The sequence below is a fragment of the Haemaphysalis longicornis genome, unplaced genomic scaffold, assembly GCF_048455015.1.
Source record: "Haemaphysalis longicornis isolate Haplotype H1 unplaced genomic scaffold, Haemaphysalis longicornis Haplotype H1 scaffold_7, whole genome shotgun sequence".
NCBI lineage: Eukaryota > Metazoa > Arthropoda > Arachnida > Ixodida > Ixodidae > Haemaphysalis > Haemaphysalis longicornis.
In genome coordinates, this window is record NW_027526422.1 from 116,833,119 (window position 1) to 116,902,063 (window position 68,945).

The window sequence follows — 68,945 nt, forward strand, 5'->3', positions numbered from 1 at the left end:
TGCCAGCTCCGAAAAACCAATAAAAAACTTACGGAAAAACTCAAGAAACAGTCTGAACACCCAAGCCAAAAGCGAACTACAATTGGGCGAATGGGTTGGGTTGATTTTGATACGTAAAAGAGCCGCATCTGGCTCATGTTCGGTACGAACTGCGATCTTTGTACAAGTTTTCAGGGCTCTTTCTGGACCTATTTTAGGGGAAAGTCGCTGAGTTTTTTTTGTCATTGCAGTTTTACCCGACTTAGTTTTGGTTTCGGATCTGGCTTCCTAAAAAAGAACCTATAATGGCCTCCAGTACAGACTGCGACCTTGCAAACTGTTCGTCGAAATTCTGGGCGAATACCAAAACCTTGTCGAGGTGTACGAGGCAGGTGTGCCACTTCAAGCGAGCTATCAAAGTGTCCATCTTTGGTTAAAAGGTTGCTGGTGCCGTGGACAGCCCAAGCGGCATCACCTTGAACTCGTATAGGCGATCCGGGGTTATAAATGCAGTATTCTGTTGGTCTCACTCCTCCACATCAATTTTTTGTAGCCTGTCTTTACATCCATTGATGAGAAGTACTTCGTGTGGTTGAGGTGTTCGAGGTCGTCGGTGATTCGTGGCCGGCGGTGCACGTCCTTTTCAGTGATTTTGTAAAGCCGCCGGTAGTCAATTTAGAACCTTGTGTGCCGTATTAGAACTTCGCGAGTACGATTGGCTCGGCCCGAAGGCTTTTCAATGGCTGTATAAGGTCGTCGCTGAGCATGTTTTCTACTTGTGTCCGGAAAGGGTTGGCGCTCGTGTGAGGACACGCGGTACGGTGACTGTCGGGTAGGTCGGGCTGCATCTTCGGTTTTAATTATGTGCTTGGCTAGAGGCGGCTATCGTAATTTAAGTTTGACAAAAAAGACACGCTGTAGCGACGCGGCAAAGCCAGTATTTTATTCTGTTTCTCTTTCGGCAGCGCCGCGTTCACGTCGAAGCGATGCGGAAGCTTCAAGGCCTGTTCGGGTGTGCGTTCAAATTCGGCGACCGTAATTACATTACTTGCTTCTTGCGTTCCTTCGAGGAAAGCAAATGCAGCGCCCTTATTTAAACGCTGGTGCTCCTAGGTAAAATTAGTGAACAAACGAGCGATTGGCATTGCCTAAAGCGCATAATGCCTCTTGAGACAGAGATACGGCGAGCGAGAAGCAAACTTTGATCACTCTCTACTTCTCAGGAGAAGCATCTTCACATAGTTGCTGATCATCAATCTTTCGCGGGGTGGCAGGGTGACATGATCATCGGCGATCCTTACAATAGCACGATGTTTCGGTTCAGGCGTCATAGAGTGATCGGAGAAAAAAGTCATCGACTTGGTCTGCCTATCAATTATTGCACCGTTGTCTGTCAAAAAGTGATTTCCGAGAACTACGTCGCTGGAGCAGTTAGGCAAAATGGCGACTGCAGCAGTGTAAGTTGTGTCATCTGTGGTGACGTGCCATGTGCACGTTCCACTTGGCGTTACGAGATGGCCCCCTGCTTTGCCTATATATGGACAGCCCCATCTGGTGGTAACTTTTTTCAGCTCAGACGCCAATGATCTGCGCATTACTGAGTAGTCGGCTCCTGTGTCAATCGGGGCGGCTGCATCAAAGCCGTCGATGTACAACTGGATTTCGGGTGTGTCAAGGCATCGTATCTCTGCTTGTGCGTGGTAAAGGTCGGGGACTATGCGTCGTTCTTGTCGCCGTCTTCACAGATGCAGGCTTGGTCATATCGGGTACGCGTCGCGCCGTGTTCCTGTCGTCATGATCGCTAGATACGTCAGGGTTAAATCGGGCTTCCGGATTGAGGGCTTGTCGCGCATCCCGGTCATCAACGAGTCCTTGCGTCGTTGGAGGATTTTCGTTTTTCCGTCGTTTCGCAACTTCGCCTCCAAAAGTTGCTGCATTTAGTTCCTCCTGCGTGGGCTAGGGGATGTCGCAAGCGTGTATACTGCGTTAGTTCGACGGCTTGGCCATCGGCGTGGGTACGGCGACGCCGCATGTTTGAAGTGCTTTGGACCTCGGCTGGTGTTGGACAGGCATTCCTCGATCTGAGTAGGTCGAGGGCACTGGCCGGGTAGAGGGCGTGTTGTGTTGACAGAGAACCATCGCAAACGAAGCCACTTGTAAGAGCAGTGACGGTATATGTGGTCGGCCTCTCCACAGTGTTAACATAGTTGGCGGTTATCAGGGGTTGACCATACGTCAGTATTCATCGACGTCTGGTTTTGTACTACGGGGGGTCGGGCTGGAGACAGTGGATGGAGGTACGGTGGGGCCTCTTTACGACGAGTTAAAGGTGGGCGAGGTCGATGAACAGCCGCGGAATACATGATCCCTAGGGATCGTGGTGTGCGTACGATGGCGTAGAAGTCATCAGTGCCTGTTGAACCTCTTCTCAAATGACATCTGTCAGGGAAGCAACCTGAGGTTGTGGCCTCGTCTGGAAACGTTTCCGCAGCTCATTCCTCACCACCGCATGAATGGTCTCGCGTAGTATGTCACCGATGTCATTCCGGTACTGATTGTATCCGAATTGAGCATTGACTGTGCGCCCATACTGCCCAGTTTGAACTTCAAGCGTGTTCTACATCACGGCCGCCTTAGACACGAACTCGGCCACTGTCTTGGGAGGGTTGCAGACACGGCAAGCAAAAAGCAAAAAAAGCTGATCCTCATAAAAGCTCTTGCTTTGCCCCTCACATCAGAATCCTCAGTTTATTTTATGTGTCATTTACGCGTCCGCACAGCGAAACAGTGTCTTCATCTTCTCAACAAAGATCACTACGCCTGCATTGGGGTGTAGCGTGCGCGTTTCTAACAAAGTGTGGCTCGTTCTTTTAAGCATGATCATGCCGAATGTTTTAGGGAACTCGCTTTTAACGAGAGTCCAGTCTTTTACGGAGTTTTGTCGTCGTTGAACCAAGTTCGAGCTGCATCCTACAAACAAATGAACACTTTCCCAAAAGGTTCTTCGTCATACAACCTTTTAAAGATCCGGACGTGCTCCACTTTCTCCCACCGGTCCTCATATACTTCGCCGTGAGATCCGTGGAACGATAGTGGTTCCCGTGGCTTTTGCAGGACCATAAAAGAGTGGCTTAATGCACCATCTTGTCGGTTGCGAAGGTCTTCCTGTTGCTTCTTTTTTGGTCAAACTCGGCCGGCCAAACTCGGCCGGTAAACCTTGAAGTCGGTGGTGTGCTCGGCTTGGGCTGGCTTGTCGGCTTCTGCAAGATGTGGGGAGCGTAAAGGGGGCTTACCCCTTATCTCCAGCAGATGTCACGACGTCAAAGATGGCGCTGTTGTCTTGAAGAAAAAAACGAGTTTATTGGACTGAACTTTTGCTCCCGTAACAACACAAAAAATACGCAGGCGGCGAAGCAGCAGTCAACAAAGTGACTTGCGTAGGCGAGCGTCCGTGATTCGAATGCCGCGGCGTCAGTTCTGCGGCCATTTATCTTTCCGCTCGAGGGTTTCTCCAACCGTCGAACGACATCGATAGCCCTGCTTTATTCTAGGCATTAGGGTGCAACACTCTCCCTATTGAATTAGATAACTCGTGTGGCGTAGAAAAAAAGAATGGAACAAGCGCTTCACTTGGAACACGGATAACAAAGGCCAGTGCCGCCGGGAGGTAAAAACAAAACATAAACAAACAAAGCCAGTAGATGCTTTGTACCACCATGCTTTTTACAAGTCAAAGAAAAGCGAAAAACTGCGTTTGTAGTGGATGAAAGAATATTTCGAAAACATTTAAAAGGCAAGTAGCTCGTCCGTTTTGCACACGCCTGATCAAACACTGGCCTAACCACAGCCGAGGTTGCTATTATCTTCAAGCAAATACATTAACCCAGTAATCGAATTTTTTTTCAAAAAACATTTCAAGGCAAATCCTCAGGGCTATTTGGTAGTACTTGGCTGCTAGTAAGGTATCTTTTGCAGTTTTCACCACGACAAATGTCATTGCCGTCTTCAAAAATGGGAAATTAAGCCGTCACCTACATTTTTATATTAGTTGTGGGGTGTTTGGAGAGCGCCTGTTGGCAGATCTTGAACCATTGTGTATGTTATGGTACGGTCCCTTTTACTGAAGCCTGACATGTACCCAGAGCACCAACCCCTCTATTAGGAAAAATCGGGAGTCGCACAACCGGAAAGGTTGTTTGTTTTCAGGGATCAGTTTTTCTCCACAGAATTTTTGGTTCTGAGAAAAATACGCGTTGCGGACAAAATAGGATGCGCATTGAAAAAATTTCGCATGCTGGTTTTCGTGCTCCTTCACAGTGTCACCTGTGAACAACCAGGGGGCGCTGTGCAGGGTGGACCACGTTTATTTGTCCAATAAGCCTTTACACTTTTCTAATACATGTATGTATATTGAATGTACCGATATGGCGAAACAATACCTGCTCTCATGCTGGGCCAGGTACTAAGTAGAATGTAATCGTGTTTAAATTAAGCAGCTGGGTATTTGAGGGGAGGATACCGTTGGCCTTTCTTTGGGCGTGTCGCGCACGCTTAATCTCTTTATTGTGCGATTGCCTCATGGATGTAGGCGTGACGCCAGTGGTACGCCTATCCAACTTCGTGCAGCGTCAAGGATGTGTGCTGCCACCGGGTCATAGGCTTGGTCATTGCGTAGATAGATGGCTTAACGATTTATTTGAGAATTGTGCATTTTGAATAAATTTCAACCAGCCTGCACCCTTTTCTTTAAAACATTTTATAAAAAATTCAATCTGCTCAGATTGAAATCAGTGGCTTTCAAATTGACTAGGAAGTGGCCACTGACGTGCGGGTTCTCGTCTCCTTACATTCAAAATTGTGAATAAGACGCCCTCTGGCGACATTGTGGCAAGAGCCCCGAAGACTGGTTTGTGCTTGAAGGTCAACTATTAATATGTATGACCTTGAAAGCGGGTGTATTATTGTATAAAATTACAGGCTGCTTAATCGATAATCTGGGAAGATGTATAAGGAGCACACTGTTACAAGTCTCTTAAAAAAGATTGCCACGACGGCTTCTTATTCCAGGCAAGTAAGAAAAGTCGGATCCTCGAAGGTACTGATATTTCAATGACTAATGCCACACCCGCTGAAGAATAAACACACCTCTCCCTATATTTCCTAAATACCGTATTCTCTGTGAGGAACAGGGTGTCTACACGATGTTTTCTCGTTGGGTTCTGATTCAGGTTAAAACCTTTTGGGATTTGTTCCCGGTTCAGTTCCCGAACACGATAAGTTCCGGTTCCAACCGGACTCAGACGGGTTCAGACGGGTTAAGAGAAAGAAACAATAGACCGTCTTTGCGCTTTTACTTTTCAGTTTTGATTTCTCTGTCTCGTCGGTATAAAAACACAAGTATAATCTAGGTTTATTTTTGTAAACATGGTGACTTGGCCAACTTACCTACACAATCCACTGCAAAATGTTTTCGACAGGAAGCCAAACATTGCAACAATAACTAAAAAGAAATGAAAGGCTTGCTGGGACAGTTTGGGCTGCGCAGGTGTGTGAATCTGTAAGTATTTCTCCTAATGGCGGAAAATTCATTGTTATTCAATTAATATGATTCACTGGGATAAATAGGTGTATAGTCTTTTCTCATAAACCCGACTAAACAACAACAATGGCTCTACGTAACCGGCGCGGGGCCGGCATGTGCTCCACTCCCCTTGCACACCAGTGACGGGTCGTACCTCGCCTACAAATAATGCGTCCTCCCCGCAATCTGCCGTCATCTTGGTACGCAGACTTCTGGCCAGTGGATAGAGCACCGGTGGCACCCACGACCCACACCCCCTTATGGCCGCCCGGTGAAGTACCGTTATCCAGTTATTCATCCTCGCTTGAAACTCCTGGCAAGCAAGAAGCCTTCTCAGTGGGTCGACAGCTCCTCTGGCAAGCAGACTGATCGTCGTCTTTCTTGAGAAGCTGTCCTAACGCCATCATTTTTCGACCAAAAAAAAAAGCTTTCTTAGAGGTACCGATGGCGTTATGTCAAAACTATACTGTATTTCCCCATAGACGGGTTCGTCGACCGAAACGCTCTGATACAATCTTTCGACACAAGGGGTGCGCGTTAAAAAGCGCTTATTTTGTGTCGCTTTAACTGCACCACTCCCGTCAATAATGCCCCTGGGGCCATTAGGGCATATTGAATAAATAAATAAAAACGATTACTTGATTATCGCGAAGCAGGAACGGTTCTAGATAGGACCATACAAAATACAATATATTGTAGAATTGCAGTAGCATACGTTTATCTCATATACCACGCATCGGTACACACGTTTAGATCTCCCGTAGGTGCCTTCACTTAGTCTGAAGAACAAAATTCGCATGGCTTCCTTCTTAGTTTGCGCATTGAGTCTTTCAAGGTTTGGCGATCGATTTTATGCACTTTCCGAGAAGGATGGACGCATATTTAGGTTACACGCTCCTGTTTGCTTTATTTAAGAAGCGATGATAAATTATTTAGTACCATCGAGTTTCCCTGTGGTGCTGCCCTGCGCTCTTGAATTGCCAGCTCATGACGCGCCACACGCAGTTTCCAAAGCATGCATCGGCGCCGGAATCTTCTGGCTAGCAGGCAGTCAGGAAATCTGACAGGCAGGCATGCTTGTGGCCAGGTCGCAGCCTATGGGCAGAGAGGCTGCCCATCAGCGATCTTCATTGCTGCAATCAAAAGTTACTACGCACACACACACGCTCCGCTACATTGGCTAAAGGGTCTTCGAAAGGAGCGCCGTCCCCTGGTGAACGATCGGCGAGCAGGAGAGCTGCCTTGGTTCCTACCAAACCAGAGTCGAGAGCAAAACCTGTTTAATATACGGCAAAAAGAGAATAGCAATGATATAGCAGCAGGCACAAGGCGTGCTTACAGCATGACAGTCGAGCGGGCAGACCAACGCTCTCAGTCGAGCCCGTGATACTAAATACAGGGCCACTTCTGGAAGCCCCTTTCTTTAACAAGTAGTCACAACTGTCAAAAAGAGTTTGCGACGGTACCCAAAAGTGCAAATCCACCAAGCACTTTCCATGGGTCACGTAATTGGAGCCGTCGTATGCTTAGAACGAGAGAAGGGGGAAGGAGGAGTTCGAAGGAAAACACGAGAAGCAATGAGTCAGTCACCTCCACTTACAAGGGCCACACGAGAGCGTTCGGGTGGTATTTTCGAAGTCGCATCGTCGCTGCAAGGGTCATCCTCTCCGTCATCAATGCTGTGTGGGAAAGTATCGCTGTCGCGCTGTGCGTCGCTAAAATCACCACCGTATCAAAGCACGCACCAAACAGAGTCAATTCGCAAAACACACACACACACACACACACACACACACACACACACACACACACACACACACACACACACACATGCGCGCGCACACACACACTGAAACACGCACACACACACGGATATGCTCACACGCGCACACGTACGTGCGCACACCCACACACACACGCACATGCACACACGCACGCACACAAACACACCACACACACAAGCACACACACGCACAAATACACCACCACACATGCCCACACACACGCGCGCCAAGGCGCACCCGCGCACACTAACCCGCACGCACACACACACAACTACGCACACACGCACACAACATACTAAACACACAGACGCGTAGCACACTTGCTGGCTTAATGTGCGTTGTCAAAGTACGTGTTGTGCCAGCTCGAAAGGAGTATGCATGCTTTTTAGGGCGCTTGTTTAGGTATCGCCTGGTTTGTCCAAACACAAACGCGACCTCGTGCGATGTGGCCCCTTATATACAACGTTATGTCGGCGTGGCAGGATGCACTTCACGTGCGTTTTTGTGCATCACTCATTTCAGCGCCCAAGTCAGTTTACCTCGTAGCACAAACGTGCAACTTTGTAGCCGAAAACACGATCCTCGCAAGCGCTTTTTAAGCCACCTTGTTGGTCCCATGGGAAATGTTGTGTATGTTGGGGATGATACTCAGGTGCGTCATCCGCATTTCATTGTGCATTTTGTTACGCAAGCGGACCTTTGTCATCGCTGCCACAGCGTTGCTCGAAATCAAGGCCTGAGTGTAGCCTGGTGGCTGTCGAGCATATACCGCCTGAACCAAATACTGCCCACAGATCCAGCAAATACTGCCCGTCAAAGTGCGAGTGGTCAAGGATTTAAAATGTTTTTGTGGCTATACAATACAAAAGATACGCGGACAGAGAAGTGTGTGTTTCGGGCTATTTTAGAGCGGGAAAATATTTTTTTCAATTATGAATTTTTGCTTACTTCAGTATTATAACAAGCGCGCATGCAGATTGTTGTCTTCTCTTTTATTGCAGTAAAAGTGGGGGTATTTCTACCTATGCTGTTAGTTTTAAATCGTGATGCTGACGGCGGGATAGCGTGACGGTGTAGCAAAAAAACACGCAGCAAAGTCATCCCTGCGCGTGGCAGAGCGGCGTGCCATTCGCCGGAGAAGCGCGAGCTCCAGGGCACGCTTTTTTTTCTCCATCACAGGCCATTAGGGACTTGTTTCGGCGATTCTCCGCTTGGTGCAAATGTCGTTTGCTCGGAGCTACTTTGACCGCTTGGAGTTATTGTGCTGAGTAGGTATCAGGCTCAGAACTTCGCCATCTTAATTTCTACAGCATAATCAGCGTATTCGGACCAAGCTTAAGCAAAGAAAAATTTGCGTGCAGTTGGCCTTCAAAAAGAGCACGCGTACTCCCTCCAACTTGGCATAGGAAGTAATTTGGCTACCCATATTAAATGCTGCAAAAGCTATCCACCTTTAGAAAACACGAAGGTGCTTAAAAGGTATGGAGACAAATGCGCACGTGAAATCTACGACGCCTGGATTATTGTGTTAGCACCCTTTCAGTAGCCCTATTCAATAACAAACTTGGGTGCTTAAACACGTGATTGATGGGGTGGTGAATGCACGGATTCACTAGCACATCGGAGACTTGTTTGCGCTTCCTTCACTGACGCTTGTCTGAAGTCATCCTGTTTTCTCCTTGGTATTGTTTCGTGCAATATAAGCGCCTCAGTGGTTAGTCAGAGCTGATGAATGTGTACTTCTCCTGTCCTCATTTAAACGTGTTTCCACCTATATTATTAACTTCAGTGTGAGATGTCAATGTTACGCTTGGAGCGACATAACGGCCCAATACGGTCATAAAGAAAAAATCTATAGCAATTATGCTATCGTCACCTAAAAGAATTTCAGCTTTTTGGCGGGCAAGTACATTTTCCGGTTGGTCGACCGGGAGAGAGCCGAAGATTTTCGAAATTCTAAGAACAACAATATTGTTGCGGCTGGTCAGACCAACTAACCGTTACCGGAACCGGACCAGAATGCTTCCTTCGATTCGTTCCGGCTCAGGTTCAGTTACAAAATGGGGGAATAAATAAGGATTCAGTTTATTTCTGTTTTCGGGGGTAAAAAGTCCGTCCGATTAGTTTATTTTTGAGCCGGTTATGGTTCAAGACCTTGGCGAGGTCATTTATTGGTGCCTATGATATATGTATGTATACAAGGCATAAAATATTTGTTGATATTTACCAGTTGTTTGTTAATGTCGTCCAGTGTTTTTTTTTTTTTTTTGGAAACCCTGCTGTCCTATTGAACTATGTTTTGTTGCACATTTTTCCGCTGAAATTTAGGAACGCAAATATCCGTCGTTCCTATGGTTAGACGTTTCACAAACCTTTTTCATGTATAATATTTTTGTGGTGTAACTGCACATTAGGCCATCACTGGCATGTGCTACGCTGTCACATATTGCCCGTGCGTAGCGCGAGCACTTCGTTGTCGGAATATCTAGCGCAGTGACACAGATGGCCATTTACGTCGTCCTACCTTCTTGGAATGAGAATTTCGAGTAAGTTGTAGATAGTGGTCGAATACTTCCTCATTATATCGTGTTAATTTTGTTCCGTCTTTATTTGCCGCGAAACAACTCCCAAACCACACTTCTTTCCCACCCTTACTCCTTGTCACCTAACTGCACCGGCTTTACGCAAGTTTCTCACACTCTTCTGTTACCCAAGAAGGCGTCCCCACTGGATCTATTAGGTTCACTCGTCTTCACTCGGCACGGTGCTAGCGAAAATCCAGCATGGGATAGAGAGACCCCGTGTAGAAACGTGTGCGAAGTCCAACATTAGTTTTTTTACAAAAAGCATGCATGCTTAATAGAAACGATCCACGCATGTACGCAAACAGTTTGTTTCTTTTTCTGCTTTGCAGCGGTGGTTTCTTTTTGTAACATTCAATACAGTGCCTTTTAGCCGAGTGGGGAAGTTCACGATTTCTAATAAGTAAAAGCACTGCACGGACGACTACTATGTCTTGCAAACAATTTTATTTATAGCATACAAGCTTCATGTAGGGGACAGGACGGCAGCGGTTTTTGTTAATTAGCACTTGTCGTACAACTGATATTTAGTGGATGTACCACACACCAAATCATACACAAAATGGCAGCAAGTGACATTTGTACCAAGTGCTTGCTTTGGCTGCCACAATGAGCATCCTTTGCCTGAAAAAAAAAGACCGGGAAGTAAGCTTTCCTAGTACGCGCACAACCGTTTCTATGATTGATCTTTATAAACTGTTGCAACAGTCACCACAACAATTCTAGATAAGTGTGGAACTCCAAATGTTTCCTTTCCTATATGCTGATATGCAATGAGAACCACTGGTCTGCATATTCGCTAAACAATAATTTATGCATTTGTCACCTTCAGGGCACTTTTGGGAGCTAATTACGGCGTAACATACGGGCCAGGAGAGCGGGTATTCGAATATAGGGAGTTGTCATGCCAACATTTTTCTGTTTTTTTTCTGGGGAAGTAGTACTTCTGCTTCTTTTCCTCTGGGCAGCCTGCGCAGTGTTCTCAATATATATACTATTGTTCTTGGGGTACCGCATTATTTACTGTTCTTACCCGCGATGACGTAGGGTTAAGATGCGCAAATTCTTTACAGCGACATCTATAGTGCCCTATTTATTATGGTTTTTCGTAACACTGTCATCATTCCGCGTCGGAAACAAAATTTTTTCTATAATATCTCGTGCACGACAATAGCATGCTCTCACTCACAGCAGGCACGAAGCAATTACCACGCTCTTAAGAACGCACTGCTCAAGTTTCGCTTTATCGTGAACTTATGTGAGAGAGGGTGAAGGTGCCCTACCAAGTAGGTCGCTTGTTTCCCTGTCCCCTAGTGCCCGTGCCATTTCTCCGTATGGAGCCTTTATCATTTGCAGCTGTAACACCGCTACGGGCATTAGCCCCGAAATAGAAATTTCGATTAACATTGCGATTATGACGACCACTGCATCACAAGGCTAACAAAAGGCTAACGTCAAGCCCAAACAAGCTTAACACAAGGCTAACACAAGTGTCAAAAAGTCCGTGCTTCCTTGGACCATTCCATCCCCATTTTGGGTGCCAAATGTAAACGAAGAGTAACAGTTTTTTTTTGTTTCTTATAGAAATAAGTATCTTTTCAAAGTTTTTAAGATCTATTTCAGCAAAAATCTTGGTATGTCCGGAACTAAAAAATTGTGTATTGTTTTTCGCCAAAGTAACAGCAATGAAACAGGCAAAGCTGCAAAGGAACAGCCACTACCTATTGAAAGCTGGGACAGAAACTTCCCTCCTAGCTCAAACATATAAAAGCCCTTTACTGAAGATGTGTTAAGTGCAAAATCTGAACGAAAGACGAACGGAGACAGCAAGACCAAGGACTTCTTCATCCTTGTTCTTTCGTGCAAATTTTGTGCTTGACACGTTTTCGATTGAATAACAATCGCCAAAAAGTGCGGCGAGATCCCCCCTTAAGCTATCTCAAATTGGCGGTTTTAAGCGAAAAATAAAAACTGCATTTTGTGCCTCTGCCCCGCACTCTCCACTTTTCAAACAGTCTGTATAATTATGTGCAATAAGTATTTTGGTGTTCTATCAACTTTTGGCAAACATTTATCAATAAAATACAGTACTTGTGTGACTTGTATGATCTGCTTGTGTCAGCGTGAACGCTGACACGAGCGGATATCAGCACGGAAATGAATCCCACCATAATCCATACGTGAATATGTTTAGTACCATATTTATATAACTAACACGCCTACAAAATATTGAGTTAGCCGCCTGCATTTGCCCACTCTTAATAAAGACCTATTTTTTGCTGATTGCAGGTGTACCATTGAGGCCACCTTTAAATTTAAAATATTCCCTTTGCTTCATAATAACATAAAAGTCATGAACCAAAAGAGGCCCGCGCGCTCAATCGAGGGGCCCATTTTTTTAGACATGCGAATGTATACTAACGCTAGCTTAGGATGCGCTGCTATTATAATAGATTTACGCAATACTCGAATTCATAAACTGCGGTTTTCAAACAAATCACTGGAAAGATCACCTAAGAAATGGCTGGCGTCTTTTATTGCACCTGACGAGGTTTTATGTTATATGCATGCTGCCAGGAGTTAAGTTTTGACGAAGTCTCTCTTACCAGAGAAACAATATACCAGTTTTGTTTTGCACTTATCGTCCCCACCCGGTTGTCGCATTACTAATTTAGGTAAAGGCCCACATATCTGTACTATAAAACCAGCAACGACTGAATATCTATTCGAGAGTCCTAACTCATTTCACTCAGGTTACACTAATGCCACTGTAACCGGGACAACGATAACAAGGAATAACAAACACGGCATCAATATTACCTCCGTCGGCGTAGCTGTGACGAAGTACCTTGCAGCTTTCGCAGTCAGTGTAGACACTAGTTAGGTTAAAGTTTACTTGAGGTACTGTAAAAAAAACAGGTGGGATAGGGGCGTATTATTCGCTTGGAAGACTAAAACACTGGACAAAATTTTAGGTATTAGCGTTTGGGCATGGAATGAGCAGGTTATTGGAGGTATCTGAAAAATTTTAAAAACGGTGCTCATAACCCATGACAACTTCTGTGATCGCTAACATTTCCCCTATGCGAGACCAAGCCGAGGTTAAAATCCCAAGCAGGATAGGGGGCACATACAAATAGATACCAGAATTTCCTGGTATCTGCAAGCAATTCAAAACAACGAGAATCAGTGACAAAGGAAGACCACTTTTTTTAAGAAAAAGCACAGAACAAAACCTATACAGTTTTTTAAAATAAATAACACCCCAGACAGTACGCGTGTTCCCGAGGTGTCTGAGGACGACCTAACCCACGGGAGGAGATATAGGCGTTAACGCACGACGCTGTAATTGTTGCACGAAAGAGGCGTCAGGCAAGCAACAAGAGCTGAGTACCTACTTTAAAAGGTGCGCCTGTAACTACCGCCTTCAAATACGAAAACATGTCATGGTTTTCTGTTATTATTCTCCCCTCTGAACACTAGTTATAGTACCCTCAGGAAACGCATCTTTCGAATGTAACAGATACACCACAATAATGTTTTAGAGAAATTTCGGAAAAAGCAACGCTTCCAACATCCCAATTAGGGCCAAGGCGGAAATTCCCCTCACACAATAAAGTAAACGTAGTCCGAACAGAATTTCACGTTCCGCAGTATATTACATATTTATGTACGACTCAGTGTGCGCTTTTATAAATTTGAACAGTTCGCCTGATGAACAGCACTTGTATTTTCCTTCATAAAATTATGTTTTACGCTGACATCTTTTAACTAATTTATTGTTTCACACATTGTGAGATGAACAATTACACACGCTTCGTGCAATATTTCCTGATGGTTATCGCCACATTTGGATGCTCAGGGATTTATAAAACGCAGGAAAACACATTGCAGGCATACACATTGCGGCTTGCAGTGCCGTTAAAGCAAGTAACAGGGGTGTGTAAACATACTGCAGTGGTGCAACTGTAATTGAAAATTTTGAGGCAAAATTGGTTGCTTTATTCTTAGCACGTGTTTTTTCTTTCAGTCATGAAAGGTCATAAACGGGATTCGTACGATAACCATTTTACAGTGTCTGTTATAAAATAAGGCCCAGGTACATACCAAGTAAGCGTGCTTGTTTGGTGTAAATGTGACAGGAGTTTATTTCTCCTAAGAATATTTCAATACATAGGGAACCCCTTGACGAACGCAGCTTGAAAACAAGTGCTATTTGTAATATTATTGAACCAACGCTTCTATATAAAGTGCTCTTTATCAATAAGGTAGCAAGAAATCGGTGCCAAAGGAAAGGATGCAATTTCCTAGTTCCTTTTGAATAGAGTACTACGGATGCTTTGAGATGTTAAGATATGTGGTACAAACACTACTAAAGAGAAGTGTGCAGAAATGTAAGGCTGATGCAAACACGCTTTAAAACAAAAGAATGTGTGAGAACAATGACGTATTCCTCCTGCGCGGCTGTAAATTGCCAGCTGTTGCCAAGGCCACATATATTTGGTATAAAGTCATCTATTCATTCGCATGTTCCGCATATATTGCTTCAGTATAACTCACATAATGTATGTCATTTGTACTTCTTCCAGTATAACAATCGCATTATGATCACTTTACTATCACGACGAACATTACGTGCGTATCTCAGTTATCCTTGGGAAAGCTATTCGTGTATTTTGACACTGGCTTCACCGTAATGTAAATACCGCAATTTAGCCGTTATTTTGAAATATACACATTTGCTAATTTTGTATTCTGTAAAATGTTTGCTGCTAATCACACTCGTTTGTGGGAGCTTAAGTATTCTGTAGTGATAGAGTCCCTTTTAATTGCAACATTTTGAGGTTTTTTGGCTGCTTAGGGCATATAACACCAACCTGATGCGGGATAAAGGTTCGTTGAATTGAATAGCAGCCGTTCTCCCCTTTCAGTGAGCTGCATTAACATCGTGAAGAATTTCAAGGGACTACTCCGAAAAGTGACATTTCCAAGCTTCGCGCAGGTTAGGGTATTGGGGCGCGCATACAAAATTGCAGTTGGTAAAGCCTACACGAATAATATTCCTTAAGTGCGATCACATTACTAAGAAATGCGAAATTTCGAACGACCCCAGGAATACACTTTCACGAAGTCTGTGTGGAATTTATTTTGTGTTGAGTGTGCCGGACGCCGTGTGTAGGTTGAGGACGTAGGGGTTCACCTTCAAAAGTACTAGGATTTTTTGCTGTTTCCCATTTTCACATTTTGAAATTACCACCTAGAAGTGTTGGATACCTAAACTCGGTAGAAAATTTTTGAAAGCTCATAATGGTTACCTTCGTCCGCTACAACATGGATGATGTTCTGCACCTCGTACCCAGGGGACGATGTCAATGTTGCCGTGACGTTCCTGAAAGGCTTTGTTTGTTATAACTGGATGAGGCACACCTAGAAAAACATTTCTCTACGCAAGGTGGGACACCATGTGTCCAGCAAATTGCATTTATTGCGGAATGTTTTAACTGTAGTTAGTATTATCAAACGTGGAAGTTCCGATTAAAGTGAGAGTACTATCGTTGCACTTGCGAGAAGTGCTTTTAAATTGGCTATGACAACAAAATAAAGTTTGATTTAATAAAAGACGGCTAATACCGGAAACAAAATGACGCCAGTTTTATATTTTGTGACAAACATCAAACAAAATGCGAAATGTCAAAGAAAACATAATAACTATTGGCGACGCTACAGCTACATTTGCGCGACTTCGGTATGATTTCCCAGACTTTTTCTCGCGATTGGCAGCTGCTGACCAGATCCACCCTCACCAGGTATGAATGGGCGATAGGACCGGAACCCTTAGTTTTCTATGATACTGTCATATTAAGGCTAACGTGCAGTTAAACGCTCATGTTCCTGTTTTCTTTTGGCTAGCCCTGTTTACGTCATTCTTCCATTACACGTCACTGTAGCACCCAAATAAAAAATTCAATATATCTTAGTTGTTTAGGTAGAAACGCCTGTCAGGGTTGTTATGGAGCTGACGTAGTTAGGAAAGGGTTATTTTTTTAAATAGAACAAAGTTGCGTTTTGTCTTTATTACCACTATAGGTAACCGTTCCCTTTAAGGCGTGCACAAAAGCCTAAAATTAGGGCAGGCAGCACCAGTAATTTCCATTCTTAATTTCCGGCTCGCAGCGAAAAGACTAACTCTTTAGCTAATTCCTCTGACGTACCCACACTTGTGCATATAATACATATATACTTACACTTTCACCGTTCCACCCACTCCGACTGTGAATTTCCCTGAGTCGTTTTCAAAAGGACCAGAAGCGGAAATTACGAGGCACGTGGGATCGCCTCCAAAATATACATCATAGTCGAAGCTTCTGTACATAATGTACCAGGTATCACGCAGTGGAAAGCACTGAAATAAAATGAAACGCCGTTCACCATATACGAAGTTTGCGCTCCTGATTAAAACCAAGCGCACATGATCAGACAAAGCGAATGCAATTTTCGCCAGCACTTTCCACATTTAGGCGTACAAAAACATCAATCTAGCTTTCAAAACAGCGTATAGGCATAACCTATGTGATCTGTTTATATCACCAACCGTAATAAATGTTTAAGGGCGTCTTATTTTACAGTGTCAACGACATGAAAGTGGACGCCGGATTGGAGGCGCAATAAAGATGGACACAAGATTGGTTTTGTTTAATATGCCAACTCTGCAGAGTCCCTTGCAAATTCGATATACATTTTCTTGACCTCCCGCCAGCCCTTTCTACAGTAGATTTTTGCCTCGTGCAATAGGCCACTTGCTGCAATCAAAGTTCTCTCTTTGAAAAGTTTTTCATATGTAGTGACGTCAGGTTTTTACTCAAGGACGTCGACCGTAGTGACCTGATGCTGCTGCCGAAATTAATAATACACGCAATGTGGGCATTTTTTTTTCTAGAATATATATTTTATTTTTACTGCAAGACAATTAATTCTCTAGGCATTCGTTAAATCCGTTCGAGAAGCTTTTCGCGCTAGTGTAAAGTGACAACTCTGCGGTAAAAACTATTTTATTTAATAATATCCCAAACAATTTTTCAACTTTTCACGAGATGATGCTGTGATTCGGGCATAGTTTCTAGCTGAAGAAGGTAGTGCTTTTTGTTTATTTTTACGGTATCAGCCACGACATACCAAACTTTTACTGGTGATTTTAAAATGTGGGCCAACAATAATTTTATCGGAGCAGGCTTTAAACATCTATTGTTGTTTACTGGTTGTGTCTGGTCCAACTTTTCGTCTTTTTTTTTTCCTCTCTCTTTTTTGCCCATTTCCCCTTTCCCACGTGCAGGATAGCAAACTAGGCTCTAGCCAGGTTAACTTTCCTGCCTTTCTTCTACATTCTTCCTTCCTTCCTTATAAAATACGAAATGAGAAAAAAATTCAAGCCTAGAAACTAGAAGATGCTTGCGTACAAAGTTTAGTTTAGTGGAGGCCTGTTCATAAAGAAGATATGCAGGTGAAATCTCTTTGATCTACTTTGGCATACAACTACCCAACCATATGTTTATACAATTTGGAGGCGTTTAATATTTTACGATACATTCGCACGCATACAAAATATGCTACGGGCTCCGCAAATTCTTCCCAGTGATAATCCCCTTGTAAATACCTGGGAAAAAGATTTATAAAAAGCAAAGTTTTACGGAGGTAAATACTTTAGCAATCAGTTGGGGAAAACAGTAGAAAATTTTCATTGTCGCAACCCTCCTCACCACATAAAATTTGCAAATAACAAAAATGATTAGGCCGGATCAACTTTCAAACAATGAGTAAAAAAGTAGTATATGGCCTAGTGAAAGAAGCATATACTAGAGTGGGTATTTTGTATTTCAACAAATTCTCTTCCAAAGGGGGCCTCTCGTTGCCAGGTAAAATAGTAGGGCTGTAAAAATAAAGTGGCTGTAAAGTCGCTGTAAAAATAAAAATAAAATGAAAACATGGCTGGCGCGGGAAGAGTCCGGATAAATTTCAGAAATTGTAGATATGGGGAAGCATTTGCTTTTTGGCATATTTGTTTTACGCAATTTGGGATATACTGTCCAAAACATTTTCGAAATGACGTAGGCGTACTTACGGCGCCCTCGTTTTGGTACTCTCCCAATTCAGGGTTGTTCTCAGGAAATGATTGGGCTGCGTGAAGATTTCCAAATGTGTGGACAAAAGCCAGCGCGGCTAAGACCGGGAATAATAGAGCCATCTTCGAAAGCTTTGCTGCTTGCGATGTAAACGTGCAACAAAGGCTGGCCACTTTTAAACATCGATACCACTGGTTGCAAAATTGGCTCTTACTTCTTTTTCCTCTCTAGTCTCGACACGTGTGAGGTTAACGTGCAGATATCAGAGGGCTGCCAACCTACAGTTCATTGTCAATATAAAAACACCGTACAGCTGTTGGAAAGCAATATCCTCTTTAATTACCTTTCCAGACACATCCTCCAGGTTCAAGGCTACGTGTTAGCGGCACGCCAAACGATGCAGACATAAAAAAAACGTAGCCGTCAGACCCCTTTTTTTGGTATGGATGTAACTTGTCAGAGAACACAGAGCAGATAGGTTTCAAGCGAGTCCCAGTTTGTTGTCTTTATATCGAAAAACGTTTTTGCCCATCAAAACAACCTATTTCGTTCAATGCGTGTTTGAATGTGGCTTCTAGTTTGCATTGATTTCATTGAAGAAGTTGCTTGTACTCCTTTCAGTCATTTATGTATTTAAAATATACAAAAAAGAAGACCAAAGGACAAGATAATTGTATTTGAATTTCTATATGACAAGAACAAAACCATGCGAAGCAATTATGCACATGTTCAGGGCGGTATTCGTTCTCAGAGATAGGATAACAGAACTTGTATATCTTTAAATATTTGCTAGTGAGTTATATCTCGGTTCCTAAAGAGAAACAACAATGTAACTCCAAAGGGAAGAGCATTGTACATGCAAGAACCTTCTAGGACGGCAACAAGGGAGAAAAATTGCAGCAGATGCATTCCATATTTCACTTCGTTTTAGGCGTTGCGCATTGCCTAAGGCAGTTTTGAAAACAGCTTTTTTTCACGTGAATGCCATCAAAGGACGGGCGATGTTCCAGCAGTGAATAAAATTGTAACAGAAAGTTGGTTATATAGATTGACGGAGGTGCTTTCTACGAGGAAATCACTTCAGATAGCTTGAACGAGATCGATGGCCTCGATGAATGAATCCTGTTGGGGAACAAGCTACCACACTTGTGCAAAGTATCTCAATGGGTTTCCGCCTGAGCAGCACAACTTTTACTTCCCCGCATCGACTCGTGACGGGCCAAAAACATTTGTGTCATTAAGAAAGTAAAGCAATAAGCCCCAACCCCCCTTAATAAAGATTCCAGTGTCCGCTCAAGCATCTAGCGGGTCTTTTATAACGGCATGGGAGGTCGTTATTTGTGGAAATTTTTCCAAGATTTTATCACTATCACATTAACGGGGCAGACCATGAAAAACATTTCCACGTCTGCCCGTACACTAGGTAACTAGAGATAGTATCAGCCACGGTTCAGCTTTGAAAAATGCGATGACGTTTGTGAGAAGTTAATCCGGGATTATAAAAGAAATGAGCCCTGAGCACTTTTGATTCATTTGATTGTAAAATCCGTGTTACGTGGACCCACAGGGACCCAAAATGATCGGTAATTACGTGCGTAAAACGAGCCTGAAAAACGTTCGTGATGCTGTTTCTAGTTACAAGCACCGTAAACACAAATACGAAGCCACGGGTTATAACCGCAGTCCGGTTTGCTGACTGGCTGAGTTGTGTTTCCCAGAATTTTATTGTCACAGTGTTTCCAGCCAAGAATGTTTGCATAGCTTTGGAGAGACATATGACGTCTATAGGGCCCATAATTTTGCACCGTATTTTCGAGTTGCCGTAGAGCAAATTTGTCCAGAATTACAAGGTGTTATCTCGAATTAACTTCATTTTAAGAGAGAACCAATAAAAATGCCACAAAATGGACTAAGCAGCCATCACCGTTTTTTTAGCAGTGAACTCAGAGAACAACCTATGGTAGACACCAGTCTCATTGTGCAGATTACTGTGGAAAAACGTTTTTTTTTAGGCTCATTGGCATTCATTGCTTTAGAGCTTCGAAATGTTTGTCATTTTTATTCTTAGCGTGCTTTACCTGGGGTTGCTCAAAAGTCGAATGCCCGTACATACGGGAGCTTCACGTACAGCGGTTACTATGTCAAAATAACAACCAGGTAATTTTAGTGCACATTAGGTATTATTCTGCAACCAACAAAAGAATATAGGGCGCAGACGTTTTGTTAAATTTTTTTGAGGCACCATTGAGTTCCGTAGAGGTTTCTCACAGTGAAGTAATGAAAGTAATCCCTGAAAGCTAATTTGTTACACACGCTTTCGTTTAGCTGATTTGCGGAATTATTTGTGCATTGAAACCCATAAAAATGTGGTGCAATTAGTAGATTTTATTTAGTCAAAAATTGTCTATTTTCACTTTATCTTTAGTTTGTAAAATTTATAAAACTAACTCAAAGATAGCCAGCGAGTTTCCCCGTAGGTTTGCATCAACGCAACAAATATCTTTCGTTTGTAAAATTTATGAAACTACATCAAATGTAGCCAGCGAGTTTACACGTAGGTTTGCATCAACGCAACAAACATCGCTGCGAATAAAAAACAAATATTCGAAAAAATACCATCCCTACAGTTTACTTCCCCGTTTCGGCGACCGATATGCTCTGATGTGTGTTTTTTTTTTCTGGTGGGTTCTGTCAGGTCAGCCGTTTAATTTAAAACGTAAAGGCCTTAGTCCTGAGCAGCATCAGCGACGTAACCGTGCATATTTCTTTTGCCTAATGTGTTTCATGGAGCATTTTATCTGTCTGTTATCGGAGCTAAAACATCATAACCTATACGCACCTGGCGGTGCGTACGAGATTGTCAGGGTAAAGAACACTTGTCTAAATTCCAAAGGCACTTTATTTGCACATATGCAGCTGAGAGCATTCTGTTCAGTTAAATATATCTTAATTCTGTCAATGCAGGCACTAAGTTCAAATAGCCGATAGGATCTCAGCATATGGGTTCTCAGTTTTTGCTCTTACGTACGTTAAAAACGCCGTGAATGTAATTTTACAGATGGTCACGTAGTATGGCATCACTCCTCAGGCGAAGTCCCCGCCATACGTTGTGATAGGGCTAAGCATTATTCTTTACTTGAGCGGCCTTCGTCAGTGATAAAGGATTCCTCCCAGCTTGTCTGTGCATGGTGTTTTTTTTTATTTTAGTGTGGAATGGATAGCAGGGCCCCAAAAATCCCACGCCGGGAAAACTGGGATAGGGACTGCTTTGCATGCTTCGTGTTTGAAAATGAATGATAGAATAAATTTTAAAAATTATAAATGTTGGTTGCTAACTCACATTTTTTACAAATATTTGAAGTAAACTGTTTAGTTCATCTGAAACAATGTGCAAATGTTGTTACTTTTCAAAAAGAAATATCAGAGATTGCCATGCAACAAATTAGGTTTCAGGATATTACTTTCATTACTTCACTGTGAGAAACCTCTACAGAACTCAACGGTGCCTCAAAAAAAATTAACAAAACGTCTGCACCCTATATTCTTTTGTTGGTTAAAAAATAATACCTAATGTGCACTATAATTACCTGGTTGGTATTTTGACAAAGTAACCGCTGTACGTGGAGCTCCCGTATCTACGGGCATTTGACTTTTGAGCAACCCCAGGTAAAGCACATGTAACGGTACCTTACTAGGGGAGTGATAGTAATTATAGAATTATTAGAAGTTCGCGGCTATGTTGTAAATGAGTCATGGGAACCTATCATTGTAGCATTCTTGGTCGTTTCCTTTTTAATATTTTTTGCAGTTCTTTCACCTGCACGATTTCGTATGTATTTCGAAACAGAACCCTCTGCATTGACAGAGCTGCATGTCAAAGGGAAGACCACCCGCGATGCCTCGGTGGCTTAGGCTTTGTGCTGGTTGACCGCAAGGACATGTTTTCGATCAAGGCTGCGGTGGTGGTTATTCTTGTGAAGGTGAAAAACTAACCCCCCGGTGTCAATTTATTGGGAAATGTTACAGTTTTCCTAGTTGTAAAACCGTAGCCGACCAATTTTCCGGTCCAGAAGGGGAACGCAAAATAGTGGGAAGAAAGCGGCAGTCCGATAAATCCGTGAGCCGGTAAAACGAAGTTTATTTCATTTAAATAGGACTCAAGAAGTCGCAAATGGTTCTTGGCCATCAATTCCCCCTTCGTGTGAAAACGTCTGCTAGCAGTTGTACAAGCATCACATTCCCTTTGTAAACATCAGAATCTTTGTGATTGCACGCACAGTGAGCAGGAAAAGGTTTGAATTTCGTGAACAACAATCACCTGGCTACCAGTCAAGTGGAATAATAGCGTCCACGGCGCGTATCACTGGAAAAACTGATAATGACGTTGCTATAGCCACCGTCACCTGGGGCATAAAAAAACTCCAACCTCCCCTCGCGGGAACCCCTGTGTAGATGCCATGCATCGGGGGTTCACGTTGCAGCTTTGGACAACGGAGGAACGGCGCTGGAACGATGAAGCAGAGCGGCGCAGGCACCGCGTTTTATAGTGCCCATAACGGTGAGGGGACTCACCGGCGCCAGTGCGTCTGCCGCGGCTATGACGAACCCAATCCAAAACAATCGACTTTAACCCAATCCAATCCAAATCCAATCCAATCCAAGCAAAGCCAAGCCAAGCCAAGCCAAGCCAAGCCAAGCCAAGCCAAGCCAAGCCAATCGAATCCAATCCAATGCCCCTCGCGAAAGAGTGTTCGCTATCGCCGAGGAGAGGGGGTGAGCGGCGGAGAGCGCAGCTGCCGCGGCGAGGAAAATTGGGGAGGGGCGAGCGCCGATGACGACAACGCCGACCGCGCCGGATGCAGGGACAAGACGAGTGAATGAGATGCAGTCGCATCGAAAAGTGGTGTCTGAAAAAACAGGCCACGTACGTACTGTTTCCAGCTTTGCCGATTGCTTCTGCCGCTAACTACATGCAAAATTATGGCCTCCAGCATAAAACCTTGCTACCCCGGCGGGATTCAAGACAATCCTCACCCAATCCGAAGCTAGCCAGGTGGCTTACAATTCAAGATGGCGTTGTCCACGAGTCGCGCTGTGGCTCTTTCGCGGAACTTTTTATCCGGAAAATCAAACATTTCGCTTTACTTTGTCTGACATATCCCTTGGTAATATACATTACTCCTATTAAACAACTGGCGATTCCTCGGAAAGGTCCAGAATATCCAGCAAGTCCAAATTTTTGGAGCCCGAAAAAACGGTCGGCTACTGTAAATATTCCACAGCCCTCCTCTACGGCCTGCCTCCTAGCCCAGGTGATGATGCGGCGCGTAAAAAAACACCAGATGTGTTCACAAACGTTGTAGGACAGAACATCCACTTTACTCTAGGAATTGTAATTCAAGCCTTAAATTGTTCTTGCAAATAGTAGCTCAATTTTCCACTTATTTTTGTGTACTTTGAACTGGTATAGTTAAACTATACAAGAGAGTATTTCGGACTCTCACTTCAGTACAGCGTTCAACCAGAGAAAAATGTCACTGCTACGTATCCGGTGCCAAAGTGCGATTCCTCTTCTTGTCTCTTTTTCTGTTATAGTGTGCGGCCAATTTATACGTCGCCATGTGTAATGAAGAGGGCAATCATAGTAACACTATTTGTTTATTGCAAGGAGAAAGCAAAAATATCACCACACAGCAGGGCAACTATGATTCCTATCACTACTAAACTCCTCTGGTGGCACAAACCAGCAATAAGGAGATAAGTACCTCTGGCACAATCGCAACATGCATTGCCCAAGCATTGCGTATCACTACTGCAAGTAGGGTGCGAAGGATTTGTATTGTATTTTTATTTTGTCGCCGCAACAGGCAGTGGAAAATCTTTATTACTTACAAACTTAACACCGCAAAAAACTATTCGGGGGACGAGGGGGACGAGTAACTTGCCGAGGAGGCACTTTCACGTGACCCTAATACCGTAGTCACGCTGTCATTTGTTAAATATTAGTGTTATACTGTAAAAACATACGAAACATCGCATCATAGCAACATCAGTGCCCAAACATCAAATCGTGAAAGGAATAGTATGCTCTGTTGCTAGAATCGTTCCTTTCTAAACACGGGCTCGCTCACGCATCCAAAGTATTCATTGACCTATAAAACACGTGGCACAGGGGAAGATTCTGGTATGCTGGAAACTTTATTTAAACCCGACCAGCGTCAAAAAGCGCGGACATTGCCAGCTTAACGTCCTTGGGAGCATTTGCCGTGAATGTCATATTTTGTGGACGTATTGCACAACAAATCATAAATGAAGTGGCAGCACGTGATGTTTTGGCCAATCGCGCTCTCCGGTTGCCACAATGAACATCCTTGACCTGCGTAGAGAAAATTTAACAATTAGTTTAGGCTGAAAGACACCAACTCTCTATTTCTGGTCATATATCGTGCATAAAATATGCGAGGGTCCGCGCTTCTTTTGAAATATGATGTGGGAAAATATTTTACTACTAGCTTTGTTCTGACAAAAACAAACGCACGGCTTGCGCTTATGCGCCATGTTTAAACAATACATTCCCAAGGTTTTTTTAGTAGTTACGTTTTGAGAGAAACCTTCTTATAGCGGCGAAAATATCGTAGAGTTCATGTTGCTAACGCTGCCATATGAATATAGAAAGGTAAAATGCCGCGCTGTTGTTCCGCGTGCCTGCTTAATTTTTGTAACAGCATTCTTGTCCATGTGGAACCCACGGAGCTCCTCCGTCCATAGTTTTGACGACCGCCGCCGTGTGCTAAGCTGCGTATTTTTGATTTGTACGTTGCGGGGGCGTGTCAGTTACCTGCGCAATATTTATGCAGCGAAGCTGTTAGCGCCCCCTTCTTTCTGATATTTTGCAATCACGTTGGCAACACCCGTTAAAAAAAAATAAACTCCTCGACACGTCACGGCATTGCAACTCTGCAATAGCAGATTCCCTCAACACAAGTACGATGTCTGTTGCAGACACCGACAGCTCACATTTCTGGCCCCCCTTTGTCGTCGTACTCGGTGTTGCGTCAGCACATGGTTTCCCGGCCGCTACACTACGTCGACCTTTCCTGCCAATCCAATCTACACACTCTGTAAGCCATATCAGGTCAGGACGTTTAATGAACGGAGCGAAAACCACAAGCATCATTGGTACTACAGGGTCCCGACTTTGGGACAGGTGTCTCTGCTGGCGCCGCTCAACAGCGCCACCAGTAATCGAAATGGGAAACATGAACTCGACATGCCAATGCGTGTGCATCTGCAACACGTATTTTTCTGTGATCTAAAAAAGTGCAATAGGTCGCAAGCTATTGCGATTTTAGTGATTATACGGGCAAATATTTTTATAAATGACTGCTCCAGGCATTTTTTAGCTTTCCGTAGTGAAATGACTGCATGTCAGGTAACGTGCGCGAACTTCTGATGTTCTCGCCAGCAGATGACTAAAACTGGCAGTTAATGATTAGAAAGAAAGTTCATCAAATTTACTTCTTGTTTCGTGTTGATATTGAATGTCGTATTTTTTTATGATATAGTTAAGACGTTTTCGGCCGCCTGTATAGCATATTTCGAGCTCGTTGGTTTGACAGATAAAATTTTTCGGTGAATTAACCAGTGTTTTCTGCTGTTCTGCCCCTATACGTACCGCTGCCGGAAATGCCGAAGTATGTCAGCTCGCGATGACGTCACACGAGTAAAGGGAATGTCTGAGTAAGGGGAGACGGGAACAGCGAATGAAGTCCCATACTGCTACTGACTAACAATTAGGATAAGTTGAACTGCTGCCACGTACTGGGGCTATTCAAATGGCAGCCGACGCGCAAAGGGTGTGTCAAACGACAGGTCCGGGCGACGGGAGCTTAGTCCATTCAATGACCGCGTTATGAAGCTCTCGTGGCTCGTCATAGAGTGGATTAAAATTTAAAGGTTTGTTGCAAGGGTTTGTGGGATATAAAACACAGGTCTCAATGAGGGGAATTACGTGGCAGAAATAAATCATGTTCATTGCTTATTAGTATGCGAGATAGTCACGGGGAGTCACAGATTGGGATGAAATTCAGTGGGACTCCGCTTTCACAAGCCAGGTAACAAATTAAAGGCCTCGAAGACGGAAATCAAGGGACACATGTAAAAACTGCAGATTGCTTATGATGGGAAAGTCGTGGTGTTACAGATTCAGTTAAAATTTATATGATGTCGGTAGGGCATGTGGGACATTTTAAGATCTGGATGACGACCATCACGTGCGGCAAATTAAACAAGTCTGAGTACAAGTTAAAAGTATTTAAATTTCGCAAGCTCACTGCGGATTCTCAAATCGTTGCTGACAAGCACGCTAGCTGTGAACAAATGCGTCCCAGTGACGCGCGTTCAGCCTAGTGAATGGCCGTGTGATGGATAGTCATGGCTAGCCCTAGCTTGTGTGAAAATGAAAAGTGATGCCACCAGGACGTGTGGGGCTTCGAAATAAAGGTCTAGATGAGGATATTCACGTCAGATCTTTAAAACGTATTCTTCCCATTTGTGGCGGTTACAAGTAGTTAGACGTCGTGAATACACTTTGGACGGTGATATGGTCGCCGGCATGCAATCGGCGTCAACTGATATATCACGGCGATGCGTGTTTAGTCCAATTGTTTATTGCACCATCAGGTAGTCATGGCTATTCACAGATTGGGGTTAACCTAAAAGTGATGCCACTCATGCATCATCATAATCATGATCATCATCATCATCATCATCATTACCATCATCAGCCTATCTACGCCCTCTGCAGGGCAAAGGCCTCTCCCGTTATTCTCCAATTACCCCGGTCCTGTGTTAACTGCGACCAATTTATCCCCGCGTGTGTGGTATCAAATCAAAGGTATCTGTGCGCGAGATTATTCTGGCTAGTAAAACCAGCAAGCTGCTAGTACTCGTTAAGAGCAGTTAAACTTCTGGATCTCACTGTGGATGTTAAAATTATCGCACACAGGCAACTGTAGTGTCAAACTAAAGTTCAAAAGCGCTAGATTAACCCAGGTAATGACCACATCAAACACGCTTATGTATAGTCGCAGCATAATAAAAAAATGTCGTGTCATATTGGAAGGTCTTCTAATGTGCAAATTGACGGTAGAGTGGCCTGTGCATGCAAAGAAAATGCATGCCGATAAATAATGTCGAGTTCCAGTTTTAAGGGCGGTAATATTCAAATGCCTCTTCTGGTGGTTCAGAGAGATCAATTGAGCTTGTTGCTTGTTCCCAAGATATTTTTAAAACGTGGTGGGGTCTACACATGCGCCTTCAAATGTCCGGCAAAACGCTCGCGGAGTCAACAAAAACAAAGCGGGCGTAAAGCCGCAGCTGGGGGCAAGATGCAGGTGGCGATAGGGGACCCGCTCTTGTAGGCTGTAAAGGACCAAAACCGCAAGCCACCGATCGCTCACTCTACCATGCTAATGTACCTTGTTGGTTATTTGTTGGGGTATTTATTTTAGCTTATCAGGGTCATCTGAGCAATAGGTTACCGTTTTCTGAACAAATACCCAGTTCGCAATTGCCGGCACTTTTGCCTTTTCGAATGTGGCGACACCTGGAGTAACCACACAGGTTAGCACTTCACGTGGTGGTGTGTTTCACACTTACTTAAATGTGCGTTGCGCCAATACATAATTGGCTGTAATATGGAGGGCGCCTACGTTACTCACAGAGCATCCTAAAGTAGGCGCAGATTTTGTCGTTGATTTTACAACGAGCACCCAGATTGATTATCTCTTTGATAGTACTTTCCTGCAACACTTCTTAAAATAAAAAAAAAATGGCCCTGTGCCCCAGCTATTCATGAACGGTGGCATCGAAACCCCGACGTCAAAAAGACAAGGAAGTGCGCATTTTCAGCTCATAAGAGACGTCATGCTTCTCCAGTATTTCTCGTGGTGTTTCTCTGAAAGAAATTTTCAGGACACAAGAGATATGTTTCCAAATTGCAATATAGTGTTTAGCATTTTGTATTCAACGCTTACAGCCACTTTTCGGGCGATTTGCCCCGGATATGATTAAACCCCGCGCCCCATTCTACCCTGGTGCGGATGGATTTCCTAAATGGCGTAATAAATTTATTAAGGAAGACTCGTTGGCAAGTACCCTACAGCACGAAACATGCAATGTCTTGTATCTAGACAAGAATGCCTAATTGGCAAGACTAACACGGTTATTTTTATAATAACGAAAGTTTAAACTATTGGCAAACAGAGAGACCATAACAAAACATATTCAGACAAAAATCAAGCCCACCGGAAGTAACCTGCTTTACGATGTCGGGTAGTATTTTTCACATTTAGCGGGGTGTCTCGATCAGTCAGCAATTATATTTGGGCTATTAGTTCGTCGCTAAAAATGCCGCAACTAGATCCCTCTCGCGGGTACCCGCCAGTGCCTCGTTTATACTTCAAATATTAACACAGTACTACGTGAGTTAGGTAAATATTACAATTACGTTTTAAATCTAATCAGCGGAAACATGGCAGCCGCTACTCTACTGTAGTGAAAACATTATGCTTTATGTTTTGGACAAGTAACGGCATTGCGCGTTTTTAAAACCTCGGTGCATGATAGCTGGAACACCCGCTATAGGGCTTAAATTACCTTTCAAACTCTGTGACCCGCAGCAACGTCCACAATAGGAATTCCGCCGCAGTGGCGTAGTGGTTAAGGCGTTGTGCTGAGAATCACAAGCACGCGGGTTGCATCAGAGCCACTGTGCACCTACTTTTAAGACCGAAGCGAAAAGCGAAAACGCCCGTGTGTCAATATGTCAGCGCATGTAAATACGCCAATGTTGTCAAGATTTACCCACAGCCCTTCAGTCAGATTTCCTCATCATGCAATGGTGGCTTCGGTTCATTAAAACAAAATTTCAATTTGAAATATCTTTGTGACTTATGTACCAGTCTGAACTATGATATAACAGCGCTGCTACAAAATGTCGCTTTCCCGGCATGCAATGAATGCGGCTTGCGTGGGTTGCAGGCTCGCAATATGCTGGCGCTTCGGTGCGTAGATAGACTATGGTCTGCGCTTCTCAACAGCTATATCAAACCGGATCTGGGCCTAATGCTTGTGAAGATGTAATTTGAAATAAACACATAAGGCTACAAAAAAGAGACGAAGAAAATTAACAAGAGAAATTACAATGTATGTTGGTGGCACATACATAAACGCCTTTTCGTTTCTTTTCCAGGTGATATCCTTTTATCTTAAAGCTGATACATAACTGGTCAAGTGGGGTCATTTGAGCAACATTTAGGTAAAGCTGCATAAAAGCATTAGGAGGCGGAGGAACAGTCTAGAAATCAGCGGGCAACACTAGCGACACACGCTCCTCCGGCACCGGACAGAGTAGAAAGAGCGCAATTCATGATAGAGCCAGTCATTTATATGCAAACTCATGCCCTATAAATTGCAAACTATGCCAGCGCGTGAGTTGGTATGGGATTCGATTGCAAGTCAACCATGTTAATAAAATTTGACAGCTGCAATATGTCGCTCCAACCCCGCTTTGACGATGGCGTGCCAACACCCCGCGAGCACAATTATATCTATTAAGCGGAAGATGGGAGTTTTTTCTTAAGTGGACATTATTCAGTAGCTTGCTTTCCATTGGCTTCATCCGATCCTCCCCACTTCAGAGATACTTCCCCCATGCCCAAGCGATATCTCTTTTAATTTTAACCCAATGTATGACTAGCCATGACTATCTCATGATAGGGTCAATTATTTGGCTGCACGCGTCACCGCGACCTCTCGTGTGACACCTTATTTGTGTATCTGTGACATTTCGACGTCGGCAGTTTGTTCACGAGGTTTAACCTCTCTAACTATATTGATCAGCAAAATGCATAGTTCGCTCTATGTAATTTTCAGGATCCAGACTTTACATTTCATAGTTCACACACCGTAGCGGCATCACCTGATGTGTTAACCCTCTTTAGAACTCAATATAACAATATCATGATGATAAGCATAGTTCTCTTTAGTACTTGTCCCGCGGGATTCGCCTTATTCAGGCTTTCAATTTGATGCACAACACGTACTATCGCATCCATTTGGATTTTTCTTTAAATTTTACCCAATTCGTTACTGACCGTCATATTGTCGTCATGGTAAGCGGGATTCATTTTTTCAAATATTTCCCACGTGATTCCGCTCATCCAGACCTTTAATTGGATACACTACACGCTCTATCGGTATGATGTTATATTTGTGAATTTTAATCAACTTTATATTACACCATGACGATCTCACAACAATAAGTCAGATGCAATTATTATTCGTCTTAAGCAATTGCCCTCATCGGGTCATGTATTTGGTAGCCCACATCATTAGGCGGCATCTATTTGAATTTTTGAATTTAACGGAATCTACGACTCACCATGACGATGTCACGATGATAAGCCGGTTGCTTTTTTATATTTTGTCCACGTAATCCCCTCGTCGGAAATTTTAATTTGATACCCCAAACGTCCTCATGGCTTAGCATTGAATTTTAAGCCTATAAATGACTCACTATGTCTATCTGAAGATTTTAAACAGGATGCGGTCTTTTATTTGTTCAACGTGTTTCCCCCCATCGCAAGCTCTATTTTGATACCACACACGCCCTTGTGGGAAAACTTTCAATTTTCACATAATGTATGGCTCACCATGACTAACGATCAGCCGCATAAGCGTTTTTGTTATTCATATGCCTTATCGAAAGCGTTAGTGTGATACTCCACAAGCACTATTGCCACCAATTTCAATTTTAACCCAATATATGAATCGTCTTGACCATCTGAGGGTGTAGACATTACGCATTTTTATACCATGTGATTCTCAAATGGATGACCTTAATTTCATATCTTACATGCCCTAGCGGCTTTGCTTACAATTTTACCCCATTCTATGACTCGCCATGGCGGTCCCACGATACAGAGAAAGATGCATTTTACTTGTCCCACGTGGTTCCCCTTTGCGCTAGGGGCACCACGTTGACTTTTAGCCTATTCTTTAACGTCCCAGAACTGACAATGCGGCCATTATTTCGGCTAAACAGGCATTACGAATACCTCTCCTTTGAAATGTCATTTTCGAGTCAGAGACCATTTTAGTGCCCGTAGTGTGCTCCTGAAGAACTCCTAAAGAATACTGATCAGCAGTATGCCGATTATATATTCAACGTGATTCTGCGAACGCAGGTATTTAATTTGTCAAAAACACAGTCGAACCACATAAATCGAAGGGTTAACTGAAGTTAACTCATGACTTTTTTGTAATGGGGTCATTAGCTGGAATAAACAGACGCCTTCAGAACCTGTCATGTGATCTGTCTTTTGCTGGTATGTGAGAATGCCGACGTGCTTGTTTTCTGTACACCCGCAAAAAAGCGCCTCTAACACGGGTCAGATCATTTATCGGAAATTGACAGTTTCAATTTTATGGCGCGAGTACGAAAATCGGGCACTACGGGCATTCCAGAAACTGCAGGTGCGGGTTCCTATTGGCAGTGCTAATAAAGGTGACGGCAAACCGCAACTGGTTTGTCTGTCGGGAATTATCGTCGAGTTCTGCAAATCGACATAGAAAGAAATCATAAAAATGTATGGCCGTATGCTAAGAAAAAACGGTCATCATAAGAAAATTCACCATGTCACATAACTCCCAAGTACGCAATATAGTAAGTTGCAAAAAATAGCGTTTTGTTTCTGCACAGGATTTTTTTGTCTTCGTTTGGGCAACACCCGTGTCAGCGAAATTTTCAAAAAATCTATGTTTCTAAGCCACGTTGGTAATATACCTTTAATAGTTATTTTGGACGTACTTTTTAATACACGCACATTTTTATAAAATTAGTCAATACGCATCCGGAGGATAAAACGGTGAACCGTCACGCTACCCTTATGTCACAATAGCACTTGATTTATAATTTTAAATGAAGGATATAAGCCGTCTTTTAATGAAAGGAAAGCGACGAACTATGACCTTGCTCACACAGGTACCATCGCTGCATGGTTTAAAATTCAGTTTCATGCAAATTACAAAAAAATAAAATCCGGACATGCCCAGTTTCTAAACGCCAGCCAGTAAAACAATGCACTCCTGTTCGCGTGAGAACAGTCCCAATTTCCCATTTTCTTCAATATTTTTCGATTGATGGCAAGCAAGTAGGTAGCAGGTTTTGGGCCAATACAGGCTAAAGAAGGGCTCCTATAATGTCAAACTCGAGCAACGGTGAGTGAAAATACTGCATTTTTTGTATTAAGATAAACACATCACCTTCACAAATATATGGCTGAAATCGATGACCAGCGAAGCTGGATATTCGCGCTTTGTGGATTCATTTCTGGCGGAGCTTTCCAAACTGGCGACAAGCAAAAAACAAAACTGCGGCTGCTTGAAAATAGCAATATTCAGCTTTTATTGGCATAAGAAATTGTGGTATTGCAGCTTTATCAAAGAACAAAAGTAAACCGAATTCTACTGAGTGTAGAGTCTGCTGCAACAGCAGAGCATTCGTCCTCATGTGACGACTGCAACAAACAGTAGCTCCGTGGACGTGTAAAATTTACGGTACAAGCCGAGGAATCGGCACCTTAACGTCTGCGGTGGGAGGCTCTGTCCTCTCTCCCGCCAGTAGAGGGAGGGAGATTAGCCCGGCCCATTGAGACCACTGCGCCCGCAATCGGTGGATTGTGAACCGGTTTCTGCGAGGCTGCCGGCGAGTCTGCGAACTCGTTCCTATTATCCACGACGCACGACATTCGGAAGGCGGATGAAAATGCTACACCTACAATACCACTGCTCTTTAAAAACGCTCTCTCATCCTTTCCGTTGCTCAGCGACGAACACGTACCTGCTGGTGTTCCTAAAGGGCTTAGAGAGGCGTCTTTATGGTAGTATTGAATTAGTGATAAATAGATGATATCGAAAAACATTCTGCAATAAATAAACGAGAGAAAAGAAGGGGGAATACAACGTTGGATAAGGGGCGTGAAACCGAACCCTCAGTGTGCGTGTCAAAGAACGGCAAGCCGGTACTCATGTAGGCGGCGCCATTGGCTGCGCTGTATCTGTACGACCCCACTACACCTTCCTGACTCGCCTTTGTTTGGTATCTCGAAAGAACTCGTTACCGCTTGTACGGTATTAGAATGGAGCACGTCCGACTGCATACATTTGAAGGAGTCCGAGCAGCATGAACGAGTATTGACGTCTTGTAAATACCCGACTGCTGGAGCACAAAGAAGGCGATGTGGCCCCCGATGACAACAGGTAAAACAACCCCTTGGGGACAGTGCGACGGTTATAATGCACACCTTCGTTGTCACGGTGTGCTAATTGGGCGCACAACGCCGAACATCATGTTCCCTATAGATACTGAGTCACTGCTCCCGCCCACGTAATTATTCATGTACGGATCCTTTACCACTTGGGCTTAAAAATGATCCGTGCACCATTGACCCTATTAAGGCTTCTCAACTAGATTCCTCCCTTTTACTTCCCCAAGTTAGTTGGGTTGGAGAACCAAATGAGCATAGGTAAACTTGAGAGCCTTTCCTTTGCCTGTTAAAAAACTATGGCGAAAGAATACGGAGAAGTACACTTGCATTTTGGGTGCGAAGGGTGTTACGGCAGCGAGACATTCAGACTGGACTTTTAACAGTTGGTTGCCTACGACGACGGAGGTAGTGTCGCCAAAAATTCCGAATAGCCACCACAAACACCTCGCACTAAAAAATGGAAGCGCTCTTAACTCATTCAGCCTAATTGATTTTGAACATAACAGTAGATCTACTGCCATTACTCTACAGCTCGTGAGCACGCCATTATCCACGCTCGCTCGAGCGAACCACAAGAGACACAAACAAATACTAAATTTCGTAGTGCAAATCCGAAAAGGCAATAAATGAAAGACACGGCTGCCTCAAAAATGGGAATTGGCAACTTGCTAAAGCCTGACACAATTTCTTACACAACATTGAATTTGCTGTCTTTGGTGATACAAATACCATAGCTCTAAGCGGTCGGAGTGAAGCTTTTGGACTCTCTATACTGTTTTTAGCTAAACAAAGCGAAGACAAAATATTCCATTTGTCATAAAGATTCCCGCACCCGGTGGATCATATTGTAGGCTCCTGGCTCTAATATAGGCATTGCACTTAAAGAGACTACACCTATATGGGCGAGCTAGTTCCCAGAACCAGCCCACAATTCTGTGCGTTTATTAGTAAAAAGTGTAACGTTAGAATTGCTACACACATTCTTTTGCAATGTCCAAATGATCAGTAATATAAAACCTATATACAAAAATTGTCACAGCTTGCACTAGTGATACAAGGCTGGAGAAGCAGCAGAGCTTGCGGGCACTCTCCCTTCGTCAGCGGCCCAGCTGTTTAAGCTCATATTTATTTCCGAACATTCCGGTGAATGTTCTCGACGACTGGCCGGCCCGGTTGGTTTGGTCCGCAAGCTTAAAAATCTCTGCCAAAGTGGACAGCGTTAGCACGCGCGAGAGCATGCGGCCAAGTACAGAGCCAACGCCCGTGCAACGAACCCAATTCCAACGCTGCGCACCCGGCATGCGGTCATAGCTCAATCATATAGACGCCGGTTTTGTGACGGGATGAACCCAGGATCGATACCGAAATCGGGAATTGTTTTTTTTTCTTTCCATTTGGCTGCACAAGTTATTTATCCCCGCCCAGTTAACCATGTAACCCTCACGCCATTGGGGTGACCCAGTGGTTAGGTTGCAGGTTTCACGAGGTAATGGTTCATGGTTCAATTACAGAGTCCTTTAAACCTCAATTTTGCTTGTGGTGCGGGCTCCCAACACCTACTCATGGGATCCTGCCTTTCAGTTACTATCCCTTAAACTGCGAGGTTTTTGGGGGCGACGGACGGATACTGCTCGTCTTAAAAGCTCCGCTGTTAAAACTCTAGGTATTGATGTTCTGTCAATACACAGCAAAATGTGTATACTGCTTTCCAAAATACACAATTATTTCATAAACCACCACACAGTGGTTCAGGAAATTGCCGGCATAAGCTCACAGCTGGTGTCTGCAGTGTAGCATTGAGAATAGGTGGCCACAACAGGAACAATGTGGGAGGAGCGGAATTAGGTTAACTCCGTGCAGCCGTGCAGCCAATATGCCTTCACGAAATTTGTGGAAACAAATTTGAGGAGATAGAAACTTAACCATGCAAAACAAACGACAACGCGAAGGTAGTCAGGAGAAATTATTTCGCGCAGTTTACGCTGTAATTATTCCAAACTTGTTCACAAAATTGTCGCCGTGTGGACTTTTTGCGGAAGTACGTGGGTTGCCTACCTCCTCAAACAAACATGAATCATTCCACCATAACGGAAGCCCATGTTCGAAACATTTTTACATAGTCAGGATAATAATACTTCATTAAATGAAGTCAATCTCTGAGATTATGTGGCATTCATTATGAAAAACGCTCGTGTACCTTTGAGCATAAAATCGTGTGTTCGTACTTGGTTGCCGCGTGTCTTATGTTTTTCGTATTTTGCTAAAGACGCTAAAAGAGTGCTTATGGATAAAAACCAGTTTCCATAACGTCGGAAATAAACGTCCTCATGTGCTTCAACATGCAACAAATTCCCGCTGAGTGAAAGGCACACGAATGAGGAAAGGCTGCTGAAAACGAGAAATAAATCTGTTAAGTTTTGGTTTCTTATTAGGCAAGCTTCAGCACCCACATAAATGATGGATACCCTGAGTACTATTATTTTCTTGCGGCATGAACTTCTAGCACGCATGTTCACCTGTAGTAATTGGTGCGTCTCCAAGCTAGAAAACAGGCTCTTTTCACACTATGATCCATATTTCGTCCATCAAGACGTTTGCGATTTAAAAATTGCTTCACCGTCCCAGATTCACAAATGACGTATGCATTTGTGTGAGATGGCTCTAGCAACGGACTTGTAATATATAGAAATTATTTAATACGATTGTAACACCCAGAATTCTGAAAATAACAATGACGGCTTAGGTATATTTTCGGGAAAAGGCAAGTGTTTTGTTTCAAGTATACTTGTGGGTTCAGGTGTTCGGGAAGTTTTGAGGCGTGAAATCTAAAATTGAAGTATTTTCTGCACTGTGCATTTCCAACTGCATTTCGATAATTAATGTTCCTATATGCCATATCGGTAATCTACCAAATGGTCATGGCTGCTGTGATCTGACTTCGAGTAAGTGTGATTGAAGGCTTCCGTATTCTCATTGTATCCACGAAGACGTAATATTATATTCCAGACACAACGTCGGTAGCTTACCTCCATCAGCGTAGCTATGTCGCAGCACCTTGCAGCTTCCGCAATCTGTGTAGACGCTGGTTACGTTGAAACTTACTTCAGGGGCTGTAAAAGAAACAAAAATATTTAAAAAGTAAGAAACACCTTTACGATAGATAAAACTTTAGAACTTGTTATGCACTAAGTTCTGGATCATAAAGAGACAATCACGGCAAGCCATACTTGTATAATTAAACTGTGCCAATCGGTGCAATACAACTATATTCTATGGCGTATGTCCAGTTAGCAATATACAGCAAAATTGTAAGGTTTTGAAAATTCTTGACCACACATCTAGCAAAATACAAACGATTAGCCAGTATCAGTAAGCAGTGACAAGGAGAAATATTATTACAAAACAATACATATCTACTCTGAATAACTATAAATCCAAAGATAGCTATTTTGTTTGAGATATGACAATTTTAGGCCGTTCTCAGCTGAAATATTTGTGCATAATTTAACCCCACAACTATATCTGTAAATTTTGGCGCAAGTGTCCTGGCTGTCGCAAAAAGCAGTCATTATTGGTCTTGAGACAGAACAGCAAGTTCCACCAAAAACAATTCGCACTTTTTTTGAACACCTTCGCAAGTCCCCCTTTTGAATACCCAAGCGTCATTCTGTTTCTTCTGAACGAAAACGTTGCTTTGGTTCGACAGGTAGCTATTAAATGTCTAAATGGCTTGGATACCCGTCAGAGGGCTTATACGAAGAGAGATATCTCGTATCCGGTTGAGATTGTTGCAGTCTACAAGACAGAGTGATAAGTGGTAAGGGAGAACAATTACCGATAATTTTTGCAAGGCTAAGTCCGCTTCATCACACAACAAACACTAAAACCACCACCCCACTACTAGTGCTGCTACTATTCCTACTACTACTACTACTACTACTACTACTACTACTACTACTACTACTGCTACTACTACTCCTATTACCACTTCTACAACTATTACTACTACTACTATTACTACTACTACTGCTGCTGCTGCTGCTACTTTGAATCGTTGAAGAGCTTCTCTACTTTCAGAGCTTCTCTACCTCAAGTTCTCCCTAATTTAACTTTTGTGAATCATAATTATATTCGCAATTTTTTCTCACTAGTGACACACGTAACACTGTAAGGTATGCTAGAAATTATTTCGCAAGCTTCTCGAGAACAACTTCTCCTCCTTCTACTGTGTTTTCCACGGTCATGCTGTCATCTTCAACAGCTTCTTCTCTCTTCGTGCAGTTTAACTTATTATTCCCATTTCTCTTTCATTTGCAGTGGGAGTGTGCACACCATGTTGCTTAACTAATATCCTGGCAAAATGCTACTTCAGCACAGCCTAGCATACAACTGTAGCAGTCCTCTACAATATTTTCTATGATGTTTGTCACGCTTCCGTTTCATTTTCTAAGTTTATCAATTCAATATTTTTCAAAAACTATCCTCTTCGGAGCTGACTTTAATATTCCTTAGTCCTCTAAGCTTTCTCACTCTTAGCGATGTTTAGGCTATATTGTCGCTAAGATTATTTTCTCCTCCACGTTCGGCAGATCCACCGACGCAAGCCATTCAACCTGTCTTACGTTTCGATATCTCTGTCTCCCGCGTTAGGTTCCATAATTTTACGCAAATGTGCAGCTTAACTTCGTATGGTAGCTTAGAAGGTTCTATCTTCTATTGCCTTCCTACAGCTTCTGCTGATGCTGTGATTACATTCGTTAGCTAGAGATTTAGTATGCAGGCGCCGACTTCATTTTGTCCAGGTAAAATTTTGAACCATGGGTCTAAAATCTGCAATTTAGATTTGTAACTTTTTATTACTTTACTTTTTTTCGTTTTAAGACAGCCTTTTTTGAGCACCTCAACATCCTTTGATATTTACTCGCCGTGTAGCCCAGCACCTGAACCCGCAATGTGCTGTCAGGTAATTGAAGAGTCGCTTCGAAGAAAGGCTCCATTTGCGCCCAATTACTGGGGCTTTCGATTTCTATTTTTATTCGTTTATTTGAGGAATACTGTGTTCAGACTCCTCCACGGGTTTCTCGTCATTTCTAAACGCAATGCATCACGTCAGGTATTCGGATGGGTAATTTTAATGCTATCTCGGGCCTCTTGCATTCATTTGCTTTTTGATATTTTCAATCACCAGCATGAACAGCGCTCTTCACCTGTTATTTTTTTATTTGATATCTCATTAGAAATTGTGTATGCCATAATTCCAGAGACTTGTATAGTCCTTACTATTTATCACAGCTTTAACTTCATCATAGCGAGTACGACATCTTGGTCATGACTCACTAATTGTTCCACATTTTTAGTACCTCTCACAGGATTAAGACGTCAACTCCGCAACTACTAACGACACAGAATATTCAATAGCACACCCGCAGCATAAAAATGCAAATTTTCAAAGCCTACTACGATTAAAAATTTCAAGCCATAGAACAACACCAATTTCATAGAGAGTAGTATTGGTATTGGTAATCATTAGTATTTACTCGGTCTAAGTGCTCTGTAGTCTTCGACATTGTGTTCGCTTTGTCAGTATTCAGGATAAGTAATTTTAATGTTGGCCTGACACATAAAGGGGATAAACATTCTGCAAAGGTCAGGTGTACTTACGTCCATCTACTACTGCATTAATAACATTCTTCGCGCTATAACCAGGAGAAGACACCAAAGTGGCAGTTGCATTCCTGAAAAGAGGGTCAATACAAGCAGATAATGAACATCATAAGGAACATTTATGAAAGCGAAAATGTATACGTGGAAAATTTGATACTCTTTATTAGTTTACACGTTCTATGAACTGTAACATGCGTTATGCTCTGTAGTGCACATGCCAGAAAGGGTAACACTAAATCCACGATTATAAATTTTACTGTCGCTCTTTAGACGGGCGCGTTGTAAGAGCATACTTGAGTTAGAAAAGGCGAGCAACTGCCCCGCTTTTTATAGAAATAACACGGGTGGTTATCGTTCTGAAATCGTATTGGCAGCACAAGATACAAAGTGAAGGGATAACCCTAAGGAGGAACCCCGCCACGTGCGTTATTATACTCACACTTTTTGCGTCCCACCCACTTCAACAGTGATGCCTCCAGAGCCGTTTTCGAAGGGGCCATTTTCGTAAACTGCGATGCACTTGGGACTGCCTCCAAAATAGGGATCATTTTCGAAGCTTCTATAGATAATGTACCAAGTGCCGCTCAGAGGAAAGCACTGTAAGAGGATAAACAAACCTTAGTAAAATTTGCCCTCTTCAACCTTTTTCTCAAAAAAGTCCGCGAACGCGAAGACAAAATTTTTCCGCAAATAACCGAGCACATTCGTTAGAAAAACACCATGTACGTTGTCACTCTTGCTTAAAAAACAAACGCCAGAGATTGACTCAACAAGTTTCTTTCCTCTTGTCTGAAATGTTGAATGTAGTTGCTTAGGTCAGCTGATGGTTAAACATTTTTTTTGGGCGCGCTACAACTCACATAAAGTCCAAAAAAACGCACTTTCTATTAAATGATGTTTACGATCTCTACAACGAGTTTATTTCATTCAGCGAACATTAGAAAAATTTGCGTGTATTCCGCCGTCCTCGCTGGCCCGCAATGAACTAAAGGCCAGTGTTTTTGGAAACTTTCTCTCCAAATTAGGTTACACTGTCCTTAGTTATTTTCCGTAAATTCATATCAAGCATACAAAATACCGTCGTAGGAACTACAATATGCTGTTTATAAAGAAACATTACCCAAACCTACTTATTCAGAAATTACGAAGTGGGAAAAATTAGTGAGTTTTTTTTTTGTATAAAAAGAACAGTAAAAAATTTCTGATGGGATAAATCTAAATAGATATTTATTACCGCTCTCTAACAACAAACAAAGCAACTATGAGGCGGAAAAATAATTTCCAGACCAATTTTTTCAAGAGCACGCACCATTTTTCAGAGACTATGCAAAAGATACAAATGTTTCTTGAAAATAGTACACAATGTACATATTAGGATGAGATTACGTCAATTCATTATGAATTCGTAGAAGTAATAATTATACTGCCTTACGTTCTACGAACAGGAAATGCAGATATTGTGTCGGCAAGTAAAAATCGCACTTTGGGAAAAAAGTTCCAGAGTAGACATTTTTTTTATATTCCAACTATGCTCCCGAGAAACCTCGTACTTCAAGTTAGTGTAATCGTACAGGATTATACGCAAAAAACGTTTAGCTACTATAAAGTTAAATTTGCAATATTGGCACGACCATAAACAGTGTGTTTAGTTAAAGACAAAAGTGAATATTTTTAGTTACACTATAATTTGTTCTGCTAATTCAGATGCGAAACACAGACATTTAAACAGCAGTGAAAAAATACTTGCGTTAGCTTCGTCTTGGTAAACTCCCATATCAGGGTTGCTTTCAGGAAAAGACTGGCCAGCGTGAAGAAGGCCAAATGTTCGGAAAAAAGCCAGGGCGGCTACGATGTGGGACGTCACGATCATCTTCGGAAGCTAAACGTCTTGCAGAATAATCCTGAGTCGCAATTCACAGCACTTTTAAACGTCCAAGTCCCTTAGAGCAACCAATCGCGCTTAGTGTTTGTGCTCTCCTTTGTAGACACGTGCGGCCTTATGGCCCAGTATTTTCAAAACGGGTAACCTAGTGTTCACTAAAAAGAAAAATATGCTCACTGAACGGCCTTTAAAATATTACGCACGTATGTTGTTTTTCTGTTCAGTCCCATCCGGTAGATTGAAGACTGTTTCAAGGCTGTGCAAAACTATGAAGACATGAACAAAAGCAAATGCTGCACTGAGAAACATGCGATATTACCCACGAAGTTTCGAAGAGCACAGGAAGCATCTATATTTATAGCGGTTCCCGTCAGTAGTCTTTCACCTTGACATCGCTTACGTGTGGCCCAAACCCATTTTTTTGCGTCTCCCCTTCATACACGTGCCTCGTTATCAGTACGTTTCATGACAGAAAAAGTTCAGTTAGCGATATTTAAAATGGAACCTTACCATTTAAATAAAAGAGAACCATTCCGCATGCCAAATTTTATCTTACTTTCTTTTTCATACGAGGAAGCACATAAATAAGTAAAAGTCGATGCGATTTTAGGAGGACCTTATTGAGCAGCTTTGGAACCTACACGTTCTTGTAGTTACTGTTTGTACATGAATCTTCCTTATGACATGATTGATGCTTGATAATTGATGCCTATCACCGTGTTTTTGACTGGTTATAGAACTAGAATTACTTATAAATTGACACTTCAGATTAATTACACGTGTTGATATTACCATGTGGCCTCCCATTTTCGTCACGAAGGGCAGTGATAATTGTGGGTGTTCATGATTGGGATTTCTGGGCCGCTAACATGTTTCTAAATGCCGCTCTTATTGTCAACGGCAAATCCTCTATTGTGTGCGTGTGTAGGAGATCTTGATCGGTATATTGACAACAGAGAAAATGGGCACGATAACTTGGCCAAGAGCTCCGGTCAGCAGTTGTTACTGTATTCGGCCAGTCGCCTTGACTGGGTGTATTTTAATCGTTCTTGAATGCGTCAACGTTAGAAGAAAATGTAATGGGTGAATTGGCCGGCAGCTAAAGACGATAGTTATTATTCAGTGGCCATTTCAGTGGGCTCCCCTTGTTTTCTTTGGCTCAGGGTTTTGTCTTATCTCTGTTTCTTTCAACTCTAGGTGTTCACCAGCATGCCTGCATTAACATATTTGTTCCCCGAGAAGGCACGCCTTTAGCCTACGCTGACCCTCACACTAAAAATAACAATAAAGGTGTACCTAACTGCCTATCAAGCCACGTAAATCATGTTCTACTATAGGTTGAATTGATCAGTTTATGCGTTTCGGAGTAAAAAAACGTTAAGCCTAAATACTGGCCGTGCCATACGCAATCAAGCTACGTCTCGCAACCCCTTCAAACTCTTTCATGACGATTATCCGAACAGTTATTCCCCGCTACACCATCGATGCCTCTTTCACAAGTTGTCCAGTGTGCTGAAAGTGGCAGTAGCGCCAGTATCAGATGATTGTGGAGAATCAAAAACTCCGCGAATGCGTGTAATGATGCCCGAAAGCCGCCGCCACCGCAACCACCAAGAATGTAGCCGCAGCCGCTACCTTCTCAAATTCCACCTCAACCACTAGCGGCGGCTCCCTCCCGGTTGAAACCAACTTGCAACATTAGAACGCCGGCGTGGGCACACATTTCTATAGATTTGAAGCCATTCTGAGCGAAATCATCGCGTCGGCGGTCCTCGCTGACCGGCTGGTCCGAATTCTCCTGGCAGAAGAATATTGAGAGATCTTAGTCTGGCAGGATGACATATCTGTCTCGCTCCCTTCACCGGTTTATTTCCCGCCTAATTGAGCGTCCATCCCCGGTTGCAGGTTTAGGCGTACGTGGGTTGGGGGCGGAGGTGGGGGACATGCGCGCACAAGAGGGCTTGATGCCGCTACTGAGGATATACCCGTTGTGGTGGTGGGAGGTATAAACGTGGGAGGCTCCTGGCTGAATGCGCCCTGTCTGCTGTCCTCCGCAATGTCTTACTTTGGGTGCGCCTTGGTGTGTGCGCAGACACTAAGGTGCCTACCACTCGGCAGCAAAAGTAAGACCCACGTGCGTGTCCGCTAGAATAAAGATCGAGGCCTTACAGGTGTTAGCTGGCTATGGGAAGGACGCATGTCGTTCGATTGCCGGATGAGCGCAAACCGAAGAAGCGTCCGCCCGAACACAAACGTGAAATGGAACCAAAAAAACGTAAACATGCTGCCGCCTCCATTGCCGTTTCAAGTTCCAGCTAATCAAGTAGCTGTGAATTTCTTCCGGATAAGCAGCTATCGGACGACTTGGAACCCTGACGTGGCCCATTATTATTTCTTCAGATCAAAGGGCGCTCACTGCGAGATTTTCGACAGTGTCTTTCACTTCGACGCACCCGCTCATGACCACTTGCCGGTTTGTGCGAGGACGGGTTGCGAGTCGAGGAAGTTGGATGGAGCGGGCATGGCGCAGCTAAATGTTTTATGCCCTTACTGATATCATATGCGTCGCCGTGGCGTGACGATCAAATGTAGCCCTCAAATAGCCCACTGCTTCCGGTCCGGTGTCATCAGTGGTACAGTGGATTGGGTTGGTGTTTTACACAAACAGTAAGATTGCTACCACGTGGAGGATAAAGAGACACCTCTACGCTTATCAGCTAGGATAAATCTCGGGTCTTTTCAAATTTTATTCAGGTAAATGGGTAGGCAAACAAACGTGTCTTGTATTGCGCACTTGGTGGAGGGCGCAAAGCTTCGCAGGTGATTCCTCTTAACTGAGTGGAAGGGCACTAGTTTTTATATTTTATTTCAGCCTCAATAGTAGCGGGAAATATAATGCCGGTGTGACTGGCTCTCTAATAGTAATCGTATTCAAAGGCTCTATACATAAAGCCCCAGAGAATTTTACTTCAATCATACTGAAAGCCGTTTCTTAAAGAGGCACTTTAAATAAATGTTTGCCGAAATTACATCGCTGAATTATGCGTCCTAATGCGTTCATACATGCTAGGCTTTAACAAAACAGACATCGTTGTGTTAGTAGACCGGGCTTGCAAATTTCGGTACCACCATGCGGACAACATCAGGAAATTTTCTGTGACTGTCTGGTGCGCGTTGGCATTTCTCTAGGTGTTATCACACTCCCGAAGGCATGCTGTCAGCGGTCACGTGGTAGGGCCAACCAAACACGGTGTCTTTCTATTAATGTCAGGAGGTTGTAAGGTAAGCACGTTTGATTCTGCCGACATAATGTATTCGGGGAAAGAAGATTAAAATGTTCAGCCTCGCACGCTGCTAGTCCTCAGCCAGCAATCGCACCATAATAGGCATAACACTCCAGCTTTGCTAGCGTAGGAGTAGAAATGTGTGACAGCTAAAAGGAGTCCATATGACTTAATTACGGATATTGCGAGAAACGTTTTTTAGCAATAAAAGATATCAACGAGAAAAAATGGAACGTGGTGATAGTAGCTAAAGGGCATAAATAACCCATGGGCAAAAAATGTGGTAAGTCCATGTGTGTACCTCCACGGAGGTACCCTCGAACCCGCCGCGGTGGCTCAATGGCTATGGCCTAGCAGTGCTGCGCACGAGGTCGCGGGGTCGATTACCTGCCTCGGCGGCCGCTTTTCTGACGGAGGCGAAAAGCAAAAACGCCTGTGTGTACGAGATTTTGGCGCGCGTTAAAAATCCCCAGGTGGTCAAAATTAATCCGGAGCCCTCCACTACGGCGCGCCTCACCTCATCGCCTGCGTTGCTTCGGCGTGTTAAACCCTACAACCAATCAAGTATCTTTGAATTAGCAGTGACAACTCTGTAGAAGTGGCAATGTGGCTTTGCCACTTGGGGGGGGGGGGGGTGGCGGCTTTGGGGAAGTTTACTGCAGCACAAGCGCTATTTAAGAAATTACACTTTATCAGCCATAGATTCTGTAAACCTGCTAGTAAATACTGACGTATGGCACACGTGGGGTGGGCCGCCATCTAGCAAACATGACTATCTGGCAAGGACGCAGGGTTGGTGTAGTGGCGCAGTGGTCTGGAGCGTCACGCCTGTTCACTCAGCGTATCGGGTTCGAGTGTCGGTGGGGTTTGTCTTAAGCTACACTGGTTCCGGTTGAGCAGTTTCGTGCGGCTTCTGGAGAGCCATGCTGCGCATGCGGATGGAGCACTTACGTCACACTGCGCGCAGAACGTTGCTCGCTGCCCAGCGTCTCTTGCACACCCCACGCGCCCAGCGTCTTCGCCGAGCACCGTTCCCCACGCTGCGGCACGGTAAACTTGACGATCATGCGAAGGGTGGCCGGGTGTGGAACCAAGAGCTCATGCGTCGCAGCAACACCGGCGTGCGCCTGTTGAACCAGCGTATCGCTGGGGCGTGGTGACGCTGGGCCGGAGCCGTGTGTGTTATTGAAGCAGCAATAATCATGATAATCATGCTAATCCTTGAAAACCAGGAAAGCTAAGAATAACAAGCTCAACCTTAGCTCATGCTACGTGTATCCTGGCATAGCCGAGGTAAGTCACCGCTAATTTTTTTAAGGTATAAGGTGGGACCTTCACATTAGGAAAGGAAGGTTTTATCGATTACGGAAAGATGTGGTTTACGAATTGGAGTGATCGTTTTATTACGGCCTTTCTGTACTACGGAATGTGCGTTCTTAAAATTTTCTTCGTTTACTAAATTACGGAAATGTGCCCGGCAACATTTTACCTGCTGCTTTCTCCATGAAATCGGCGATTTTTTTTTACAGTGTAGGTGTGTATACGCGGTGAGTACATAGCCTAAGTAGTTGCTATAAAAAGCAAGCTACGCTCCCTGTTAAATCGTTTCGTTCCTGTTTGCAGGCAATATAGAGCTGTTTAGGCGAGATTTATGTTCTTAAATCATATTTCTGTTCGTTTACATCATGTGATTTTAGCTATGGTTCCTACTCGGTCATGTCAGCGGTAAGGGCCAACTTCCCGTCAAGCTACACCTGTGCAGTAATAAAAGTTTGTCCTTGTAGTTCTATGAATGAGGAAGTAAACTAATTTGAAGTTCATTTTGAAGACATGGAAGGACGCTACTTGGATCTAAGCGGAGCATTATAGCAACATGTCTCTGGTAATGCGGTCTAAAATGCTCGCACTTTTGCGGGACTGCCGCACATTTTTAAAATGCAATGTTTTAAATAGAACCACTTCATTGTAACGAGGCCTTACTCTGATGGAAGCTTGCGTATTATGTGAGCGTGTGTTCGCTGTTTCAATATCCGCTGTGTAAAAATGTTGTCCCTGGACATAAATTGTTAACGCCCCATAGTGCCATAACCTATAATCCAGGACTACGAAGTAGCTGGTGCGCAGCTAGCTGCGGGGTCGTCATGGCTGCTTCTGCATATTGTAACTAGACCATTAGATCTGTCATTGCTTGTCGAATTTTCTCTTCTGTCGTGTAACATCTTTGGACAAGTGCTGGGTACATCACCATCCCGGCCCTCTAGCATCGCCCTTCAGGGCTTTCGAAGTGTGCTCTCGAAGGTGCTTGAAACGCGTCGGTTCGTCCCAACGCCGGTGTTACACAGACGCGGTCATGTACCCAGCCCCGTGTCCCCACAGGATGACCTGCCGAGACCCGCTGTCACGTCACCCACCGTGTTCAGACCAGACCATGATGCTTCTTCATCCCTATCCACTATTACAGCGCATCCAAGGGCCTTCGGCGATTTTTAGGTGCACTCGCAAGCGTTGCTGTTCTGGGACCGTTGTACATCTATCTATTCATCTTCAACCGCGGCAGTCGAGACTCCTCAACAGAACCAGTCTATTTAAAACGAATTCCGCCCGTACGGTGGCCTTTGACGGGGGAAGTGTCACAGGAAAAAATGACCAGCGCCCCAATGCACCATGGTCTACCATCAACAACGACGAAGAAGTAAGGGCCCGTACCTTAAGCCGGCATTCTCATGGCCGCGTGGACATACTCTAAATAGGAAGACACTTCTGTCATCGCTCGCCACGTCGCCGCGGAAAAATAACTACACATTCAAGACTACTGCCTTAAAGGTACACTGAAGTGATTTGTAAACTTGGCGAGATTACGAGCGCAAATTGTAGTCCGGAGTCTCTAGGCCCTTTTTCGACTACTCTGAGCGCGTTTACGCGAATTTATCTAGTAGAAAAATCAGTTCAAAAATGTTGTCCTCCCCTCTGCACCCTCGCCCATTTTCTGTGGCGTTTTCGTGTGACGTCGGGAGGAGATGAGCTGGCAATTGGCTGCGCTACTGCACGGCTCCCCAGCCTTCAGACAGAGTATGTCGGCCCAGCGCTTCGTCCACCGGTCGCCGACGGGTCGTCGCAATTTGTTCGCTCAGTTGAAACGAAGCCAGGACATGTTTGTGAATGGAAGAATGCGCCTTTCTTTACTTCGTTAGTTTGTACACTCTATCTATCTCCAAGTCAAGGTGGATTCATACAAGCGCTGCACAAGCGCACATGAGACGCTTCGCGAACTTGTACGCCTGTAAGAAAATATAAGGCCTCTTGAAGGCGGGAGAAGAGTCTGCGAATTCAATATAGGTACTAAGAAAACAAAATCAACTGACACTTTTACGTACAGCGTAAAACTAGGGTGCGGGAAGCACTTTCTTCTGCTGGGCGAACAAGCACAGCGGACAGCAGAACGACTACGCATCTGCGAACGCTTTTCCGTCTAAGAAATGCCATTGCTAGACGTGAGATATTGTGGAAATTTGGGGAACGCTTAGTGCACGAGCGCAATGCTACAAATAGTCACCTAAGCTGCTTGAAATGTTAAATATCAATAAAAGGGTAAACTGGTTATACAATATACCTTATATTTCCAAGGGAGGTAGCGCTCACCCGTGGCCAAGTGGTCTGGAGAGCTAGGTATGTCATTGCAAGTGTTTTGCAAGTCACGAGTTCGAATCCCCGCGGGTACATTGTTTTTCTTATTAAGTTAACTTTTTTGTTTTCCGTCGATGTTTTCTGTGCTGAATTCACCTTTTTTGGTCCGCCACGTTCATTGCTCTACGAACTAGTTCACAGAAAGCGCGCAGGTTGACACTGTCGCGCTAGCGAGTTCTAGTTGGCGTGCTGTTGCCATAAGCCTTAACTGCTTGCGGGCAGTGGGCGCAGGCCAGAATCAACAGACCCTTGGCCTGGTGCGAACACGCTTTTTACGATACTGGCATGAGTGAGGCAAGCTCCAAATATGGGGGAAAAGCGCATGCAATATGAGCCTCTGCGGGGACGCGAAGGGCGTTCATCCACTGCGTAGGCCTCGGCTAGGGATTTCTACGATTCCAAGCCGTCCTGGGAGGCTTCCCGTATGCATTTTAGAGCCGACAACATTGCAGAAGCGCGGCTGGATGATTACTGAGGTATTGAGAGTGCCCATCCGAAGATGCAGTCGGATGTCAAGCACGTTGTTTTACAGAACCGAAACCGAAACTTCTTTGGTTGCTAACCTTGGACATCTTCCAATCGCGGTGCGTCTCGTCCCGTCGTCACTGCCTTTAGTTCGTGCGGCCGCCGCAAACCGCGCATGGTAGTTTTTCTTCTTTTGCGCTTTGTAAAACAATCACCGACTTGTCAACCGGATAAACGACGAAAAGTGTGCTAATTTGAGCCAGTCTATGCAGTGCAAGCAAAAATGGGAGCTTGACAAACTCATTTCAATGTCCCTTTAACACTACATTTAGGTTATTTAGAAGCTGAGAGTTCCTTTGAGTGAATGAATGTATTGGCCGCAGACACGACCTAATGCTGATAGTAGCCACGGGATTACAATGTCGGACCGCTGAGTTCCTTTTTCTTATTTAATAACGACCTCAGAAAACTTAGCTGGTGGTGCGGTAAGAATAAGCTAGTAAGTGATGCTTCTAAATAGCAGTTCATATTATTTAGCTACAGTAAGCTCAGGCACGATGATGTTACCACACTCAATAACTGCCACCCCACATTCCCAAGTGATGAATCCTTGTTTGTGGTCTACAACTGGACGGTTAACTTAAATTTACCGCCCACATTCCACATTCGCCCTGCCCATACTAGAAACGTTGTGTTAAAAGCCCATCAATATTTCAGCTTATCAACGCTCATTTCCCTGTACATTGCATTTGTTAATAGTCACATCAACTACGGTATCGTGTCTTGGGGCCTTACTTATTAACCGCACCTGACCCCTTCAGCACATTCAAAACCAAGTGGTATGACTGATGACATCTAGCCAGTACAACGCGCATGTGGCGCCACGTTTTCGGAACCTAAACCTTTTCACAGTCGACAAACTCCTTCTCTATAACGTGGGAAAACTTGCCTACCATTTAACAAAAGTCCGGAATACTTATACATAATCAATAGAAAGCGACTTACCAATCCTAACAAAACACAGTTCTCACTTCACGGTTCTTCTTCCGAGAGTGCGCACGAACTATGAAAAACAATGGGTGAACTTCCCACCTATGAAAAACTGGATTAGTCTCTCCCTAGAACTTAAAGATCTGTCAACTCTTTCCTCATTTGACCACTCACTCAGGATATTTTTATCTCGCTAATTCTTGTGCGCTCTATTTTGTTGTGTTTACAGAGAAAATTTATTATTACACTTATGTTCCCATTGTTCAATATAGTAATCTGTTGCACTGTAGAATTAGGCACTGTGTCTGAAAATATTTCGGTAAAAGAAACGTAACCTTGTTTGTCGTATTTTTCACATTTGCCACTTCACGCGCGACCGCATTTCCTATGCCTTTTTATGTCAGTTCTCGCGTTCACTAAGAAGAGGTCCCACTACAGTGTTTACTTTGGGAAATCTTTCTGCTTATTGTGTTGTAGGACCTTCACCAGGATCCAATTAACGTCGTTTAAATTCAATTCAATTCAACGAATAATAGGCAAAGCCCCCACTAATCCCTAATGTTTTTGTTCTCCGGGAGAAGCATATCATGCGCAGAAATGTTTTGTTTTTAGATGTAGTTTTTCAGCACTTCCAAGGACTGAAATGTAAACAGAGTGTGTTTCTGAAAACATAGCGCTGCTTTTCAAGGTCCTTCAGTTAAATATTTTTTCAAGCGAATGCTTTATTTTTTCGAGACTTTTTATCTTTGGTTTATAGAGAATGTTCAATGTCATTTGGATGAGCAAGAACACAAGTGGCCTTGTATGGAGCACATGATGGCACATGGGAAGTTATGCGAGTGCTCAGAGCCAAGCTTTAAACACCAAAATGTACAAACGTGAAAATTTTTCACGACCTGAGACATCTTACCTCGTTTCTAACTCAGGCAAACCCGCCCCGCTGATTGACACCTGAACGACCACTGTTTGTCTTTTAAACGCTGTTAAAGCGAAGTGTTAGTGTAAAGAGAAAAAGAAAAACTCGTCCAGTGGCCGGAATCGAACCTGGGTCTCTCGCGTTATGAATCCGGTGTCTATACGATTGCTCCATTTCGACATGGCAGAAGTGAATGGCAAGCAGCAGGTACCGATTCGTGCCGTACACTCCAAATATACACGTTAGGAATGCGGAGAGCATACCCTAGAGTTGATGTGGGTATTCTAGAAACGTAGTGCGTACCTCCAGAGTAACACGTACCCACAGTGCCGAATCGGCCACCAAAGAACTCATCACGAGAAAGCTTCCCGTTTACCATCGCGGTGGTGAGATGCACGGGTGCACGTTCCTCTGCCTATCGGAAATTTATTCTCTGTAAAATAACTTTTATAGGCCTATAGCTTTATCCGTCTTCCGGTTGTATGTAGTGAACGACGGAAGTACGCGTCTTCTTTTTTCTGCTGTCTTTGCTTGGTACCAGCAGCGTTTTCCGGGATAAACGTTTTAGCAGACATACATTTTCCGAAATGAGGCAAATAATAACGCAATCCTTGCAGTGGCGAATATTGAATGGAAGTGACCAGATGACCAAAACATAGAAATATGATTTCGAGTGGAACAGTTACACCGGACGAGACAGCATTGTTAGCCGAAAAGAAAACACAAAAGAAAAGCATTCGTCGCATAACTTATTGTCGAAAGCCAAAGCTCGTCACCGGTCTTTCAAAGCACGAGGCCTAATCGCTCTTCGAAGCAGCTGTCGTCCCAATAAAGATACCTGTCTTTGGGCGAATCATCGAATCATCGAATCATCGAATCTTGTGACATAATACTTGAGAAGAATAATTGAGGCGTGGGGTCAACTGGTTGATAGTTGTCAATGACGTCCAGTCACCCAAAATCCATACAACAGGGCATGCCAACCCATGTACGCACCAACGCATGCATGCAAAGCGAAATAAAGAAAATACGGCGCAGGGACAAATGAAGGAAAGTCAGTATGAAAGAACGCATAGCTTTTACTCTGTATTGTAATGAAATCTTTCTGTATCATTTATGCGTCTTTTAGAGGCCAGATTTTCTCGCACGCGTTATAATTTAGTCAGAAATTTGACTTCTAATCTTAGGTATTTCTTCCTTTTCTGGTGTTTTACAAACCTGAATGTTACACGATGGTGTAGGCTACGTGGCTCAAACACCTCTCAATAGGTGCTGGTCCTGGTCGCAGACCAAAGTCGTTATTTCTTGCAAATGTTGCTGATCAAAATATACTAATCATATATGGTATTTTGTTCATAACATGCCTCCAGGCACCGAAGTATGCTCAGTTGGTTTGACACCAATACACTCGAAATAATTACATATAAATGTTTACTGCTACAGTGTATTGGCGTCTGTTCCTCTCTTCTCGCTTCTTTACCTTGTGGGGGGGGGCGCTAAGTACCTGAATAAGGGCGCTGACACAAGTCACAAATTCTCTGCAATCAGAGATTTGCGCGCCTGGTGTGCAACTTTTCTAGTGCCTAAAGATGGGACCGTTTTGCACCACTCCGTATTCTATAAATGTACGTTATCAATTCACCCTTTTGTGACGCCATCATACTAGCACCTCAAAGATCGTGGTTTTGGTAAATTACGTAAGCGGGTATGTGTGTCTAAGAAACCAACAGCAGTGATAGCTTTTGTTCCACTGCTGCCAGCCTGCGGAAACCGCGTATGCTAGCACACGCTACTCCTGCCCGGTAGTTCGGCGTTATAATGCGGTGCAAATTCAAATGGGTTATTCTTTACTTTCATTTTCGGTGGCCTTTTTCTCTATCAAAAGCAACCACAACTGAGGGTTTTTTGCAGGATTGGGATATTGAGGCGTTAACCATGTAAATTTGCAAAGTGTAGAATGAATGCATAAATGCATGAATGAATGAATGAATGAATGAATGAAGGAAGGAAAGAATGGATGAATGAATCTATAATAAGAACAGGCGCTGTTTCTAGGCCACCCACCCACTGAACGACATCCTGGTCCGCAATTCCCTGGCAGCAGCTGGCTGTGCGGTGCCTTAGCGCAATCTTTAAACTGACAACCCTCTGGCAGACTGGCTGTTTCTTACAATGGGCCCTCCTTTTCTATACCTACACTATGTAATCGCACTCCGTTGCATTTTTTAAATAAACTTTTTGAAACTTTTGGAACCAAAACATCAACGTCCTTATATCAACCACGATCGCCAAGTACAGAAACTGCCGGCTTCCAAATTTTAAATACATTTATCTCCCTGCCTAATTTGTTACGGTAGTGTTTATTTTTAATGCGGAAGCGTTATGTGTCGCATAAGTAAAAAACCCCAGCGAAACTACATAAAATACCTTGCAATATTCATCTGCTGCGCGTCAGGACCCTTCTACTTGAAGGCGCGCGACGGAGGCTTTTCCTTTGGGTATTCCGTTCAGTTATATTTGCCGCCTCGCCTGGTAGTACTAAAACACCTGCAGCTGAGGCTATGTGGTGGCATCAAAAGCACAGGAACGCGTGACGAAGCGAACAGTGGCTTACGCTGAAAGCGCAGAAGGGGCATCCACAATATTTTCGTGACTTGTCAAAGAGATTGCTTGAGGCCAACAGGAAGATTGATTTGATTGTGGGATTTAACGCGCCGACGCAACGCAGGCGATGAGGCGCGCCGTAGTGGTGGGCTCCGGATTAATTTTGACCACCTGGGGATCTTTAACGCGCGCCGAAATCTCGTACACACGGGCGTTTTTGCTTTTCGCCTCCATCAGCAACAGGAAGATGGTCGAATATTGTTTAGATTAACGTCGTAAGGTTGTGAATAATGCTTTTAAACGGGATTCGCCATATGGTTTTGTGGCTATCTGCTGCTTCACGGATTGGTTTACTTGCGCAGAAAGCATGATAAGGACAAAATATGTGGAAACTCAAAACCATGGTGTCGTGCTCGGCAGGAGCTGCAAATGATGTAGAAAGCGGCACGCTTGTGCGTGCTTGCCTACTCTACTCCAAGCAAATGTTTTATCTTCGCATAAGAGCAGTACGTGTATCATTGATGCACCGCAGTGCGATGCCATTGTACCCTTTTTTTCTTAATGCCAGATATGCGGCACAGATATTCCGATTAAGATGAGTTATCAAATAATCTCGTTGCGTACGAAACAGTCGTCTTCCGAAAAGTGGATGTGACGCGGTGATTTTTTAAGTACCGATGATCAGAGCTTGTTTGAATAATAAAAAAATGACGATTACTACAAATTATTCCGAGCGGGCAGACATCCGACTGCGGGTAACGCGCACGCAAGTGGCTGCGGAGTGGGCACGTGTACAATGGCGCAGATGTTCAGTGCGGCGCGACGCATGCTGCAAGGGTTGTGACCTTCAAAGCTTTTTGAGAATCAAGCGCGCCGGCCGGAAGCTGTAAAATTTACCAACCTGCCAGTAACCAAGGATGCAAATGTGCAGTGCGCTGGTCTCAAAAACAGCTGTCTGGACTCGAATTGAGGTGACAGTGATCTCTACCACGCACTCTGATCGTCAGAAAAAAAAAACGTTGCCACATGTACGCCTTTTCTGAACAAAACACTCAATTTTGACTCTTTTAAAACAGCAAACCAGGATGCCCAGCGAGAGCGTCTATTGAAAATCCCACTAAACAATATCGCTGGAGGTCTGCACATGCGCCCCTGCATATATGAGCATTTATATGCATACACGCAGACACACAAATATACATATAGTGTACGAACCCCCGCTGCCAACCTGCGTTTAGGACAAGCGTTTGTGCTTACGTGCGAGTGTGGAAGAAAAACGACCGCCGCGCGAACTGAGCCGTCAGAGCTGCTCTGCACTGAGCCCGTCTTCTTGAAAGGTCCCTCAGAAGAGCGCCGCTGACCGGAGCTGGGGGCAGTGAACGCCGGGCTTAACCGCGCCGCCGCCGAAACTCGCTAAGGACCACACTGCCATCAAATATTAACCCTGGCGCCGGTCTTCAACCATCACACAATAAATGTTGTGAGGGCGAATAAACCGGTGTGCTGTTGAACCAATGCTTAAGTGTAAGCTCTTTGGCGGTAGAAGCAAGCTCAGCTGCTCCAATTTATTTATAGGTATATTGTTAAGGGGCGGCAGGACGAATGACTCGAACAATGGCTGAATGCGAAGCGATGTATCTACATCATGACGTCCATCACAGCACCAAACAAAGCCAGGCACCACGCACACAACTTCGTCCTCTTCGATTTCTCTTCGTGACATGGCCCCCTCGTCGACGCGTCGACCGTCCCCGTCGAGGGTGCAGTGGGTGGTGGAGCAGGTGGAATGTAAAAAGAGAAGATCCACGACCCAAGAACAGTGATGCCCGTCAATGCAGCTGAAACGCCGAAGGACCTTGGAGGTGCGCCGGTGTACTGGGTGGGGGAGCGGCATGATCGTCAGTTGTGGTCGCGGCTGGTTACTTCTCGGCTGGTCGCGGCGGCTCATCGCCTGCGGACACGGGGCTGGGGACGTGGACGTGTCCATGAAGCTCCGGGGATGGGGCAAGCCCAGCAATGTAGGAACCTTCAGGGAAACGCATCAGCAGCAGAGGCGGGCAATGCTTGAGTGCCGGTATGAGGATGTACCCCGCACTTTCCACCAAAATGTAACGTGGCGGCAGCAGGACGAATGACAGGAACAATGGCTGAATGCGGAGCGATGTATTTACATGATGCCGTCCATCACAGCACCAAGCAAAGCCAGGCACCACGCACACAACTTCGTTCTCTTCGACTTCTCTTCGTGACAATATATATATATATATATATTTAAAGGTGGTTTATTTGCTGGTATATGCAGATGGTAGCAGAGGTCCAGAACCGCAGAGAGCGAGAGAGCCGACAAACGATCACACCCAAAGCCGCGCAGACCGAGCTTCTTCATTCACACGAGCGGCTGGTCGTCCGCTAGCAACATGGCGCTGTCCGATGGCACTTAGCAATAACAAGGGATTGTCCGCAGTTCCTCATTATTGCAGCCCGCGTTAACTCATGACAACTGCCCTCTGGGGAATAAAGCGCCATCCTGGCGCCTCACGGGGCACACGACACTGGGGGATTATAAGACGGCTTCAATCGCTGGACATGAACAGTCTCCTTCCCGTGGAGACGGAGGTCTGAGGAAGGTGTCATGGGCTCTATGACGTAGTTCACCGGTGACGTCCTTTCGAGGATACGTTAGGGTCCATGAAACCGAGAAAGAAGCTTGCAACACAACCCTGGTTTGGTGAAGGGAATCCACAGCCATACCAGAGATCCTTGAGAATACGTCTGGTGGGTAGCTGTTTCGTCGTGCCGAGATTTTTGCTGCAACTGATCTTCAGTCGTAAAGGATGTTGCAGGCTTGCGGCATTCGTCTGCGTACTTGACAGCTTCAGAAGCTGAGGAGCACTGGTTGCAATTCGGTCGGTAGGGTAGAACCGTATCAAGGGTGCATGATGGCTCGCGACCATACAGGAGGAAAAAGGCCAAGAAACCTGTTGTGGCCTGAATGGCTGTATTGTACGCATAAGTCACGTAGGGCAGTCGTCGTGGTCTCAGTCGTCGTGATCCCAGTCGTCGTGATCCGCTGAGATGTACATCGACAGCATGTCGCCGAGGGTGCGGTTGAAGTGCTCAGTGAGGCCGTTTGTCTGCGGATGGTACGCTGTACTTGTGCGATGGACAGGCACTCAGCGAGGATGGCACGAATAACGTCTGTCAGAAACACATGTCCTCTGTCGCTGAGGAGGTCACGAGGTGCCCCATGCCGTAGCATGAAGCGCCGTATGATGAAAGAGGCGACGTCTCGTGCTGTGGTGGCAGGCAGAGCCACAGTATCGACATAGCGCGTGAGATGATCGACGGCGACGATAACCCATCGGTTGCCGGAGACTGTATTGCGCAAAGGTCTATACAGGTCTATACCAACACGGTGGAATGGTTTCTCCGGGCAAGGAAGCGGCTGCAGTGGACCCACCGAGCTGGAAGGCGAAGACTTGCGACGCTGGCAGGTAGTGCAATACCTAACGTACTTCCGCACAAAGGTGTACATGCCGCGCCAGTAATATCGGAGACGGACACGGTGGTATGTTTTCAACAAGCCAGCGTGGGATCGGCATGAAACAATGCGCAAATGTCGGTGCGGAGGTGCCGAGGAATTACGAGCAGCCACTTCCTCCCTTCGTTGAGGTAATTCCGCCGGTAGAGCAACCCGTCACGAAGCTTTAATTGCATAGCTTGTCTGCGCAGGGCCCGAGGTCATTCAGTACGGGAAACGTCCGAGAGCAAGGAGATGAGCCACGCAATCCATGGGTCTTTGCGTTGTTCAGAGGGCATGTCAGTGAAAGAGAGAGGGGACACAACAGCGTCGTCAGGCAGGATGCAGGCATTCTCTGGTGACACTGGAGAACGGGATAAGGCATCAGCGTCGGAATGTTTGCGGCCAGACCGATATATGACACGTTAGTCGTACTCCTGTAGCCGTAAACCCCAGCGAGCTAGCCGTCCGTACGGATCTTTTAGTGTGGACAACCAGCATAGCCCAAGGTGGTCTGTAACGACGTCGAAAGGGCGGCCGTACAAGTAAGGTCGGAACTTATCTAGTGCCCAAAATATGGCCAAACACTCTTTTCCGTAACGGAGTAGTTTGCCTCAGCCTTGGTAAGGGTACGGCTAGCGTAGGGGACAACGTACTCATCAAAGCCGGATTTTCGCTGAGCAAGCACAGCCCCAAGACCAACGCCGCTGGCATCAGTATGAAGCTCAGTGGGGGCGTGCGGGTCGAAATGCCGCAGGATAGGTGGCGACGTAAGAAGCTTCCGCAACGTCACGAACGCGTTTTCACAAGCAGGGCACCAAGAAGTGAGGTCTCTAGAGGTACCAGAGAGAAGCTGCGTCAAGGGTGCAACGATGGTCGCAAAGTTGCGGATGAAGCGCGTGAAGTAAGAACAGAGTGGGAGGAAGCTCCTGAGGGCCTTCATAGATGTCGGCTTCAGGAACCCCGCAACTGCCTCAAGCTTAGACGTGTCGGGTATAACTGGATCCTTCGAAACGACGTGGCCCAAAATGATGAGCTTGCGGGCGGCGAAGCGACATTTCTTGAGGTTGATTTGCAGCTTTCCGTCGGCAAGACAAGTTAAAACTTGTTCTAATCGGCGTAAATGCGTCTCGAAATCCGGAGAAAAAACAACGATGTCGTCAAGGTAGCAAAGGCAAGCTTTCCATATTAGTTTCCGCAAAATGCTGTCCATCATGCTCTCGAAAGTGCAGGGCGCATTACAAAGGCCGAACGGCATCACATTGAACTCATACAGGCCTTCAGGTGTTATGAAAGCCGTCTTTGCGCGATCAGCCACGGCCATAGGTACCTGCCAGTAGCCAGAGCGCAAGTCGAGCGACGACAAATATTCTGCACCCTGCAAACAGTCGAGGGCGTCATCAATACGCCCGAGAGGGTAGACATCCTTTCTGGTTATCTCATTGAGGCGCCGAACGTCGACGCAAAAGCGTATCGAACCATCCTTCTTGGTCACAAGGACTACGGGAGATGGCCAGAGACTGTTGGAGGGCCTAATGACGCCTCGCTCAAGCATCTTGTCCACGTTTTCATCAATAGTACGTCGTTCTTTGTGGGAAACGCGATAAGGTCGTTGTCGAGGCGGCGGGTGCGAGCCAGTGTCGATCGTGTGTTCGACTGTTCATGTTTGACTTAGCAGAGCTATCAAGCATTCAAAAGACATACCAAACCGATGGAGGAGTACCAGCAGTTGATCTCGTTGTGTGAGTGTGAGATCTCCATCGATTGCTTGTTTAAAAACATTGGTTGGCAAAACCTCTACTTTGGATGTAGCACTCCATTCTGTGACATGAGCGATAATGGGAGTATCGTCGGGCCCATCGATGACAGCACTTGGCTCGACAGGCTCAATCTACCCGATAGTCTCGCCCTAGAGCAGCGAAATTTCATCCAAGGACCAGTTACTAACACGCATGCGGCTCGTACCAGCAGGGGCGTTAACAGAGCAGACGGCAGCGGAAGAAGTCTCCGTCAGGTGAAGAGGTCGGACGGTGTAAAAAGCACGGTTCTGTCAGCAGCGCACGCACAGCACAGGGGCACGGAAAACGAGCAGTGCGGCGAAATTTTCTCATCTTTGCTGACGACCAATTTAGCAGCATTTGCCTCATTATGGTGCGCGTCGCAATCTGGTGCAAATTCAACTTCCGCACGCGCACAATCGATGACGGCGTGGTGACGAGCGAGAAAATCCCAGCCCAATAAGAGGTCATGGGAACAAGTAGGAAGCACGATAAACTCTACAATGCACAACACATCATGGATCATCACTCGCGCCGTGCACGATGCAGACGCATGGACGTGTTGTGCGTATGCAGTACGTAGCGCAAAGCCATCCAACGGCGTCGTCACTTTTCAAAGGACACGGCAAAGGTCGGCATGAATAACTGAAACGGCCGTGCCCGTGTTGACTAACGCCAATGCACGTCGATCTTCCACAAATACGTCTATAACAATTGAGGGCAATAAATGAGGCCAGAGATAGTTCGCTGGTAACGCCGTTTTTGCCTCCTGAACTGCGTCAACTAGTTTTCCTCTTCGGTAACGGTTGGTCGGCGGCGCATGGGAGAAAGAGACCGATGACGAGGGGAGGACAAGCGACGGGTAGCGAAAGTGCGGGAGTAAGAAGGTGCAGCGGTGAAATCGGACCCATAGGAGACTTCGCGTGGCGATCGGCTGCGAGGGCCAAAATTAGGGGCACCGGTATCGTCGTTGGTGGGCGTCAGGCGTCGGCGGTAGTATCGGGCGACATGTCCGGCATAGCGGCAATTGAAACAGATGGGACGGTTGTCCCACGTTCGCCAGGCACTGCTGGATTGGGGCGGAGGCCGAGACAAGGGTGGTGGCCTCATCGCTATAGGGTGCTGGTAAGACATCGGGACCAGCTAAAGGGGGACACCCACGGTTTCAGCGTACGTGATGATCGGTACTGGTGTCCTTGCGACGCATTCGGCATACGGCAGCGGGGTGGTAACGCTCAAGCTATGACGAGGAGGCGCAGTTGGAGTCAGCGGAATGGCGTCAGCAACTTTCCCTTGAATTACACAGCGAAGTGCTGGCGCCAAAGTAGACGAAGGCTCGGGGGTGTATGGCAGCAGGGAGAGCTGACGGGCGACTTCTTCCCGCACTATCTTTTTGATCTGCAACAGCAGAGAAGAGTTGTCGGGGTCACGGACCAAGCTTTCTATGGCGTCGTCTTGGACAGAGGTGCGTCGTGTGCACGCTCGCTGTCGACGAAGCTCGTCGTAACTCTGGCAAAGGTTCACCAGTTCAGCAATGGAGACCGGGCCTCTTGGCAAGAGCATCTGGAAGGCACCCTCGTCGATGCCTTTCATGACCTGCTCGATTTTCTTAGGCTCTGTCATAGATGGGTTCACACGCTTGCAGAGGTCCAAAACATTCTCGATGTAGCTCGTGAACGTCTCGCCTGTCTTCTGGACGCGGCCGTGCAAGCGTTCTTCAGCGAGCAGTTTCCGCACAGCGGGACGGTCAAAAGCTGCAAATAAATCCGTCTTGCAGACCGGCCACGCAGTTATGCCGAATCCGCGGTTGTTGAACCGTACTTCGGAGAGACCGGTGAAGGAAAAGCTGACGTTTCATGAGTTTCGTGGCGTCGTCCCATCTGTTATGCATACTCACGCGTTCAAAGGACGCCAAGCAGTTCTCAACGTCTTGCTCCTCATTGCCGTTGAACGTGGCAGGTTCACGTTCACGGAGAGCGCCAGCGCAGATAATAGGTGGGCTCGGAGGCACATGGGGCGTGTCGTTACCACCAGGCATGGCCGTTGGTATGGTGCGGCTGCGTAGTTCCAGGGCTTGGTGAGGGATGCCGACCGACGCGGACCGACGAGATCCTTGAGGCTTGAGGTGATTGCTTCAGGAACCCAGACGGGCGTAGCTGAAGTACCCAGCACCTTCACCACAATGAAAGGGGGTTTATTTGCTGGTAGTTGCAGATGGTCCCATAGGTCCAGAACCGCAGAGAGTGAGAGAGCCGACAAACGATCACACCCAAAGCCGCGCAGACCGAGCTTCTTCTTCGTTCACACGAGCGGGTGGTCGTCTGCTAGCAACATTGCGATGTCCCATGGCACATAGCCATTACAAGGGATTGTCCGCAGTTCCTAATTATTGCAGCCGACGTTACCTCATTACAATATATATATATATATATATATATATATATATATATATATATATATATATATATTGATATACATATATATATATATAATATAGTAAGGAAATGAGGGGCTCGTTGAGGAAATACAGAGAGATAGGGCAGCAGTCTACAACGCCAAAGGAGGCATAGGGTTGTGGTTAGGCTCTTTTCTTTTTCACTACGGTTAATGAAGTAAACATTTTTTTAATATACAGAAGAAAGAAAGAAAGAAAAACACGTGCCCAGAGTGGGGACCGAACCCACGGCTTTCGATTACATGTCGAATGCCTTACCAATTCGGCTATCTGGGCGACTGTGTTCTCCTTCACTTTCTGGGCTATTTATATTTACTAGAAGTGTATCTGACGCTTGAGGGTGGTAGCCAGCGCCACTCTGACTACACGGGGAGAAGGGGACCTTCTTTTCAACCCCCGGGGCGTGACTCGTGCGTCTACAGCCTGTCATGAGCGGGTAACTGGCGGGAAGCCCTCTTATGCTACCTAGGCATCAAGACTGCCAGAACCGAGACCCTCGCTAGGCTTTCGCAGAATAATATAGTAAGGAAATGAGGGGCTCGTTGAGGAAATACAGAGAGATAGGGCAGCAGTCTACAACGCCAAAGGAGGCATAGGGGTGTGGTTAGGCTCTTTTCTTTTTCACTACGGTTAATGAAGTAAACATTTTTTTTAATATACAGAAGAAAGAAAGAAAGAAAAACACGCGCCCAGAGTGGGGACCGAACCCACGCCTTTCGATTACATGTCGAATGCCATAGCAATTGGACATGTTATTCGACTATATTATTCTGCGAAAGCCTAGCGAGGGTCTCGGTTCTGGCAGTCTTGATGCCTAGGTAGCATAAGAGGGCTTCCCGCCAGTTATCCGCTCATAACAGGCTGTAGACGCTCGAGTCACGCCCCGGGGGTTGAAAAGAAGGTCCCCTTCTCCCCGTGTAGTCAGAGTGGCGCTGGCTACCACCCTCAAGCGTCAGATACACTTCTAGTAAATATAAATAGCCCAGAAAGTGAAGGAGAACACAGTCGCCCAGATACCCGAATTGGTAAGGCATTCGACATGTAATCGAAAGGCGTGGGTTCGGTCCCCACTCTGGGCGCGTGTTTTTCTTTCTTTCTTTCTTTCTTCTGTATATTAAAAAAATGTTTACTTCATTAACCGTAGTGAAAAAGAAAAGAGCCTAACCACACCCCTATCCCTCCTTTGGCGTTGTAGACTGCTGCCCTATCTCTCTGTATTTCCTAAACGAGCCCCTCATTTCCTTACTATATTATTCTGCGAAAGCCTAGCGAGGGTCTCGGTTCTGGCAGTCTTGATGCCTAGGTAGCATAAGAGGGCTTCCCGCCAGTTACCCGCTCATGACAGGCTGTAGACGCTCGAGTCACGCCCCGGAGGTTGAAAACAAGTTCCCCTTCTCCCCGTGTAGTCAGAGTGGCCCTGGCTACCACCCTCAAGCGTCAGATACACTTCTAGTAAATATAAATAGCCCAGAAAGTGAAGGAGAACACAGTCGCCCAGATAGCCGAATTGGTAAGGGATTCGACATGTAATCGAAAGTCGTGGGTTCGGTCCCCACTCTGGGCGCGTGTTTTTCTTTCTTTCTTTCTTCCTTATATTAAAAAAAATGTTTACTTCATTAACCGTAGTGAAAAAGAAAAGAGCCTAACCACACCCCTATGCCTCCTTTGGCGTTGTAGACTGCTGCCCTATCTCTCTGTATTTCCTCAACGAGCCCCTCATTTCCTTACTATATTATTCTGCAAAAGCCTAGCGAGGGTCTCGGTTCTGGCAGTCTTGATGCCAAGGTAGTATAAGAGGGCTTCCCGCCAGTTACCCGCTCATGACAGGCTGTAGACGCTCGAGTCACGCCCCGGGGGTTGAAAAGAAGGTCCCCTTCTCCCCGTGTAGTCAGAGTGGCGCTGGCTACCACCCTCAAGCGTCAGATACACTTCTAGTAAATATAAATAGCCCAGAAAGTGAAGGAGAACACAGTCGCCCAGATAGCCGAATTGGTAAGGCATTCGACATGTAATCGAAAGGAATGGGTTCGGTCCCCACCCTGGGCGCGTGTTTTTCTTTCTTTCTTCTGTATATTAAAAAAAATGTTTACTTCATTAACCGTAGTGAAAAAGAAAAGAGCCTAACCACACCCCTATGCCTCCTTTGGCGTTGTAGACTGCTGCCCTATATATATATATATATATATATATAGCGAATCAGAATAGGAAATGAGGGGCTCGTTGAAAATAACACAGAAATAAGGGTTGGCAGTCGAGAAAACCTCGGAAAGCAAAGGGGAGGATGTGGTAGATCATTGAAACAGATTAAGAATTTGGAAAGAAAGAAAGAAAGTGAAGAAAAAATGCCCGCCAGGTGGGATCCGAACCCACGACCTCCAGAATACCGGTCTGGTGCGATAACCACTACGCTACCGGCGGGGCGATTTTCCCATTCACTTTCTGGGGTATTTATGTTAGGTATGTTTGTTTCCTGTGCTTGGGGGTGGTAGCCAGCGCCATTCGGACTAATCGGGGTGAAGGGGACCTTCTTTTTAACCCCCGGGTCGTGACTCGAGTGTCTACGACATGTCCAGAGTGGTCGACCAGCTTTGAACCCTCTTAAGCTCCCTTTGGCAACAAGACTGCCAAAGGGAGTCCGGGGGTTAAAAAGAAGGTCCCCTTCACCCCGATTAGTCCGAATGGCGCTGGCTACCACCCCCAAGCACAGGAAACAAACATACCTAACATAAATACCCCAGAAAGTGAATGGGAAAATCGCCCCGCCGGTAGCGTAGTGGTTATCGCACCAGACCGGTATTCTGGAGGTCGTGGGTTCGGATCCCACCTGGCGGGCATTTTTTCTTCACTTTCTTTCTTTCTTTCCAAATTCTTAATCTGTTTCAATGATCTACCACATCCTCCCCTTTGCTTTCCGAGGTTTTCTCGACTGCCAACCCTTATTTCTATATATATATATATATATATATATATATATATATATATATGGCGAATCAGAAAAAGGGAAAGTGGGGGTCGGTGAAAGAAGACAAAAAATAAGGAATGGCAGTCAAGAAAACCTCGGAGAGCAAACGGGAGGTTGTGGTGGGTCATACAAACAGGCGAAGAATTTTTTGAGTCAGAAAGAAAGTGGTGAAAAAATGCCCGCCGGGTGGGATCTGAACCCACGATCTTCACAATACTGGTCTGGTGCGATACCCACTACGCTACTGGCGGGGCTGTTTCCCCAGCAATTTCTTGGGTATTTATGTTAAGGTTTTTTTCCCTGTACTTGGGGGTGGTAGCCAGCGCCACTGGGATTACTCGGGGTGAAGGGGACCTTCCTTTTACCCCCGAGCCGTGACTCGAGTGTCTACGAGATGTCGAGAGTGGTCGACCTGCGTTGAACCCTCTTAAGCTCTCCTTTGCACCAAGACTGCGAGAACAGAGGCCGTTGCTAAGCATGTAGCGAATCACAAAATGGGAAATGAAGGGATCCGTGAAAAAAGACAGAAAATAAGGGTTGGCAGTCAAGGAAACCTTGGAAAGCAAAGGGAAGGTTGTGGTGGGTCATACAAAGAGATGAAGAATTTTTTGAGTCGCAAAGAAAGTGGTGAAAAAATGCCCACCCGGCGGGCAGTTTTTCACCACTTTCTCTTCGACCCAAGAAATTCTTCATGTCTTTCTATGACCCACCACAACCTCCCCTTTGCTTTCCGAGGTTTTCTTGACTGCCAAGCCTTATTTTCTGTCCTATATATATATATATATATATATATATATATAAATATATATAAATCAGTGTATATACATATATATATATATATATATATATATATATATGTACACCAAAAGATAACTTCTAACCAGGTAAAAGCACAATTGTTGCTAACGTTTTAGCAGATAGACTTGCTTTCGTCAGGGCAAGTCTGTTTGCCAAAACGTTGGCAACAATCGTGCTTTTACCTAGTTCGAAGTTTTTCTTTTCTTGTGTTCTCTACCATCTTCAGAGTTCTACTGCTCCCTATACACACACACGCGCACACACACACACACACACACAACACACACACACACACACACACACATTATATATATATATATATATATAAAGAGAGAGAGCGCGAGATCGAAATAAGGGTGAGTGGTCAAAAATGCTTCGGAAAGCAAAGGAAAGAATGCGTTCAGTCATTCAAGCAGATCAAGAATTTTGAAAAACTGAATAAAGTGGGGAAAAATGCTCGCCGGGTGAAAGCCGAACCCATGACCCCCAGAATACGCGTCTGGTGCTATGGCCACTACGCTACCGGCGGGGCTGTTTACCCTCGACTTTCTCGGGTATTTATGTTAAGGTATTTTTTTCCTGCACTTGGGTGTGTTAGTCACCGCCATTCGGACTACTCGGGGTGAAGGGGAACCTATTTTTCCTCCCGGGCCTTGACTCGAGTGTCAACAACATGTCCAGAGGGGTTTGACCAGCGTCGAACGCTCTTAAGCTATGTGTGGGGCAAAGACTGCCAGAACAGAGGCCCTCTCCACGCATGTAGCGAATCCGACTGGGAAATGTGGGGCTCGTCGAAATAAGACACAAATAAGGGTTGGATGTCAAGAATGCCTCGGAAAGCAAATGGGAGAATGCGTTAGGTCAGGGAAATATATGAAGATTTTTGAAAGCCAAAAAGAAAGTGGATTTTTTTTCCACGTTCTCGAAAAACCCTAGAAAAATCCTTCCACATATAACATTCGTCCTATCCCTGTCACCTCCTTTCTTAGCAAACTCTTCGAATAGATCCTGCAGAAGCGTGTCAATGCACACCTTCCTCCCACCCCATAACTTCCCCCCCTAACAATACTGGCTTTCGACCAACCATATCAACTCAAGACGCCCTTACACTCCATCACCATGATTTCTACTAACACCCCCCGACACCTTACCAAACACAATACTCTCTCTGCACCTCCGAAATACATTTGACAATGACCCACACCATAGAATCATTCAGGCAAAGTCATCTCAAACCCTAGGCATACACTTGTATCACTATATAACTTTCTCACACAATGCACAGCTAAAACCAGTGTTCGCCATGTCGAATCGTATTTTTTTCCATATGCCATACCGCGGAACGCCACGAGGAGCGATCTTCTCGCCCACGCTCTTTCAACTGGCACTAATCCCACTTGCCCGGGCTCTCCTTACAGACCCCACACTACGCAGCACACTCTATACAGAAGAAATTGCTCTGTGGAGTGAATATGACTCCGGCAAACACATAAAAGCATCACTCCAACAAGGCTTCTGCCAAGCCTTTCACCACATCGAACCTGTGGTGCTTCAGTGCACTCCACAATATTCCGCTCTCCTCACCTTTACCTCCTCGCAACAACCCCATCCAACCCCCTTCCAAGTTCTTATATACTGCGACCCAATACTCCACACACAGCGACTTAGATTATAAGGCGTCACTCCTAAATCGAACGTATCACCCACACCCACATTGCAGCATGTAAACAAATGCGTTAGAGAAACCATGCACTTCATTGTATGAAACGCAACAAACACCACGGCATCACGAAACAGGATCACCTCCGTCCTGTACACACTGTTCTACTAAACTTTGTCTTGAATCAACTACCGAAAATTAAACTTTACATCCACCGAACTCGACTACCTTGATGCCTTCCTTCGGAAGACGTATAGACATGCAGTCCTGTTCTTCCATACAGAACACCACATGCGAACACCTAAGCCCCCACCACAATTCCAAACTTACCTACGTCGCGTCCTACTACAGGGAACTACAATATTAACTCTTAAACATAGTGCCTTAACATCCCAACCTCCAACTTTCTTTACACGTCACGTCACTACCAGTCTTAGGATTAACCCCACCTTCCCACATGACCCAGCGTTCCACACAGCCTGGCGACCAGCATGAGGGAACACCCACGCCAAACAATTCCCATCTGTATCATGCCCACTATACGCAGCAGCCACACCCTACATCGCAAACCTGCACATTGTGTAGCGGTAGTTGACCAATACTCACTGTCAAACACCACGGCTGCTACCACACGTAGTGCCGAAACAACGACGGCGGAGGAGGCAGCTAGTGCCGTTACAATTACATGGCACCCCACCCCCGAATTCTTTCTACATAACTCTGAGCTGGTCATCCTCAATTTTTACTATGCCTACATGCGAGGCCCCTGCAGGCACCCAACCTACATCCCGCAATACAAGGATATTGCCCTGCAATACTGCCCATTAGGCGCCGATACCCACCTACGCACCCACACTTCTAACTGGAGGCAAGCCAAATGCTACGCAACCTACAAACACACACGTTCCCTCACGGAACACAAGTGGTACATCCTCACCTACACCTCTTTAGTACACTTAGCTATCCAGCCTGCGGGTCACTGGTCGCTCACTACTTCCCTCTGCGAATACCCCGTAGACCCACACCGCCTTCTTCCCTCCCCTCACCTCTTTAAGCAGGCGTTGCGTTACTCGGTGGAGTCAGGCCAATTTCTAACTACCTCCTTGGTCCAGGCGGTCGCGATGGCCTCCTTGCCTCTTGAACCTACAATACCTTACCCGGAGGAACGACATAGCGTCTTTCTTTCTCCCAAAGGAGGGAATTGTCATTTCTTTTCGAGAGAAAAAAAAAAGCAATGTTGAGAATTTGGCAGCAATTGTAAGTGGGAATGGAGGCCTTTGCCTCTTTATAACGCGTGCGGTGCTCTTCCAACTAAGCTATCGCGGCAACAAATTCCCCTTTTAATTCAGAAGTGTCCACATCTAGAAATGTTCAGATACCAGTGAACCGACACCACCCTCGACCACCGCCTGAGGTGTAGCGCCCATCTGCGTCGTTTATGTCTTTCGTCTTTCATCCTGTCAGTTCGCGCTATTGAAGTTTCAAGATCATATACCAACTAAATCGCACCAGAGTCTTGTTAAATTATATTTAGAGGTGTTCAGAGATCGGTCAACTCGCTTTGCCTCTCGCCCACCGCGGCAGATGTGGAACATTACAATTTCCTCATTTGGCACTATAATTGCCCCAGACTAGCTGAACAGCGGTGGCAAGAGGGACAGCATATTTATGTGTGTTATTACGCAGTCCCTTATCCTATATATTTCTGTTCTGCAAATGCATTACAAGATCTCTGGCTCAAGAAGCCAGGAAATACCATTGGCGTACCCTGGCGTACCATTGCGGCAGCTGGGAACACGACGTTCTATGTCTCCGGCGGTGGTCAAGAGACGGCGCCAATTTATCCGTCTCTGAATATCTCTGAATATACACCCGCGCCTAAGTCGAGAGGGAATTCATTGCCGGTCCAGGTCCACTGCCTCGTGTCCCCACCTCATCACCGATGATGACGCCCAGCCGAGACCTGCCGATCATGCCGTCTCCCAAGCCCTTTTTTGCGGCGCTCCTCCAAGTACCTTCATTGGTTCAAACTGGTGTTGTGGGCGTCACTCCTCGGGGACTAGGCTTCACCAACCCCATTGTCATTATTGGCAGCGGCAAGTACATTACCGTTTATACTCACCTCATACATTATCACAGCAGGTATTGACGTGAAGGCTGCCGGCTGCACGGTGACATCATCGCGCTTTCTGCAGGCTACTTCGCAGGGTTTTTGTGCGATGGGAAAAGCCTTGCTGCAATGAAATGGAGACACTGGAGGAACAGAAAGTGGAGAACAAATGTCTCAACAAGCACGAACTTCCCGATGGAGAGGCTGCAATTACAAAGCCGCAAGTCGCACAACCACCCGTAAACGCGCAGGAACCGTCTGCGGAGATGGAGCTCAATCCATCAGCAGCAGCGTGGCATACTGCGGACTGCAATGAAGTGCTGCTTCCATCAGTTCAGGCTACCTATCGTAGCACCTCTCAGCCGAAAGAGATCAACAACAGCGAGTTCCAGACAAGTCACTTTTGTCTGGACCGGGCCGATCGTCTTTTGCATTGATGCAGTGTTACGGGGTGTGCAGCCGGCGCTGCGTGCAGCTGAACTGAATCATTGTTTGTGAAATCACAACTGCCAACAAACCAGATCAGGAACCAACTGATGTAGCCAAACATTCCAGGGCAGCGATTTCATATGTACAGTCATAGAAAAATGAAACGCAAGCGGAAAATATGAACCGAAACACACAAATAGCGCTATTTCTTTCAATGCAAGTTAAATGCAAGTCAAGTGGATATACGTTTGCCATTGCATTGATCATTGTCACAAAGTACGAATTACATCTGCTCGCACCAAGTGTTTTCAGGACTCATTTGTGCACAATAATTCTGTATGTTGCAATCGTCTTCCTGATGACATTGTT

General features: G+C 45.1%; 2 protein-coding genes across 3 annotated transcripts; both read right to left on the reverse strand.

Moving 5' to 3' along the window:
- Nucleotides 1-10,358: 10,358 nt before the first annotated feature.
- Nucleotides 10,359-18,208, reverse strand: LOC144144931 (uncharacterized). The gene is made up of 5 exons (XM_077676435.1): nt 18,043-18,208; nt 16,172-16,329; nt 15,242-15,315; nt 12,747-12,830; nt 10,359-10,550 (listed from the first exon to the last, which is right to left on the reverse strand). The coding sequence occupies exons 1-5, from the start codon at nt 18,163-18,165 to the stop codon at nt 10,429-10,431; spliced, it is 561 nt and encodes a 186-aa protein (XP_077532561.1). The 5' UTR covers nt 18,166-18,208; the 3' UTR covers nt 10,359-10,428.
- A 5,547-nt stretch (nt 18,209-23,755) lies between these two features.
- Nucleotides 23,756-54,322, reverse strand: LOC144146861 (uncharacterized). Of its 2 annotated transcripts, XM_077678820.1 has the most exons (6): nt 54,122-54,322; nt 40,787-40,940; nt 39,479-39,636; nt 39,037-39,110; nt 36,402-36,485; nt 23,756-24,419 (listed from the first exon to the last, which is right to left on the reverse strand). In XM_077678820.1, exons 2-6 carry the CDS (start codon nt 40,907-40,909, stop codon nt 24,286-24,288), a joined length of 573 nt encoding a protein of 190 aa, XP_077534946.1. In that variant the 5' UTR covers nt 40,910-40,940; nt 54,122-54,322; the 3' UTR covers nt 23,756-24,285. The 2 variants fall into 2 exon arrangements, with proteins under 2 accessions (XP_077534946.1, XP_077534945.1); XM_077678819.1 differs by lacking the exon at nt 54,122-54,322 and having other exon boundaries at nt 23,757-24,419; nt 40,787-41,053.
- Nucleotides 54,323-68,945: the final 14,623 nt, after the last annotated feature.

What these genes read in the sequence shown, in the direction of transcription:
- LOC144144931 (XM_077676435.1), bottom strand. Translation starts at nt 18,165, where the DNA reads ATGGCTCTATTATTCCCGGTCTTAGCCGCGCTGGCTTTTGTCCACACA. An exon ending in AGTACCAAAACGAGGGCGCC is followed by an intron (nt 16,330 to 18,042) that starts GTAAGTACGCCT and finishes ATTTTATTTCAG; the next exon opens with TGCTTTCCACTGCGTGATAC. An exon ending in GTGGGTGGAACGGTGAAAGT is followed by an intron (nt 15,316 to 16,171) that starts GTAAGTATATAT and finishes AAAGCCTTTCAG; the next exon opens with GAACGTCACGGCAACATTGA.
- LOC144146861 (XM_077678820.1), bottom strand. Translation starts at nt 40,909, where the DNA reads ATGATCGTGACGTCCCACATCGTAGCCGCCCTGGCTTTTTTCCGAACA. An exon ending in TTTACCAAGACGAAGCTAAC is followed by an intron (nt 39,637 to 40,786) that starts GCAAGTATTTTT and finishes ATCCTCTTACAG; the next exon opens with TGCTTTCCTCTGAGCGGCAC. An exon ending in TAATGCAGTAGTAGATGGAC is followed by an intron (nt 36,486 to 39,036) that starts GTAAGTACACCT and finishes TTTCTTTTACAG; the next exon opens with CCCCTGAAGTAAGTTTCAAC.